This window comes from Portunus trituberculatus, chromosome 10 (genome assembly GCF_017591435.1).
Source record: "Portunus trituberculatus isolate SZX2019 chromosome 10, ASM1759143v1, whole genome shotgun sequence".
Classification (NCBI taxonomy): domain Eukaryota; kingdom Metazoa; phylum Arthropoda; class Malacostraca; order Decapoda; family Portunidae; genus Portunus; species Portunus trituberculatus.
In genome coordinates, this window is record NC_059264.1 from 8,726,201 (window position 1) to 8,798,289 (window position 72,089).

Genomic DNA, 72,089 nt, shown 5'->3' on the forward strand with positions numbered 1-72,089 from the left:
TCACAAAACTTTCACTCCATTAAAAAAAGTAAAAAAAAAAATAATAATAAATAATAAACCCCACAAGTTATAATTAAAGTCTTCCTAATATAAAGGCAGTGAGTATTGAAATATAAAGTCAAAACCCACAAGGAGCCTTTTTCCTCTCCTGTCACCATACTTTTGATCTGAAACTTACTTGACATCATTATTTTTACCATACTGTTGGAGAGAGTTTGGGTCATGTGCTATTTTTGTGAGCCACCCTGTAACACACTTCACACAAACTCTCTCTCTCTCTCTCTCTCTCTCTCTCTCTCTCTCTCTCTCTCTCTCTCCACAAGTGTGTGTGTGTGTCTGCTTCTGTTTATGCCTCAGTGTCTGTGTATGTGTTTGCTCTCTCTCTCTCTCTCTCTCTCTCTCTCTCTCTCTCTCTCTCTCTCTATCTCTCCAAATAGGTCTAAAATCTAAAAAGCTTGGTATTTCCCTCATCTCTCTCTCTCTCTCTCTCTCTCTCTCTCTCTCTCTCTCTCTCTCTCAAAACTAATCTTGAACACATTTCATGATTTTGCATTTCTCATCTCTCTCTCTCTCTCTCTCTCTCTCTCTCTCTCTCTCTCTCTCTCTCTCTCTCTGGATGCAGACTAATCTGTAATGCATTTAAAACATTTCATAGTTTAGTATTTCACTCTTTTTATGTCTCTGTCTGTCTGTCTACCTCTGCCCCCCTCCACATCCCCTCTGGTACTATTCATTCCTCACTCACCTGACATGCCAATCACCACACCTGCCCAACAGCTGGTGTGAACTCGTTAACCTGCCAACTACACTCACACACACATAATTCTACAACACACACTAACAACACTAGGATTACCCTACATTTCTGGCTGCATTTCGATTATACTAAAAAATCTCTAGTTGAAGTTATGTTGGTTTTAAAGGGTGTTTCTATGGTTCCAATAACAGATTAACAGGATTTTTACATTATTTAGAGGAGAAACACTCTCCATAACTCAGCTCATCATCTCTGTGGCCTTTAAAAACAGTCATGGTGAGACCAAAGCATTACAGAGCAGAGTTGAAGGTACACAGATTTTTAAGGATGTTTCTTTATGATTCTAGTGACAGAGTAACCTGATTTCCACTCATAGCCAACCTAATCATTCCTGTGACCTTTGAAAATAATAGCATTGAGAGAGCAAAGCATTTCAGAGCACAGTTGAAACTATAAAGATTTTTAAGGGTATTTTTATGATTCTAAAAACAGATTAACAGAAATTCTAAATTACTAACAGGTGAAACACACTTGATAACACAACTAATTATCTTTGTGGTATTTGAAAACAGCTGTGATGAGAGAGCAGTGTTCCTAAATGCAGATCACCAGTTGAGGTTACACAGATATTTAAGGATGTTCTTATAATTCTATAGACAGATTAAGCATTTCTAAATTACTAAAAGGAGAAACACCCTTGATAACTGAGCAAATCATCTCTGTGACCACAGTGAAAGAGCAATGTTCCTAAATGCAGACCATTAGTTAAAGTTACACAGATTTTCAAGGCTATTTCAATGATTTTATAGAGCGATTTATATTATTTCTACAAAGCACAGTGCATGGTGAGGCTGGTCTGGCTAGGAGTTGATGGCGTGAAATGTGCTGGCTTTGGTTCAGGGCCATTGTGAAGTGTGTCTGCCCAACCAGCCATTAAGTAGCTGTTGTTGCTAATATAACCATGGCATAAATTCCTTGTTATCTGGCCCTGCTTTGTAGAGAGTGAAGAAGAGAGGGGAGAGGGAGAGGAGAGATGGGATAGAGAGTAAGAGAAGGTGAAAAAGAAGGAAGGAAACATATGAACTTAAATAAAGAAATGAAAAAAATAAGAAAAACAGAGAGAGAGAGAGAGAGAGAGAGAGAGAGAGAGAGAGAGAGAGAGAGAGAGAGAGAGAGAGAGAGAGAGAGAGAGAGAGCATGTAAGAAAATATCAAACACTTGTTCTATATTTCTCCACCAAGATTTCCCTTTCAAAATGTATAACAACAGTAGTAGTAGTAGTAGTAGTAGTAGTAGTAGTAGTAGTAGTAGTAGTAGTAGTAGTAGTAGTAGTAGTATCTCAACACTTTTAAATACACTGCACCTGTTTAAATACTGTGACACACACACACACACACACACACACACACACACACACACACACACACACACACACACACACACACAGATACCCAGTGCCACCACCACCACACACACACACACACACACACACACACACACACACACACACACACACACACACACACACACACACACACACACACACACACGCTAAATTTAAAACAACCTTCAGACACAAAAGTAGAGTCTCATATCTCACTTCTTGTCTTCTCTCCTTCCCTCCCTCCCTCCCTCCCCTTCCTTCCCCCTCAGCAATCCCAGGGAGGTGGAAGAGTAGAGAGAGAAGAGAAGGAAAGGAGGGAGAGAGAAGGGAAGGAAAGAAGGGAAGGGTGAAAAGTATATGGTAAAGGGTTCTACTGCCAACCTTGTGGGGAATGTGACACATTACTTACAGAGAGAGAGAGAGAGAGAGAGAGAGAGAGAGAGAGAGAGAGAGAGAGAGAGAGAGAGAGAGAGAGAGAGAGAGAGAGAGAGAGAGAGAGAGAGAGAGAGAGAGAGAGAGAGAGAGAGAGAGAGAGATAAGGAAGTTGAAAAAAAGGAAACTAGGAGAATTATGACTATGAAGGAGAAAATGGGAGGAGGAGGAGGAGGAGGAGGAGGAGGAGGAGGAGGAGGAGGAGGAGGAGGAGGAGGAGGAGGAGGAGGAGGAGGAGGAGGAGGAGGAGGAGGAAGGAGAAAGAAGAAGAAGAAGAAGAAGAAGAAGAAGAAGAAGAAGAAGAAGAAGAAGAAGAAGAAGAAGAAGAAGAAGAAGAAGAAGAAGAAGAAGAAGAAGAAGAAGAAGAAGAAGAAGAATTAAACTGCAGAACTAGATAAAAGAGAGAGAGAGAGAGAGAGAGAGAGAGAGAGAGAGAGAGAGAGAGAGAGAGAGAGAGAGAGAGAGAGAGAGAGAGAGAGAGAGAGAGAGAGTAATCTCCTAATGCTTCAAAACTCGCATCAGGACCACAGATTTTTAAGGTCACATAATTAATTAGATTCTCATAAAGTCTTCCCACTAATGACACAGAGTTCATTGTGAAATTTTCAGTGGGATCCAGAAGACACTCTTATAAACTACAGCAACTTAACTAGATCATGTTGGATTTTGTAAAGATGAGATACTGAAGCTTTTGATAGAAACTTAAAACAGACAGACAGACAGACAGAGAGAGAGAGAGAGAGAGAGAGAGAGAGAGAGAGAGAGAGAGAGAGAGAGAGAGAGAGAGAGAGAGAGAGAGAGAGAGAGAGAGACAGGGGCAGAAATATACAAATAGGGATACATGAAGGTGAAATTAAAAAGGGAAAGAGAAAACAGGAGAAAAAATTAGACCAAAACACAAATATGATAAAGGTGAAAATAACATGAGTTAAAAGAAGAAAATATAAAACAAGATGGAAATTAAATTGAAAAAGTAATGACAATACAAATTATTCAAGTAAAAAAAAATAATAATAATGAAATGAGAAATGAATAGAGAGAAGACTTAAAATGAAAAATCAGAAAACAGAATAAATGAAAATGTGAAAAAAATAAGGAGAGATTAAGTTGAACAAAGAGAATACAAATTAGGAAATGAAAGATAAAACAAAAGAAAAAAAAATCAATATGAGACGTCGAAAAGAAAAAGCAAGAAAAAAAGGTAAGAAAAAAAAGGCAAGAAAAGGAAGAAAAAAAAATGAAGAAAATAGAAATATTTAAGAGAAAAATTATAGAAAGAATACACACAATGAAAAATAAATAACACCCAAGTCTTACACCATTACCAGATTAACTCTTGAAAAAAATAAATAAATAAATAAAAGATAACACTCAAAATAATTAAAGAATACTCACGCTCTTGTTTCACAGCTAAAGACAAAAAGAAAATACACAATGTAGTATACGAACATTTATATAACATAACACAGCAGTAATAAAAATGTATGTATGTATCCATGTATGTCTTATTCTCTCACCAAAACATCATAATAATACTCACGCTCATGTTTCACAGCTAAGGATAAAAGAAAATATCACATGTAGTAAGCATCAATAGAAACACAATGCAAACACAACACAGCATGTAAGCCGGTATTCAGAAACACCTTCCCCCTCACTACCATGATATTCCAAGGCCACAGAGATAAACAGCCAGGTTTTTAAGACAGTTTCTCCATTCAATAAACTAGAAATCTTGCCAATCTATCACCAGAACCATAAAAATACTCTTAAAAACATGAATATCTTCAACTGGACCCTTTGAAAAGCAGTGATGGCAAGAGAGCAAAGCATTTCATAATACAGGCTTTTAAGTGTAGGTGTGTATGTCTGTCTGTTACTTGCCTGTCAGTCTGTATGTCTGTCTTTGCCACCAGCACAATCTTAACTTAACCAGACAGAACATAATGGCTCTTGGTATAAATCCTCAGTGAGATGGAATAAAAAGGTCAAATATTATAGGCAAAACACAAGTCACCAGTTGCTTCTTAGCTCAAAAAAAGACTAATTATACTAAAAGTTACAAGAAAAACAAGGGCGACACACTATTTCAAGTTCAAATGTTCAAATTCTGAGTCACAGATTGTTTCTCAAGTTCAAAAAGACACTAATTCTACCAAGAGTTACAAAAAAAAAACATTAGTTACACATTATTTCATGTTAAAAAGCTCTCATTCTATCAAAAGTTCCTAATAAAATACTGAATGCACACTATTTTAAAGTTGAATATTTGAATGCTAGGTAGCAAGTTGTTTCCCAAGTTCAAGAGACTCGAATTCTATCTAGTTACCATCAAAATAGAGATCACAGAGTATTTCAAGTTCAAATAATTAAATCCATTCAAAATTTTTAAACAAAACATAAGTAAGAGGTCGTTTCAAGTTCAAAGGTTTACATTCCATCAAACATCATCAACAAAACACCAATGACAAGCTATTTTGAGTATAAAGATCCCAATTCCTTCAAAGGTTAGCTACCTGCAAAACAGTACAGTATTGAACATAGAGAAATAAAAAAAATAAATAAATAAATAAGAACCAATAGATGAAGCAGGAAAAGAAAAGAAACATAAAATAGGACAAACAAGACAATGAGAAGAAAAAAAATTAAGTGAGAAACAAAACAGAAAAAAAAAAAAAAACTCAAGAAACCAAGGAGAGAAAATTGAATAAACAAGACCAAAACAAATAAAGCAACAACAAACACCAACAACCAGTGAAGAGGGATTAAGGAAAGAATGCAAGGAAAAGAGGAGAGAAAAGGTTGAAGGCCAGTGCAGCCACCAAGGTGCTCTACAAGACATGTGATGCAACACTGCCTGCTGACCCAACCATGACAGATCCAGGCCACCACACAGCACTAGGTAAACAGATCAAGAGGGGGGAGCAACAACAATAATCCTCAGAAACTTAACCTAATGAAATCTAATCTTATCTCACCAAACCAAACCAAACCAAAACCATCTATCCCTACCCATAAATTCAACTGATTTTTCAATAGTCCAAATAAGTAATAGGATTCACAGTTTAGTCATCAGAAAAGAATAAAATCACTTTCACCACAAAATATTTAAAAGCTTCAATATCTTGGTTTCAGAATCTTCACTTCCTGTAACTGTCAATGAAAGGCAAACATCACCATGACAATATCCTGACACTACAGTGCTCTCTCTCTCTCTCTCTCTCTCTCTCTCTCTCTCTCTCTCTCTCTCTCTCTCTCTCACCAAATGTCTCTATAGCTATCACCAAATTTGGCAAAGTAACAACACACCTAACCAAACCTTACTATAGTTGTGTTGTTCTTGCCTAATAATTTGGTCAACTTAGTAACTGTGTTCACCAAAGCACAAACCATGCATGAACAGCCGCTGGAAGACACTGTATTGACACAAGCTGTCCAGGATTTTACACATGAATTTAAACTTTTCCTTGGTTTACATCTGACTTCTTTAATGCTGCAATTGTTATGAGCCAGATAGTTCTAGCTGGTCTATTCTCCTACATTTGTGAGTATTAGTTTGAACTTTTTCTCTGTTTTCTTTAGCTTGAGTCTTGTATTAGTTAGTTATGTGTTACTTCTGTTCTGCACTAAACACTTGGTTGTTATTGTTGTAGTTCCTGAGAAGGTTTGGTGAGTTGCATTAGTGACAGGTCAAGGGGAGAGAGAGAGAGAGAGAGAGAGAGAGAGAGAGAGAGAGAGAGAGAGAGAGAGAGAGAGAGAGAGAGAGAAATGAAGTAAAGACAGGAGGACTGAGTGAGTGGAAGAGTGACAATGAAACTATATCTGATGGGAATTATTAATTGCAAAGTGAGCCAAAGAGAAGAAAGAAGAGGAATGAAAGAACAAATGTAAAGGCGTCTATATTTTCTAATTCCTCTGCTGAAAAGACTCCTTAACTTATCAGTATTGGGTTCATTATATTGCTACTTAATCCCAAGCCATAGAATCAAGACAGTTTCTCCATTAGTAATATAATCTCAACACATTTACTTGACTTGGTTAGGTTAGGTAATATAGAAGATTAGACAAGTTTATGGATGAGACTGAAAGGTAGATTTAGCTATTTATTTCAAACAAGGATTACCACGTTTAGATCTAATGACCTCCTGCAGCTTCCCTCATTTTCTGATCTCATGTTCTTATATACCTCAACAAATTTCCTTTACTGGGTTAGGTTAAGTAATATATTTCAACCAATCTCCTTTACTAGGTTAGGAATTAAGTATTATATTTCAACACATCTCCTTTACTGGATTTGGTTAAGTAATGTGTTTTTCACACAAGAAGATAAAATAATATTCTTCCCTCACAGAAAAAAAATATATGACTCCAACCCATTTCTTTTAGTTTCAGGATATTCAGAGAAACATGAAAAGGGAAAAAAATCAATTGCGTAGTTATTTTGAAGCTTTACTATAAATTCAGCTATCTATCCAAACTTCTACAATGCAATCTTTAATGAATATAAAACTGTACCATTTTCTAACTCTAATTCTTTCTAACATGCAGGTATTAATTAACCTTGAGAGAAGAGGCTAAAGTTATCTCCACACTATCCCTGTTATAACCTAATATTGGTGAGGTCCTTCCCTGCACATCTCACTCACTGAACACTCTGGTCAGGTGTATATACAGAAATGAACAAAGAATTATACTTGAAACTTACAATCATTTCCATGTTATTTCTACTCACTTGATATGCTTTTATCTCTTCATTCACAGGTAATCTTATCCTATTACAACCTAAAACTGGTGAACTTCTGCTCTATACAACTAACTAGTTAAACACTCAGGTAATTTCCAGAAAAACATAATATTTCATATACAATTATACCCTGATATGGCTTAATAATGGCTATGCCCAGCCTTGCATACCTAACTAATCAACACTAATTATTCAGGCCAGGTATACATAGGTAAAGGATGTCAAAGGTAGTGTCTGGCAAGATAAGGTTACAGGTAGGGCACAACACTAGAAAGGTGACCCTAGTGCACACATCTTCACCACTCACATATTTACCCTAATACACACATTTCTAATAATACCCGCAAATCAAAAAACTAATTTCCAACAATAAAACACGAATTACAGACATTTTCCGTCCCTAACAAGACACGTTATCACCACTTTCAGTAAATAAGTCACAAATATATGAGCCACAATACGGAAATGTGTCGTCTGCTGAGAAGTATTTCGTCTGCTAAACTCTGCCCCCTGATCTTCTTTCCTCTTTTCCCCGGTATATTTACCTTGTCTCGCGGAGGGTGGCTGCTTAACGGAGGCCGTAAGCATTGGGTAGAATATCTTGGGCCATAGCACCGCGAAACAGCCCACTACTATGGCTAAAACGAATATTGTCTTGCCCGTCCCGAAGTCCCCCGACATGGTGCCGCCGAGACCGCCGCCGCCGCCGCCAGATGGGGCTTCCCGCGCCGCCTGGGATGCTCGGGCCTATCAAATTTTGCCCCTTTCTCGTCTCCCCTTTTAATGTTTTATTCTCTTTTTACATTTTGATTTTACCACTATCATTACTATTGGCATTTTCGTATATATATATATATATATATATATATATATATATATATATATATATATATATATATATATATATATGTGTGTGTGTGTGTGTGTGTGTGTGTGTGTGTGTAATTCACCTCGGTCGTCTGCTGGTCACTCAGCCAGTCTTCCCCATCACGGAGTGAGCTCAGAGCTCATACACCGATCTTCGGGTAGGACTGAGACCACACCACACTCCACACACCGGGAAAGCGAGGCCACAACCCCTCGAGTTACATCCCGTACCTATTTACTGCTAGGTGAACAGGGGCCACACATTAAGAGGCTTACCCATTTGCCTCGCCTCGCCGGGACTCGAACCCGGGCGTCTGGATTGTGACTCGAGCGTGCTAACCACTACACTACGCGATATGTGTGTGTGTGTGTGTGTGTGTGTGTGTGTTATTTTTCTGTGAAATAAATAAATGCAGTTATCTCTACCTATACCTTCCTCGAATATCTTCCTAGTAGCCTACTAGTTTTTTCCTTAATCTCTTCTCTTCAAATAAAATTGTGTTGTAATGAGAAAAATGTGGATATCCACTGAATTTGCTTTAACTTTCTCCCTCTATAGTCTCTTCTAGCTTAAAACCATTTTGCTTCACGTGTATATAGTACTCATCAAGACATGTATTTCTCCTTTCTATCTCTTACATTGGCACTGTTAGTATTACAACTTCACTAAATAAGTTTTTCTTTATACATTAGAGATGGCATTGTTACTAAGGGCCGGGCCTAATTAACCATTGAATTTCGATCACAAATGACATTTAATTGCGACACTTGCTCTTCCTATCTTAACTGTCTACGATCGAGTCTCTCGATTTTCAGGATCCGTACGGTGTTAACTGCATCCTTCATGAACAAAACTGTTATATCTATACTATTCATCTTCCTGCGTTGGTATCAGTACAACTATAATATATACTTCACTAAAGATGTCTGGCACTTTCTGCATGACAGTCAACTCTGTGCGGCTAATTAACCATTGAATTTGGTGCTGTACTGTACCGCCACCAAGGGACATTGCAACATTAGGTGTAGCTCTATCCAAAAGGAATATATCATGAAATGTCAACGTATTGATATATTCAGGCAACGTACATGATCAGCATATGACATATTTTTCCTTGTTTCCTGGTTTCTGGATTTACAGATATTCTTTAAAAAATATATGTATGAATTTCATTCATGCTGATGGTGATGCAGTGCGCGTTTTCGTCTATCTTTCATTATTATTCCATCCTGCAGGCTGTGATTACCTCGTTGGTGGGTCACACATGCACTTTATTCTTTCATTCAATATGTGCATATATGTGCACATATCCCTACAAATTTCTCATCTTATTCATCCTTATTTTGTGTGCACAGTTCTATCTCTACCTAAATCTTTTCTTCCATATATCCTATACCCTCCCTAGGTAGAAGAGCCCAACATGTTCCACTCTTTTTTCCTTATTACATGTACTATTTCATATATGACTATACCCCTAAAGTCACATCAAGTCAATATAGTTCTCGTAATTTGCCGTCAGGAAACAGTGACTCGGTGAATTAACAAATAGGTTCGTGGCGCCTGAAGTAAACAAAGAATGGCGCTCTCCAGCAAGGGCCTCACCACGCTACTCGGGTCAGTCTTCCCTCTCTTATTCTCTCTGCTCTTCTCACTTAGCTTAGAGAAACACGCCACCTTGTACAGAGAGGCTGGCTCTATCATTATGTGTGTCTGCTGGGAACTCCTGAATCGCTAAACAAACTAGAATGGTGTATTAGTTAACACCAAAATTTGCTGGTGAATGTTGTAGTATCAGATCGTTAATTGCTTTGTTTGTCTTTGGTCTTGTCTTTTTACTAAAACACACGCCGGTTCTATCAGTGAGTATGTCTGGAACCATCTAGCTGGCTGGTGTGATGTGTTTGCCTTGTTACCTCATCAATGACTAGTTGCTGTACTGTGAAGATTTTCCTGTGCTTAATGTATTACTGTTGTGCTCTCATGTTAGCTAATCTTCATAACGATGCGTGTATTGTGAACGCTTGATCTACTAGTTGTGAACGCATGACTAACTGAACTAAGTAAAATCTTTTGTTTTCTTAGTTACTTTGAAATTAACAACAGTGAATATGTTAAAGATTCCAGTCAGATTTATTTCTTACTGTTGTCTTATTTTTGGTAAATCTTATCTATAACAACTTGTGTGCTCAGTTGTTGCCCCTCTCCAGGACGGGCGAGCTTGGGGGAGCTGGGAGGAAAGCAGGGTTTTAGGATGAAGCTGGCTGAAAAAAAGGGCCTTGTTAGGTAAACCTCATAAGTCTTAAGAGAAGCACACACCTTTAAGGGAAAATCCTTAAAAACCTCAACAAACAAGAAATATCTGACCCTCACACTTTCTTCCCCACTACACTATCCGGCAAATTTATAGTTTAATACAATATCCCTATCTCTAACCTAACCTAACCCACAAACCCCAGCTATAAACAAATGCAAGTCAGTTTACTGCTCATTTCTGAGTGTGATAGAGCTCTGTAGCTCGCTGGACTAGAGAAAACTCAACAGACACAGCACATTTCTGGACCTATTGCAGCATCATTATTCATTTGCAGCATGTAGTGTACTTATTGGAAATGTTGTATAGTGAGAACAACAACCTAAGGGTGGCCAAAACCATCCAGAGTTTATTGTATGAAACTATAATAGAATCCACTATCCTAACTACTTAAATTTTGGGATCACACAATACCTATGCCTATGCCTCCAACAACCACTGGCACTAGTGGGAAGCAGCCTTTTAGGGTGGAGGAGGCGATCCTAGGACATTCATAGAACTAGACAATAAAATCTCATACATTAGATTTGTGTTCACTCTACTCGGCTGCCAAAGTGACACTGGGTAGCTAGCTGGCCGACTGCCATGGCAGCAGTGTATTGACTTTTTTTTTTTTTTTTTTTTTTTTTTTTTACATTACAAGGGCACTGGCCAAGGGCAAACAAAGTGTTGGAAAAAAAAAATCCCGCTGGTTGCCAGGCCCTGTTAAGAGGAAAGTAGAAAGAGAAAAAACAAAAAAATCTAAAAGGAGGGTCCAGTTAACGTAAGAGGTGTCTTGACACTCCTCTTTTGAAAGAGTTTAAGACTGGAAGTAAATGATATTCAGTGACATCGTAATATGTCATGGAAAGAACTGAACATCAGAGAAAAGATCCTTTTTCTTTCTTCTTTTATTAGAATTATTGTAGCCTTTGGTAGATATACGATTGTCCCTCTCACACTGGTCTTGTCTTGCAGGATACTATCGGAAGAATCTACTGAATCGTTTACCTTAGAAAAGATCACACATCAAGTTTACCAAAACTTCAATAAGGAAGACTATTTTAAATGTAAGTCTTGATGTGGATATGTATTTCTCTATAGCAAGTCACCAGCCAGTACACTTCCTTTCGCAAAAAAATATCATTCTCTAATAATCATTTATTTGTTTACATTATATGTTTTCTTGGAAACAAATTGATACTAAAAAAATTGGAGTCACACTACTTATGCTTTCCATTGAATATCACATACGTTTTTCTGATTGAAAAAAAAATAAAAATAAATAAATAAATAAAAATATGCTTTTCCTCCAAAGGTGCAGTGGGCAGTACCTTAATGTTTCTTATACTGTATGTTTTCCCTTGCAATGAGTCAATATGGATAAAATTTAGTTGGACTGATTACCTTTTTTTCTCATAGATTGTCATAGCTGTCTTCATATGGCTAAAAAATGTTCCTTTCCTGATGTGTGGTGCAGTGGGCAGTGCCTTGGTGTTCCTCCTGCAGCAGCCAGACCTGCTGCCCACCGCCTCACAGAGACTCTCAGCTGTCACCATCCTCCATGAGCTGTACCGAGGGGAGCCGCCGCCTGGCAACCCATTCCTCCCAATCTTCATCAACATCTTGGTGTGTGTTCACCTAAGTGTAGTTTCATATAATTTGTGTGAGTCTCAGTCATATGTGTGATGTGAGGACAAGTGCTGATAGTTGAAGATGGGTGTGACATAGTAGAACAGTACTGAAATGTTTTAAGTGGCACAAAGGGAGAGGAAGTGTCAAAAGAGTATGACTGGAGTGAGTTCATGGACAGTAACAAGTAAATCTGCTTCTACCATGGTTAATCTGTTAAGGAAGATGAAGAATTAGACATCAGAATAGTTAATTGGTAAGAATTCCTCCTTAAAGATTCATGGTTACATAAAGAGGAGTGTCCTTTTATGTATTTTAGTTCCTACATTCTCTTCTTACCCCAGTCATCTCATTCTCTTTGCCTACATTCATAATACACTCAATTGTAGTACTGTATAGAAATATATCATTCTTATTAGTTACAGAAGCCTTTTTACACCAAATGATATATACAAGTGAGTTTGCTTAGGGTTATGTAAATGGTAGTACTGTATAAATGTACATCATTCTTGTTAGTCACTGAAGCCATAGGTACTTACAAGGGAGTTTGCTCAGGTCATGAGACTTGCTTCCTTCCCTGCAGCACCCTGTGGATGATGCTGCAAAGGGCACAGCCAAGAAGCTGGAGTTTGCGGGGCAGGTCCCAAGGTTCACTCAGCCGGAAATATTCTTCCTCTCCACCCTGCTAACAGACAAGAACAGCAAAGAGGTGAGTGTGGCCCCATGTGGGGGAAAACAGGCAGCAAGTAGGTGGGTGTGAAGGAGAGCAAGGGACTGATTGTTTTTCAGCTACATAGGTTTGAACATGGGCAACTCTATGGTTGGGAAGATTATGCATTTGATGTAATAGTTCCCAAATGCCAAACCAAAGTCATTTCTCAGGAGGCACTGTCCTATCCCTAATTCATGAAGGGAAATCTGGCCATAACAACCAAGAAGAAGGAAAAATAAAAGTGTTGACTTGTGTATTCACCTAGTTGTAATTTTACAGGGCCTGGGTATCATACTCGTGTGGGGTCTTTTAATCTCTCCTCATAGGTCATTTCTGCCAATTCTGGTACCATTTTTGTTGCCATTCTCTGCAATCTCTCCAACTTCCTTATATGCTTCTTTTTATAAGGGGACCAAACCACCCCAGCATATTCCAATCTTGGTCTAATTACTGTACTAATTAATTTCTTCATCATATCTTTATCCATATAATGAAAGGCTAATCCAATATTTCTAATCAAATTATATGTTTCTCCAAACATCTTGTCAATATGAGCCTCAAACTGCCCATGGTCTTGTATTATCACTCCCAAATCCTTTTCCTTTTCCACCTTTTTCAACACTACTCCTTCACCCATCTTATATGACCCTCTTGGCCGTCTTCCACTCTTCCCCATCTCCATTACATGACTTTTGCTCAGATTAAATTCCATCTCCCACCTCTTGCTCCACTCCCAAATCTATCCAGATCTGCCTGTAAAATTTCACAATCTTCTTCACTCTTCACACACCTACACAACTTCGCATCATCCGCAAACAAATTAATATAACTGTTTACTCCTCTGGCATATCATTAATATAGACAAGGAAAAGTATTGGTGCCAGCACTGAACCTTGTGGGACTCCACTCTCCACCACCAACCAGTCCGACTTTGCATCCCTTATTACCGTTCTCATCTCCCTCCATCTCAAGTAGTTTTCCATCCACTTTAACACTTTTCCTTCAGTCCTCCATAAATCTCTAATTTCCATAGCAGTCTCATGTGAGGTACCTTGTCAAAAGCTTTTTTAAATCCAAATATACACAGTCCATCCATCCTCTCTCTCTTGTATTTTGTCAACCACTCTTGAATAAAAGCTCAGTAGATTTGTTACACATGACCTCCCTTTCCTAAAGCCAAATTGATGATCCGATAATAACTTATGATCCTCCAGGAACCGTATCCAATATTTCTTTATCACCCTCTCACAAATCTTACCGACCACACTTGTTAAAGACACAGGTCTATAGTTAAGAGGCTCTTCCTTACTGCCTCCCTTATAAATGGGCACCACTTCAGCTCTTTTCCACTCTACTGGTACTTCCCGGTTTCTAATGAGCACCTTATAATATCATATAATGGATCAATCAATTCTTCTCTACATTCCTTCAATAATTTTCCTGAAACTTCATCTGGTCCCATCGCTTTATCATCTTTAAGTTCCTCCAACATTTTATATAACTCCTTTTAGGTATCTTAATGTCATCCATGTGCACATTTCCTTCTACATTCTGAGGCTTTACAAACATTGTTTCTTTAGTAAATACTTGTTGAAACCTATTATTTAGCAATTCCATATATTCTTAGGGTCATCTACTATCCCTTGCTCTCCTTTTAATCTTTCAATGGACTCTCTCTTTTAAGTTTACCATTTATGAACCTGTAAAACAATTTTGGATGTTCCTTACTCTTGTCTACAATATCTTTTCAAATTTTCTTTCTTCCTCCTCCTTACCCTCACATACTCATTTCTTGCCACTCTATAATTCTCCTTATTTAGTATATTCCTGCTCTTTTTCCATCTTTTCCAAGCCACATCTCTCTTTTCTTTAGCCTTAACACAAGTTGCATTAAACCAATCCTTTCTTCCTTCCTCTCTCGGTTTATACTTTGGTACAAATTTCATAACTCCTTCTTTATAATATTTCATAAAAATCTCATATTTTTTTGCACTTCTCTGATTTGTAACATCTCCTCCCAATCTAATGTTCTGAAATAATTTTTCAAACTTTCTGTGTCCATCTTTCTATAATTCAATCTACCACTCCTGTATGTCTCATCTCTCCTTCGCTGTGTTATTGCCATCTGCATTTCCATAACCACATGATCACTCTTCCCAATGGACATTTATATTGTATATCCCCACATAGGTACACTTCTCGTGTTAACACCAAATCCAGTCTAGCCGGTTCATCATCTCCTCTATATCTAGTATTTTCTTCACCCTCTGTTCCATCATATTTTCCATCATTAGATTAAGAATCTCTCTCCCATGCTTCCTCTCCAACACCACTTACTAGATTTTTCCAATCCACTTCTTTACAATTAAAATCTCCTACTAGTATCACCTTTCTTTTTTCAGTTAATACACTTTCCAAACTCTGTAAAGTATCCTTGATCATATTGTCGTATTCCTTAATGTCCAAGAATTTGTTTTAGGAGGTACATAGGTCACCATGATTATTAATTCTTTTCCATCACTTTTTAACCTTATGCTTATCACTTCTGCGTTGTTCTTCCCATACCAAACCTTATCCACATTTATTTCCTTCTTCGTCATAATCATAACTCCTCCTCCACCTTTACCCTCTCTATCCTTTCTCCATATATTATATTTATTATCCAAATTTACCTTTGTTTTTTCATGTAATTTTGTCTCAGTCAAACACACTATATCAGGCTTCTCCACCATCATATAGTCTTGCAATTCCAATCTACTTGACAGTATCCCATCTATATTAGTATACATTACGGTCCACCCACTGCTCCCTCTAGGGGTTCCTCCGCATTCCTTCTTTCCACATACCATTTTCTGACTCTCTCTCCTATAACTCTCCAAAAACTTTTCTTTTCCTCTTCAGACCGCACATCATTTTTCCTTCTCGCCTCTTCCAACAATTCCTTATATCTTCTCCTCTCTTCCTCATTTCTATTTTTCTCACACACACCTCTTTACAACCTCTCTTAATTTTGATGTTCTATATAGGATGTCCTCCAGATTGTTGTGACTTCAGTACTACTTTAATCGGTCTCCTTACTCCCTCCTTATACGGACCCAGTCTATGGATCTCTTCCACTTCTTCTTGTAGGTCTTTTTTTTCATCATCATTTAGATTTTTGAACAGATCTCTTACCGTTTTTAATTCTTCTTTAATTCTCTTAGGCTTATATGTTATATTTTGTTCTTTCATCCCAAATATTAACACACTCTTCTTTTCTGCTATTTCTCTTATCAATGTTTCCTTATTCTTCATAACATTAACCAGTTCCTTAGACCTTTCTTTTTTGTCTTCATTCAACTGATCTTTAATTATTTCTTGTAAACCAACCATCTCAGCTTCCCTCGACTCAGTCCATTGTGTTTTCTTCATTTCCCACTCCCTTTCAAACCTTTCACTTTGCTCACTGATCATTTCCTTAAAGTCATCTTTCTCCTTTACAACTTTCTCCATTTTCTCCTCCAACCATCTCTTGTATTTTTCAACCTCCACTCTCAAGTGTGCATTCTCTTCCATCCATTTTTCATTTTCCTCCAGTCTCTTAACTCTTTCCTTCAAAGCCTTGCAGAATTCTCTATCCTGCTCCTCCTCACTCCTCTGAATTTTTAATTCCTTCACCAACTCCTCAAATTTCTTCTCTAGCATAACCAATCTTCCTTACATTGTTGCTCTTGTTGAAGATGGACTCATGTTTTGTGTGGCCACTTTTGGTTTTGCTCCCTGGACCTCATCGGTATATTTTGAATTTGGTAACTTATTCCTTACAGGTCTATCCATTTCATTTCATTCTTCCTGGGAGCGTGTGGGTGTGTGGTGGTGTGCACTGGTGGCCAGGCCTGGTAGCTTTGTGTGTGTGGTGGGATGTGTTGGCGGCTGTTTATGGCTGGCCCTTGTTTGTTTCCCGCGCCGTCATCTGGAGCACGGAGGCTCCAACACCTCCGATCGCTATTATGCACAATCCACCAGGCTACATTCACTCGCTCTGGTTGCCCTTTTGTACTAGTGACGGTTCTCACTCCAAGCACATTGTTTAGCGTGTGGAGTGTTAGACGACACTCTGAGTTTTACAGGGCCTGGGCTTTATGCTCGTGTGGTCCCATCTCCATATCTACACTTATCCAATTTTTCTTTAAAACTATGTACACTCTTTGCTGACACCACTTCCTCACTCAAACTGTTCCAAGTCTCAACACATCTTTGCGGGAAACTAAATTTTTTAACATCTCTCAGACACCGTCCCTTCCTTAGTTTCTTACTATGCGATCTTGTGCTTCTAAAGTCATATTCTTCTCTCAGGATCAGTTTCTCATTATCCACTTCATCCATTCCGTTAATCAATTTATAAACTTGTATCAGATCCTCTCTCTGTGTGTGTGTGTGTGTGTATTTACCTAGTTGTAGTTTTGTGTTTGTGTGTGTATTTACCTAGTTGTAGTTTTACAGGGCCTGGGCTTTATGCTCGTATGGTCCCGTCTCCATATCTACACTTATCCAATTTTTCTTTAAAACTATGTACACTCTTTGCTGACACCACTTCCTGACTCAAACTATTCCGAGTCTCAACACATCTTTGCGGGAAACTAAATTTTTTAACATCTCTTAGACATCGTCCCTTCCTTAGTTTCTTACTATGCGATCTTGTGCTTCTAAAGTCATATTCTTCTCTCAGGATCAGTTTCTCATTATCCACTTCATCCATTCCGTTAATCAATTTATAAACTTGTATCAGATCCCCTCTCTCTCTTCTCTGCTCCAAGGTTGGTAGATTCATAGCCTTTAGTCTCTCCTCATATGTCATCCCTTTAAATTCTGGAACCATTCTTGTAGCCATATTTTGTAGTCTCTCTAATTTTCTTATGTGTGTGTGTGTGTGTGTGTGTGTGTGTGTGTGTGTGTGTATGTATGTGTGTGTGTATTTATCTAGTTGTAGTTTTGTGTGTGTGTGTGTGTGTGTGTGTGTGTGTGTCAGCAGAGAATAGATGGATTAATGTGCCTATTGAGATGAATCTTGAGTGGTTGGAGTATTTGTGATATGGAAGAGTTATTTCATCACTTCACTAAGTAACAATGCCATACCACCATTTCCTGCAGCTGCTGAAGAGAACAGCCAGCCAGATCATGAGTCTGGACGTGAGCAACCACCCGCCGGCTGACACCACCAGTTTGAAACAGGCACTGGCAGACCTCCTCTCAGAGCGACCTGACACTGCCAAGAGTGGTGTGCCGGTGGTCTACTCCTACCCTCAGCTTGCACCTAACTCTGGGTGTGTGTGTGTTTATGATCTTTTCATATCTATTTTTATTCAGTTTAGTGTAAGAATTATGGATATTTCTTGTTTACATAGGTACATATATTTTTTTTATCCTCATTTGTATAAGTAATCTAGCTCCTCTTTTTATCTTTAGTACTTGTTTTCTGATAAGAGACAGAGAAATGTTTCTATCAATACATTTACTTTATTATTTTTACCTTTTTTTTAATACTTTTTATATGTAAGTATAGAGACTGCAAATACATAAAGTTAACATGTTGGCTAAGCTTGTGAAGAGTATGAGGAAGGAGAATGTGAGAGACCAGTGGGAAAGGACAACACTATAGTCTGTCTATTCTAAACTGGCCGCTGGGTCTCAGTCTGGGATAAAAATGCCTCTTGTTATATCTTGACAAAAACAGTAGTCTACCCTTGTGATAATTGTATTGATCAACAGATAATAAGTATTATACACATAAAATGAATTATATCATAAATAAGCTGCACTATGTTTTGAACTGTAACCCAGTTGCCCACTTCCTTAGACCAAGACCCAATAGTTAGTTTTGAATAGACAAAATATAGCAAGCATGATGGAGTGTAGTAAGTGTTTGTCACTATGCTTTGGTTTACAGGCTGTTGAGTGAGCCGGGTCAGGTGAAGCGGACCTGTGAGGCGCTGCTGTGTGGGCCGTCCTCTCCCAGCTTGGCACAGCAGTACTTCTCCCCAGAGATCATCAGACTGACTCCACCCCTGCATGTGGCTGAGGATGAGGTGAGGCAGACACAGGGAATTGAATAGTGTGGGTTTTAAATTCTCTCACTGCTATTTGGTACATCTTTCCTTAATTACTTATGACTCTGAGACATCTTTACTTGCTGTATAGCCATTTTCAATCTTTAACCTCTTTACTCTGGGCATTGGAAAACAGCCACCAATGCCATATCCAGGCTGGGTGGGTGTGGGGAGATACCTGACTCAGGCAGCTCTCTCTCTCTCTCTCTCTGCAAATAATGATTTTTCATTCTTATGGAGGTGGTGGCATAGTGTTTAAAGTGGTGAGCATGGGATTGATTCCTCAACTGAGTCACCTACCATGTTGTCATAGGGTACCATTTATTCTGTGTTCCTTGATCAGCTGGTATGGATCACCTCAGTGGACCGGGCAGAGCAGCGGGTGATGTACGATGCCTCCATGTGTGTGCTGTCAGGAGGAGACGCGGAGGCCAAGCGTCTGATGGCCAAGGCGTTCAAGGAGACCCTGTCCTTGCCTCAGCAGCAGCACCTCCTCACTCAGTTGAACCAAGACCCTCGCATGGTGTACCACACTGGCCTCACCCCACCTAAGGTGTGCTGCCTCTGCTAGACTGAGAGAGAGAGAGAGAGAGAGAGAGAGAGAGAGAGAGAGAGAGAGAGAGAGAGAGAGATTGTCTGCAGTGTGTTTGTATGGAAAGAGGATGAGAGAGAGAGAGAGAGAGAGAGAGAGTGTAACACATCCTTCCTCCCCACTAGTTGCCAGACCTGGTGGAGCACAACCCACTGATAGCCATCGAAGTGTTGCTCAAGCTGATGCAGTCCAGCCAGATCACCGAGTACTTTAGTGTGCTGGTCAACATGGAGATGTCCCTCCACTCCATGGAAGTGGTCAACAGGTCAGCACCAATGCCATACACACTAAACACTTTATCTTTGTGCTGTATTTTCATTCCCATACTAGGTTTACAAGAAGCTGATGGTTAAACAAAGGATTCTTCAACTAGGTATATTAGGTGAAAGATTTGTGTGCTAGACATCAATGTCCATATAGCGCTATTGTAATTATAATGGATGTGATAAAATCAAGAGAAAGGTGGAGCGTCATAGAAGGTACACAAGGCAGGCTTATTGAAGGAATGGTGTAAAGAATTAAAAGAAGAGATAGATGTATAGAATGATACAGTGTGGCCCTGTGAGAGGGTGAACAGGTGAGAGAAGACACAATGAACACAGTACAGCCTCCAGTCCCTCCCCAGACTGACAACAGCAGTGGAGTTGCCATCAGAGTTTGTGCATCTGTACATCAGCAATTGCATCAGCACCTGTGAGACCATCAAGGACCGCTACATGCAGAACAGACTGGTGCGCCTTGTGTGTGTCTTCCTGCAGTCACTCATCAGGAACAAGATAATTAATGTCCAGGTAAAGACAAACACACACACACACACACACAGAGAGAGAGAGAGAGAGAGAGAGAGAGAGAGAGAGAGAGAGAGAGAGAGAGGTAATATAAACAACAAGGAGAGAAAGATGTATTAATTTAGGCAAGTATCAGCTGTGATTGACTGGTACTCTTTGTTTCAGGAGCTATTCATTGAGGTGCAGGCATTCTGCATAGAGTTCAGCCGTATCCGAGAGGCAGCAGCGCTCTTCAGACTCCTCAAGCAGCTCGACTCTGGTGACACTCAGGCCACACAGGAGCCTACCAAGAAGTGAATACACACACACACACACACACACACACACACACACACACACACACACACACACAGAGCAATAGGTTAGTGGAAATCATTGCCAGATAAAGTGTGCAAATACTGTTTATAAATTTAAAGAAAATGCAAAAATTTGACATAAGTAATGGGACAAGCTTGATGCATTCCTTTATGGGTAAATATATGTATATATTGCTCTCTCTCTCTCTCTCTCTCTCTCTCTCTCTCTCTCTCTCTCTCTCTCTCTCTCTCTCTCAGCTTAGATCTCTGTTTGACAGAAGCAGATATTCAATAAGATTGAAATCTTGTACACATGCTAATTCATAGCAAATGTGATGGTTTTAAAAAAAGGACATGGCAAGCATAACTCAATACAATATGAGTACAATTACATAAACATGTGCACACACACACACACACACACACACACACACACAGACCAAAACAAACTTGGATTCATACACTAACATTGATGTATATATTGCCGAAAATATAATTTAGTATAGTAATGTATTTGCATCATACACCTGTTCATTCTCTCACCCTCATTATTCATGTATGACATCTGGATTACCAAGACACAGCCAGCCTCAGTTCACTTGAGTCCTGTTCACATAACACTCCCTGAAGTGTATCATAAGTATGGTCAAGATCCTTTCATTAGCGGGTGATTAACACTAGTTTGCAGCTTTTAATGTGTTGAAATTATTGAAAAGGAGAAATTGTATTGAAACGGCACTCAGGAAAAAATGTTTGGGAGTAATTCAAGGATTTTATGTTTAATTTGTATATTTTAAGAAAATTGGGTTGTGCTTTGGTAACATTGCTAGATTTTGGGCATGTCATTATCTTGCTCCACATGATGCCACTGCAGCAAAGAGACTAAATCACTGAATTGACTTGTGGCTGTGTAAGTCTCTTGTCAATGAAGCAAGAGGTGTGTCATGGTGCCAGGCTTCACAGTCTGTCCCTTCACACAGGACTTGCCAGTGTCTGCGGCTGTGCTTCACATGACATTTTCATTCTCACTTTCTGCATGATACTATGTATTTTAAATAACAGATTTAAATTGATTAACTATACATACATATATATATATATATATATTGATGAACTATTTTTCAACTATTTTAGGACTTTGGTTTTAGCATGACCACCATTTTGATATCAGAACCTGAATGGCCAAAGAGTCAGTAGGACGAGTGGCCATTCCATTCAGTAATTCCTAACATGTCAGGTCCTGCCTGCTCCGGGTTCTATTGTCTTCCCACTGTGTGTGTGTGTGTGTGTGTGTGTGTGTGTGATAGTCAGTCAGCCATTCACCTACATACTGCTACTGTAAGTAAACAGACATCAATGGTGTCAGGGAGGTGATACAGTTGTCCAGTGGTGTATATTACAAGTTCTCACCAGTGCTGAAGACAAGTTTCAGTAAAGGTGGCATCATGGTAGGCTCGATTTAATTAGCCAGAAGGATTTTACTGGCAAAATACTAAGTCTAGCTCATGGCAATTTCTACATCATCTTTGATGGTGTTATTGACATTGATGTTGGCAAAAATTCAAATTTTTCAGGGGGATATGTTAAATGAAGTAAGTTATAAACACAAGCCATGGCTGTCTTCATACACAGGAAGGTGCAAAGGAAGTAAGCCCAGTGCAACTCTCACATTTTATACTCATTAACAGGAGTACTAAAGGACCATCCCAAGTTGTGAGATCAACCCTATGAAATCCTCAGCAGTCATCACCAAACCAAAACATATTGTTCCTCTCTATCAGTCTTCAGGCCCATCCTCACCATCAAGCACAGCTTGACGAGCACTGCCTGCATCCAGGCTAAGTTCATGGGCACAACTGCAGTATTGTCCACACTGTGACAATCTGGGCCAGTCACACCCTCCCAGACAACTGTCAGAGTGAGTCAGAGACAGTGTCTGCAGATATCACACAACTAACAACACAGGCACTTTATTAGTACTTTAGAGGGCACAAGTCAAAGGGATAAACTGCCAATTTGTGCTGGCAGTCACAGCTTGATGGTGTGGACACAGAATGTCAAGTGAATGGAAGTATTACTGTGACAGCTGTACACTGTACACTATTAGCAGAGTGTAAGGGTAGGTGACAGTAAACTCATACTGCTCATACTAGTATACTTACCTTTGCATGATGCCACCTTGAGATGTGCAGTGAGGCCAGTGGTGGTAACAACAGGTTCACACAGGACAAGGCTGTTAGGTCGGGGTTGTGCTATCCAGGAAATGACAACATAAAATTGACACATGTAATGTAGTTTTAGTGCAGATTAACACAAGCACAGTAACACATTTCATTCCATTTCACTCCAGTGCATAACTGTCTGCATTTTTACATGGTAATTTTATAAGATTATATTGTCTATAATGTAATGGTTTTCTTAAGTGTCAGCAAGTAATCATGTTTATGGAGACAGAATGCTAGAAGTAGAGTGTATATATAATAGGAAAGAGGAAGGAAGAGAACAGCAGCACACTGTCCTTCCTGTGCCAGACCTGAGGGAAGGTTAAGTGTTGCACACAAGGTAGTGTTAATGGAGCCCTTGTGGCTATAACTTGTGAACTAGTCACCTGTGCTTCCTGTGCACAGATATTTATAAAATGGTGTTAATATAACGGTAGGACAATTTGTATGTACAATATTTATCTTAAACGTGATTCCTCTATTAGTCGTCTATTACAAGCTTCCCCCCATTTACTAATGACTCATTAAAAAAATAAAATAATAATAAAGAAAGAAAGAAAATAGACAAGAAATAAAAAAAAATTTTTCCCTGTATATTTGCATTATATAATGTGAGAAATGTTCCTTTGAATATGAATTACACTTTTAGCACGTTGCATATGGGAAGGACACTGTGTACAATGCCTGTGTGACATTTTATTTCACCACAGCTACTGATTGTGATGCACAAACAAGCTCACCAATAATTGTAGCAAGATGATGATAGTTGCACTCTGAACTGGCTATGACTTTATCATTCTGATTTTAATTGCTGTTACAAATTTTGAGATTTTTGTTTGCAGATATTAATTAGACATTCTTAATTAAATCAAGAGAAGAATTTTCAGTCAAGCATTTGTAATTTGGGGTTAGCTTGTGCTCTCTCTCTCTCTCTCTCTCTCTCTCTCTCTCTCTCTCTCTCTCTCCACTATGATATATTTATATGAAGTTGTACAGACAATGCTATTTGAATTTTTCATTTTAACCTACCTATATTTACATATCTATTTTCTTTTAGATCCTATAATAGTAAGTGTGAGCTGATATACAGACTGGGTAGTCTCTAACTGAAATTAAATGCTGCTGCTTGTGATTCTGTAAATTGTATAGCAAGTGAGTGTATTGCCTGCCAGTGCCTGGAGGTCTAGTAGTGAGACACTACTGGCCACAACTCTCCTGGCTTTCACAACAACACTCAGCCTCATTGTCCCATCACTGAACCAGTGAAACAGTGACTTTAAGGAATGAATTACATCAATTATTTGATTGAGCTGGAAGAAGAACAAGCATTTTCCTCACCACCACAGTAATGCTTTCATCATAACTATCACTCTTAGTCCATCACTGTTGTGTTCTCTGCTCTCTCAACACTTTGTATAGTGAATATACCATTACCTTCACTGTAAATGTTCATGCTGAACATCATTACTATAAGTGTTTTCATTAATCACATCACAATAAAGTCATCATTCACCATCAACATAATACATTCTCAACATTGCCAATCACCTTCACAGCATTGGAGAGGCTGTCACATCATTACCATAGTTAGTATTCTCATCACAACTATCACCACTTGAGTAAAATCAGCACTGTTGTACTTTTTTTTTTTTCCATAATCTTAGTAAATACTGCCATGACCACCATCAGTATGGATATTGCTCTCACCACCACCACATTATTCACAGCAAATTTTTTCTACCCGTCTCAGATTCAAAACATGGAGCTCTGAAAACTTTGAAAAGCAAGTTTCTCAACTCTCACGCTATTTGAGATTTAATAATCTTGAAGAGCAGATTTGTCTTACCTCTTCCCTAATCAAAGACCTAATGATAATGTTGAGCAGATTTCTCTTAATTTTGGCTTGATTTTAGTATTCATTATAGTTTTGAAAGAGCATATCAAGTAATCTTTCACCTTGTCAAAGATCTGATAATAATAATAATAATAGTTTTGAATAATAGATATGAAGTAAACTTTTGCCTGACTTAAAAATTGACAATAACTGTGGGCATAATCCTCTCTCAGCTAATTTAAGATTTTACCTCTAAGAATGATTTCACAAAATGCATATCTTTATTACCTGTTAAAATAGTCAGTGTCAGTATTTCTAGTATCTTGTTCACTGTTGGTAATAGTGGTGGTGGTGGTGGTGGTGAAGTAGAATATCTCACAATAAATAGGCTTTAGCCAGTGGACAAATGCAGAACATCAAATTTGGTTTGCTTAAAAGCTGATGAGCTGCACTGACCACTATTGGTCTGATGGTTCCTATTGCTGTTAGTTAGAGTCACCTTTTTACAAACTATTCTGAAGCACTTTCCAGCATAGAGTGTCTTGCATGAATAATTGGACTGAGTGTTTTTGCAGCAGTGGAGCTTTTTCATGTCACAAGTTAGTTAATAGTATATGAGTAGCTGTGTTATTTCCCCAAATAAGATATGTCACACTCAGCTTGTGAACTGTACATTGTGCATAATTCTGTACCAACATACTGCTTGGAAAGTGAAGTGTGACATAGTGTTTAACAGGTTATGACAGTCACCTACTAGTAGACTTAGATTAGCAGCAGGTTCACTCTCCAGATTGATAACTTATGATATTATGATTTTACTATTACATAATGCCACACCTGGAATGAAAAAAATAAATAAATAACAGAAATATGATGCCAATGAATAATGAATGTGCATTATAGTAGGGACAGTTACACAACAGGTTTTTACTCATGAGTGTACTTGTGTGGTTGTGGTTAGCAGTCAAATAATACAATGCACTTTTCTCCACTGTGTACAGTGTTTTTCTTCAATCTCTCATCCTTTGGTTTGCCAGTAGTCTCTTTATAAACTGACACCTGACATTTACTTAGCAATCAGGGTTTAGACTGAAGGAACACAAAACACAGTAGTAGAATGCAGTGTGGTGGATCACTCAATTTGTACTCACAACCACACACACACACTCAGAAATGGACCTACCATGTGATGTTTGGACTTTTATTACCTCATGCAATTACCAAATTTGCCAGGATATATGGCACACTGTCAGAAAAGTAAACAAATTTAACTTATTTTTGTTTGGACATAGTGAGATACTTGAAAGAGTAAAAAATAAATGAATAAAATAGGGATGTCCTATATCCTGGCAAATACTGCACTGTTTGGATTTCTTTTTGTGTGTTTACTGTAGTGCCTCAAGTGTTGTAGAGATAGTGTGTGGCTTTTGTTTGACCGTCACAACTGTCACCACACTACACGCCTCACTCAAGATGTCATGTCACAAGTCTCAATTAGTAAACAGTAAACTTAACTAAAAGAATGATGTTTTTGTGATATTTCTATGGAAAATAAATTCAATTAATAAAGGTAATTAGTAGTCTATATATCTCTATAAGTTGCTATGACATTTGAATACCTTCATACATCTGATTCACCTATCACATTTTTGTCAAGGCTTGTGTCATATTAATATGTAACATTTTTGTAAGGTAACCATTATCTCCTCAATAAATGCCCACTTGTAATTTTCTCTATATCACTTATTTAGAGTAACCTTATCTTATAGTCATCACCAAGAGGTTTGGCTTTGAATATGCAGTGGATACTGCTTGAGGTGTCTGTCTCCTCTGCTCACTGAGCTCATCCAACACAGAAAAGGAATGGACCTGAATTCAAGGATTTACAAATTTGTGCCACAAATTGTGCTCTCCAGTGTTTGTCTGTGGTACTCCAGGAGATTAACAAACCGAACACAAACTCTGTATTGGGTTATTTGCTGCATGTGACTGTAAATTATCTCTGCCACATTACCAGAAGCAAAACTTAAAGTAGTTAATAAGCAAAACCATCAGTCCTCTTCACCTGATGGTTTTGAAGCTACAATGTGAATGAAAGCTTGTATAGTACTGTACACAACAATGCATTGTTCATATAACATACAACTGTGGTAATGCAATGATATTTTAATAATTATTCACTTGTAATAATGAACCAAAATTGGCATAACAAACTTGCCATTCATGTGACCCCTGAAATTTAGAGAGAAAAAAAATAAATAAATAAATAAAAATAAATAAATAAATAAATAAATAAAAAAAATTAAATAAATAAATAAAAATAAATAAATAAATAAAATAAATAAATAATTAACTAAAACAGACAAGACTAACTCAACAGCTAAGTGAGCTGTATCCCACCAATTTGCTGCCTGTCTCTTCTTCCCTTCTTTTGTCAGGTCTTAAATCTTCCTCCCTGTCACCTCCCCTTCCCCTTATCAGTCAATGGTAAAGTAAATGTGACTGATACTTTTCAAAGCAGTGCAGAACTCAGGATTGCAAGAATTTAGGACTAGGTGCAATACTGAGTTTTTTTTTATTTATTGATTTTTTTTTTTTTTATTTCCAGGAATCAATTAATTCTTTTCCCATAGATTCTTCATTCACCATAACACAATTGCTATAACAGACACTACAACGAAACAAATTATGTTCATTGCCATGTATTCTACAGTGCAAATGTAAAATGTAGGAGGTACAATTCAACATTTCTGACACTACAATATGTCCATAAAAAGCAAAAATAGTGAATTATTACAGTATAGAAATTTTTCTGCCATTTTCTTCAAAGTAGCTAACTTGTGCAGTGCAACATAAACTACATCTGTAATTCAGGTTGAATCAGTACAGCATCAAAGGAGTGTATCATTATAACATCCCATATTTCTAATCAATACATTTTGTGGTGCCCTTTTGTTCCTCTTTACGATCACAGGGAAGGATCATACCGGGATGCAAAATACACAAACACATTTTCTGAATCCCACATCCCAGACAATATAAAAAAGGGCTAAAGAAAACTGGTATTAATATCAATAATTCATTTGTATAATAATTTCATTATGACATTATATATCTATTCAAGAATATATCTTTCATGTTGTTAGTGTTACATACTATAAAAAGTTGCATAGTATTGAGAAATGCTATGTAAGTGACAGAGTGAGGAGGCTGAGAACCCTTATTGCCATTGCTACAGTGAGGTGAGTCTTGTCTCACCTGCCTTACTTTAAAAGAACCACTACCTTGCACAGAGACAGACAGGTTACTCAGCTTACTATATAAAAGCAATTCTAATTTGGTCAGCAACACATACGACTAAATGTTACAATGGATTTTCCGTCAGAGGTTTGATCTCCCAGCCATTCCCTTCCTTGGTTACACTGGATCAATTTCTCAGTGTTTCTGCAATGCTCCAATGGGGAATTCTAATAGCATAACATTTAGTGAGTGTGTTGCCATTGTACCAAGTATCACATGGGGTACAAGGCAGCTAACTTCTGGTCACAAGAGAATACAAGGGGATATAATGCTGAGTTGACATTCTCACACCTCATTACACTATAGCACACATCTATGTACAGTATACTTGCCCAGTGGTGATGATATACCATGCAAAATACTTCACACAGTAAAGGACCCACAAGGAAATACCTCCACTTACCACATTTCCAGTTCTTTTCTTGTTTCTTGGTCCTGCAAAGCTCTTCATGCATGACAATTTATTAGTTCATACATTGGTGTATTTGGTTTATAGACATGGAATTCACTGGACTCTGTACCATCACTACTTGGGCACTCAATCTCAACCTCAGTAATATAATACACACCCATACATTACAATACAGGAAATAGTTACCCAATCATTCATTGTTAAGAAATGGAATGTACAAAGCATTTAGGATACCAGAGCACAACCAAATATACATCACTAGAATGTTCAGTAAAGACTGACTAATGGGAAGAAAGATACGTGGTACAGATCTTATGTTTCCCTACACATGCCAACACAATTGTAATCTCTTAATCATACATAGTGATACAGCCCATCAAATGCTACCCATGCATTGCATTCACTGACCTGGGAACAAAGATGGGTAAGGTCTGTGTAGAGGAGGTAGATCTCAACCACACACTCATCTTGTCCTGTAAAACCCAGCCAGTTTTGAATCCTTTTATTGTACCACGAGGAATTCAAGTGTGACTAGTCAGTGAGTGACAAATGACTATTGATGACAATGGTGACTATGGTGAGGAACAACATACTAATGAGCCTACACATCACAGCTCCTGTATATGTATGCCATTGTCATTCCTGTTGATAAGTTTACTGAATCTTCACTTAAAGATCATTCCTAACTGCACTAGGCTCATCTAATATTTTCTGTTCCTGTGATGAAAATTCATCACATCTATGCATATATCAAGCTGACAATCCCACACCACTCCCTCATTGTGGCTTCTTGCAGCCTCCCTCATTTCCCAATGTTCTCAGTTCTTAAAGAGAAATAGTCATGCCTAGACACAATATTCATTCTATCACACGTTCTTGTGGTGCTTGATCATTAACAGTAAGAAGCTATAATGCCTGAATATAGCAGTAACAAGATAAGACCACATACCAGTAGTGTGTGGGTGATGAGGTGGTGGTGTAACAAGAGCCAGTCACCTCCTGCGGCCAGGGTGGGCATGGAGGGCTAGGAGGCGGGAAAATCTAGTCATGAGGGCTGGGGCACAGCTGGCCACAATGGACCAGGATGGTTGGTTTGTGACCTCCTTGGCCTATACAAAAAAGATCATGAAAAAATTACTTAATACATTCAACCTTAAATCAATCAGTGTTTGAGTTTAATTTTAACAACTGTGGTATAACATGTTCAATGACAAGGTGATGAGGTGTTGAAAGGATAGGCTAAGTGTGCAGACGAGGGATACAATAATACATGTAGCGTAGACCGGGGTGAACTGGTCCCCCCTGCCAGTTGGGGTGAATTGGGCCACTCCTCAAAAATTTATGAAAAATCTGAAAATTGAAAAAAGTGAATACTTACATTGAAAGCCCACTTCAATATCTACACAACCTTAAAAAAGTTTTTGGTCCTGACTGAAAACTTATGGTTCCTAGGGCATCCCCAAAATAGCATGCTTTTCAAAGTTGCAAAATTTTCGTAAAAAAAAAAAAATAAATAAAATAAATAAATAAAAAAAAAAAAATAAATAAATAAAATAAAAAAATTAAATTTCTCCTGAAAATACACTAAATTTTGTTGAATTCTTTATAAAAATTGCAGGTCATATAGATAATTTTTTGTTCTTTTACATGCTTTAATCAGAAATTAAAAACTCCTTTTAGTTTTAGTGCTATAGGCACTTCAATGAGTGGCCCGATTCACCATGGTGTATTTCGTATACCGGGGTGTATCGGGCCACCACACTTTCATTATGTTTTTGCTAAATTAAAGCTCCCTAATGTTTTTTTTTTTTTTTTTTTTTTTAGTTATAACCATCATTAAACTTCCTCTTCACACCACTGATGTACTGCAACCTCTTGATGTTTGCTATTCCAAGCCTTTGAAGACCAGGTGGGATGCCACTATTGCCAAATGGCAAGCACCAAACTATGCTCGGAAAATTACCAAAGGGGAATTCGTAGATTTGGGGGGCAAAGTTTGGGATGAATGTTTCAGTCTCCCAAATGTAAAAATGGCTTTTAAAAAAACTGGTTTGTATCCACCTGATCGCAGTGTTTATCCAGTGAAAACATTCAACCCAGATCTGTATAAATTATGCAAAAGTGTCCAGACATCTTCAGAGCCAGTCCACAAACCAGTGACTCCAAAGGTCAGTCCTCCCAGAGAGATGATTTCCCCTTCAACTTCTTTCGAGCAGACAATGGCAGATGTTTTCAGAAAACCCTACCTAACCACTAGTGGTACAACGCAGACAATGGCAAGAAGAAAAATAGATGTCCATAGTTACATCATAACGCATGATGAGTTCTTAGAAGCAGTCGAGGAGAAAGAAAAGATGATCCTTGAAAAGAAGAAAGCAGAAGAAAACAAAGATACAGAACCACAAGAAAAAGGAAAGAAATTTCATCTGGGGAAGATGTTGATGACTTTCTGGAAGAGTTTGAAGAAGAGACTGTAGAAAAGAAAAGGAAAGTGCCAGAAGAAAGGACATCAAGGAAGAGATTCTGCAACAGCACTCCACTAAAGGAGCCCAGTTCAGCAGAAGAGGAAGATGCTGAGCTATTGAACAGCAGTCATTCTTCAATCAGCAGTACAGAGGACATGGACGAAGATGAAGAAATTGAAGGTGTTGCAATGTTTAATGCTCGGAAGTACAGTAGAATACAGAAAAAGAGAGAAATACAAGAAAATGGCAACTGTGGGATAGATTATGGTAAAGCATATATTGGGCATGTGATTATATGTGGCAAAGAGTTCTTGAAAATTAAGTTTTTGGAAAGAAAACCAAATGACACATATGACAGGCTGAAAAGGGATGATGTTGATGACTCAGTTGATGTGAAATACGTGTTTCATGGACCCATAAAGCTTGTGGGCACAACACCTTATCAGATTCGAGGTGTGAATGTGGCCTATAAGAACTATATAAAAATCTAAAAACAAAAATAAAAAACATCAAAACTTTAGTGGCCCAAAGGATGGCCCAATTCACCCCAAAAGGTGGCCCCATTCAGCCCAGGACTTCGGCATAGAGTAGGCCACTTATTCATGTTAATAACTTCTATAATGATAATCAAAATTATCATTTTCTTTCAGGGAATATGTATCACATAGTAAGGTACCTTCACACAAATTTCAATTGATTTGACTGATTTATATAAATTTTATAAAAGATGTAAAAAGTGGCCCATATTCACCCCGGTCGATGCTACTTAAAACAGCATCAAACAGTTTGAAAGAAACCAGAGGAAAGACTGAAGAAGACTTTAAGATAGGGTATGGAAGATGTGACATGAATAAGAGATCATCCGCCAGAACAAAATTAAATCATAATAATGATAACATATCCTTAAACAGAAAGATTCCAGCCATACCCGAGAGACAGCATACTTCATGGAGGCAGAGCACAGAGAGTGAGCCGAGTACTTGTGGGCCAGCAGGAGGATGTGTGGGGCAGTGGCTGGGGTGAGGGTTGCTGCCAGGTACTGCTCACATGCTACCACCAGCCCCTCCACACCATGCCTCTTCCCTGCCACCAGTAAAGGCTTGGCCAGGTGTGCCAGGTCACTGCACTCACCTAAGAACAAAGGATAGAGATCAGTGCTGAAATCAGTGAACTAAATGAATGAAAACCTAATCTAACCTAACCTAGCCCTCAGATGAAAATGTTCATGTTATTCAATATTACCCCACCAAAAACAACCCATTAAAGATGGAAAAGCAAGGCAAGTCACAAGCCTCCTTCTCAAACATAAATAAAAGCATACACACACACACACACACACACACACACTCCGCGCTCCGTGGAGAGCGGACGTGCCTCCTGCGCATGAACGGCATCTAAATAACACTCCACACGCTAAGCAATGTGCTTGAGTGAGAATAGTTATTGCTATTGAGGGGCGACCAGAGCGAGTGAACGAGTGTACAGTGTGAACGTAGCCTGGTGACGTGTACATGGGAGTGATCGGAGGTGGGAAAACCTCCACACTCCAAACGACAGAGCGGGAACCCACAAAGGCCAGCCATAGCAGTCGCCAACGCATCCAACCACACACGTAACTACCAGGCCTGGCCCCCAGTGACCACACACCCACATGTTCCCAAGAAAAGTAAGGAAAAATGGATAGACCAGTAAGGAATAAATTACCAAATTCAAAATATGTTGATGAGGGCCAGGGAGCAAAGCCGAAAGTGGCCAGTCAAAGCATGAGTCCAGCTTCAACAGGGGCAACATTGCAAGGTAGATTGGTGATGTTGGAGAAGAGATTTGAGGAGTTAGTGAAGGAATTAAAAGTTCAGAGGAGTGAGGAGGAGCAGGATAGAGAATTCCAAGGCTTTGAAGGAAAGAGTTAAGAGACTGGAGGAAAATGAAAACGATTGGTGGATGAGAATGCATTTGAAGGTGGAGGTTGAAAAATACAAGAGACGGTTGGAGGAGAAAATGGAGAGAGTAGTAAAGGAGAAAGATGACTTTAAGGAAATGATTAGTGAGCAGAATGAAAGGCTTGAAAGGGAATGGGAACTGAAGAAAACACAATGGACTGAGTCGAGGGAAGCAGAGATGGTTGGATTACAAGAAATAATTAAAGATCAGTTGAAGGAAGACAAAAAAGAAAGGTCCAAGGAACTGGTTAATGTAATGAAGAATAAGGAAACATTGATAAGGGAAATAGCAGAAAAGAAGAAGAGTGTGTTAATATTTGGGATGAAAGAACAAAATATAACATATAAGCCTAAGAGAATTAAGGAAGAATTGAAAACGGTAAGAGATCTGTTCAAAAATCTAAATGATGATGAAAAAAAAGACCTACAAGAAGAAGTGGAAGAGATCCATAGACTGGGTCCATATAAGGAGGAGTGAACAGACCGATTAAAGTAGTACTGAAGTCACAACAATCTGGAGGATGTCCTATATAGAACATCAAAGTTAAGAGAGATAGAAGGTTGTAAAGAGGTGTTTGTGAGAAAGAATAGAAATGAGGAAGAGAGGAGAAGATATAAGGAATTGGTGGAAGAGGCGAGAAGGAAAAATGATGAGCGGTCTGAGGAGGAAAGAGAAAGTTTTTGGAGAGTTATAGGAGAGAGAGTCAGAAAGTGGTATGTGGAAAGAAGGAATACGGAGGAACCCCTAGAGGGAGCAGTGGGTGGACCGTAATGTATACTAATATAGATGGGATACTGTCAAGTAGATTGGAATTGCAAGACTATATGATAGTGGAGAAGCCTGATATAGTGTGTTTGACTGAGACAAAATTGCATGAAAAAACAAAGATAAATTTGGATAATAAATATAATATATGGAGAAAGGATAGGGAGAGTAAAGGTGGAGGAGGAGTTATGATTATGACGAAGAAAGAAATAAATGTGGATAAGGTTTGGTATGGGAAGAACAATGCAGAAGTGATAAGCATAAGGATAAAAAGTGATGGAAAAGAATTAATAATCATGGTGACCTATGTACCTCCTAAAACAAATTCTTGGACATTAAGGGAATACGACAATATGATCAAGGATACTTTACAGAGTTTGGAAAGTGTATTATCTGGAAAAAGAAAGGTGATACTAGTAGGAGATTTTAATTGTAAGGAGGTGGATTGGGAAAATCTAGTAAGTGGTGTTGGAGAAGAAGCATGGGAGAGAGATTTCTTAATCTAATGATGGAAAATATGATGGAACAGAGGGTGAAGGAAAATACTAGATATAGAGGAGATGATGAACCGGCTAGACTGGATTTGGTGTTAACAAGAGAAGTGTACCTATGTGGAGATATACAATACAAGTGTCCTTTGGGAAAGAGTGATCATGTGGTTATGGAAATGCAGATAGCAACAACACAGCGAAGGAAGGACGAGACATACAGGAGTGGTAGATTGAATTATAGAAAGATGGACACAGAAAGTTTGAAAAATTATTTCAGAAAATTAGATTGGGAGATGTTACAAATCAGAGAAGTGCAAAAGAAATATGAGATTTTTATGAAATATTATAAAGAAGGAGTTATGAAATTTGTACCAAAGTATAAACCAAGAGAGGAAGGAAGAAAGGATTGGTTTAATGCAACTTGTGTTAAGGCTAAGGAAAAGAGAGATGTGGCTTGGAAAAGATGGAAAAGAGCAGGAATATACTAAATAAGGAGAATTATAGAGTGGCAAGAAATGAGTATGTGAGGGTAAGGAGGAGGAAGAAAGAAAATTTGAAAAGATATTGTAGACAAGAGTAAGGAACATCCAAAATTGTTTTACAGGTTCATAAATGGTAAACTTAAAAGAGAGAGTCCATTGAAAGATTAAAAGGAGAGCAAGGGATAGTAGATGACCCTAAGAATATAGCGGAATTGCTAAATAATAGGTTTCAGCAAGTATTTACTAAAGAAACAATGTTTGTAAAGCCACAGAATGTACAAGGAAATGTGCACATGGAGGACATTAAGATACCTAAAAGGAGTTATATAAAATGTTGGAGGAACTTAAAGATGATAAAGCGATGGGACCAGATGAAGTTTCAGGAAAATTATTGAAGGAGTGTAGAGAAGAATTGATTGATCCATTATATGATATTATAAGGTGCTCATTAGAAACAGGGAAGTACCAGTAGAGTGGAAGAGAGCTGAAGTGGTGCCCATTTATAAGGGAGGCAGTAAGGAAGAGCCTCTTAACTATAGACCTGTGTCTCTAACAAGTGTGGTCGGTAAGATTTGTGAGAGGGTGATAAAGAAATATTGGATACGGTTCCTGGAGGATCATAAGTTATTATCGGATCATCAATTTGGCTTCAGGAAAGGGAGGTCATGTGTAACAAATCTACTGAGCTTTTATTCAAGAGTGGTTGACAAAATACAGGAGAGAGAGGATGGATGGACTGTGTATATTTGGATTTAAAGAAAGCTTTTGACAAGGTACCTCACGAGAGACTGTTATGGAAATTAGAGATTTATGGAGGACTGAAAGGAAAAGTGTTAAAGTGGATGGAAAACTACTTGAGATGGAGGGAGATGAGAACGGTAATAAGGGATGCAAGGTCGGACTGGTTGGTGGTGGAGAGTGGAGTCCCACAAGGCTCAGTGCTGGCACCAATACTTTTCCTGGTATATATAAATGACATGCCAGAGGAGTAAACAGTTATATTAATTTGTTTGCGGATGATGCGAAGTTGTGTAGGTGTGTGAAGAGTGAAGAAGATTGTGAAATTTTACAGGCAGACCTGGATAAGATTTGGGAGTGGAGCAAGAGGTGGCAAATGGAATTTAATCTGAGCAAAAGTCATGTGATGGAGATGGGAAGAGTGGAAGACGGCCAAGAGGGTCATATAAGATGGGTGAAGAAGTAGTGTTGAAAAAGGTGGAAAAGGAAAAGGATTTGGGAGTGATAATACAAGACCATGGGCAGTTTGAGGCTCATATTGATAAGATGTTTGGAGAAACGTATAATTTGATAAAAATATTGGATTAGCCTTCCATTATATGGATAAAGATATGATGAAGAAATTAATTAGTATGGTAATTAGACCAAGATTGGAATATGCTGGAGTGGTTTGGTCCCCTTATAAAAAGAAGCATATAAGGAAGTTGGAGAGATTGCAGAGAATGGCAACAAAAATGGTTCCGGAATTGGCAGAAATGACCTATGAGGAGAGATTAAAAGAAATGAATTTGCCTACCTTGGAACAAAGAAGAGAAAGAGGAGATTTAATACAGGTTTATAAACTGTTGAATGGACTGGATGAAGTGGATAATGAGCAAATGATGTTGAGAGAGGAAAACTTAAGTAGAACTACAAGATCGCATAGTAAAAAGATAGCCAAGGGAATATGCTTGAAGGATGTGAAAAAATATAGTTTCCCACAAAGATGTGTGGAGGTGTGGAATGGCTTGAGTGAGGAGGTGGTGTCAGCAAGGAGTGTGCATAGTTTTAAAGGAAAGTTGGATGTGTGTAGATATGGAGACGGGGCCACACGAGTATGATACCCAGGCCCTGTAAAATTACAACTAGGTGAATACAACTAGGTGAATACACACACACACACACACACACACACACACACACACACACACACACACACACACACACACACAGATAAGAAGGTGCCGGAAATAAAGGACCTAACATGATGAAGAAAGTCTGAAGGAAATGGGACTACCAACCTTACAAGATAGAAGAGAATGAGATCTAATAACAATGTATAAAATAGTAAATGGCACTGAAAAAAAGACAAGGAAGACCTGGTGCTGGTGACAGAAGCTAGAAGAACAAAAAGACATGTAAAGGTTAGGATGAGGCAGTGTGTGAAGGATATTGGAAAATACAGTTTTCCACTCAGAACAGTGGAAGAGTGGAATGCATTGAGTGATGAAGTTGTTACAGCACATAATGTGCATAACTGTAAAGAAAAAATAGATAAATGGAGACAGGACACTATGAGCCCCTGCTGAACCCTGTATAATACAACTAGGTAAATACACTCACAACCCCACACACACACACACACACACACACACACACACACACACACACACACATACACACAAACACACACAGAGAAATAAGGACGGTAGTTAAAGATATGAAGTCCAAGTGGAGAGCAGTAGAAAGTGGAGTGCCACAGGGGTCAGTATTGGTGCCAATACTTTTTCTCATATATATAAACAACATGCCAGAGGGAGTGAACAGCTACATAAATCTGTTTGCAGATGATGCAAAACTGTGCAGAGTTATAAAGCAAAAAGAGGATTGTGAAATACTGCAGGAAGACTTAAACAAGATCTGGAAATGGAGTAAAAAATGAGAGATGGAATTCAATGTGGACAAAAGCCATGTCATGAAAATAAAAAAGAGTGAAAGATGACTAGTGAGAATCTATAAGATGGGAGATGGAGTAGAACCAGAAAAAGTAAAAAAGGAAAAGGATTTGGGAGTGACTATGGAAGAAAACAATCAACCGGTAAGCCATATTGATAGAATTTTTAGAGAGACATATAATTTGCTAAGGAATATTGGATTAGCATTTAACTACATGGACAAAGAAATAATGAAGAAATTGATAAGTACTATAATAAGACCCAGATTGGAATATGCAGGAGTTGTGTGGACCCCCCATAAAAAGAAACACATAAGGAAGTTGGAGACTACAAAAAATGGATACAAGAATGGTTCCAGAATTTGAAGGATTGACATATGAAGAGAGACTAAAGGCTATGGATCTACCAACCGTGGAACAGAGAAGGGAGAGAGGGGATCTGATATAAGTTTATAAATTGATTAACGGAATGGACCAAGTGGATAATGAGAAACTGATTCTGAGAGAAGAATATGACATTAGAAACACAAGATCACATAGTAAAAAACTGAGGAAGGGAAGATGTCTGAGAGATGTTAAAAAATATAGTTTCCTGCAAACATGTGTTGTGACTTGGAACAGTTTGAGTGAGGAAGTGGTGTCAGCAAAGAGTGTGCATAGCTTTAAAGAAAAATTGGATAAGTGTAGATATGGAGACAGGGCCACATGAGCGTAAAGTCCAGGCCCTGTAAAACTACAACTAGGTAAATACAACTAGGTAAATACACAGTAGCAGGGATAGTTCGGTCATACTTACCAGTATAAATCCAATCCAGCATTGCCTCAGCGACAGAGGCAGACATGTTCAGTTTGACAGTATGATCTCTACCAGGCGACCTCTGGATATTCAACTCTAGTTCCTTCAAGGCAGATTTGCTGAATGCAGAGCTGGATGAGGAGGAATTTACCGAGTCACAGAAAAGAGGAGGGAGCGGTGATGGTTGTCTTGACTTGGGCAACTGATCTTCCCACTGCAGGATTCTATGGCAGGGCATGTCTTGACTAACCTTGGGTGACAGACGCTTACTGGGGGAGACCTTGGATGGAGAGTAAGGTCTCTTGTCTGCCGGTGCAGATGAGGAGATTCCACCATGGCAACGCCTCTGTCCGGTGGAGTGTGAAGGGGTAAGGAGGCGGCCAGGGGAGGCGACAGTCACACGACCTCCAGACCTTGGTGTAACCCTGTCAGTTCTCAGTGGCGACCTAGAGATGGACGGACTGGAAATGTTCGCCGACTTGGGGCGGTATGGACTGGAAACTTTAGCCAATTTGTTGCAGTTTGGACTGAAGAGGTTAGCTGACTTTGGCTGGAGTGGGCTGGAAATGTTGACTGATTTGGGGTGGTTTGGGCTGGAAACATTAAGTGACATGCTTGTGGAGTTTGTGGATGATAAAGTGTTACTGGTGTAACCTGAAGATGACACGTCACTCCCGAAAAAACTGCTCAGGGGCGTCTGTGAGTCTATTTCCGATACATTTTCTTTCATTTGGTGTTTCTTAATACTAAGTGATGTAATTTCTTCCGGAACATCTAGAATTCTTTCCCTTAACAGGCTGGAGCGGGCGTGAAGGACATGACTGTGGGCACATATAGTCACACCATCTGACGTCAAAATACTAACATCACCAGGGCATTTACCTTTCCTCAACTTTCCTATCTGGGTACTTAGTTCCTCCAAAGGATCATCATTTCCCCAAACATCATCCGTTCTGATCACAAATCGTAAAAGAGCCGTCAGCTGATCGTGGGGCAGCAGATCATACACGTGCAGAGCCAGACGGGGCACCAACACACCCTGCCAAGTACAGTACTGTGTGGCCTTTCCATCCTCCTCCTCTTTCACCAACTCCAGCTTACTCTCATGTTCCTCTCCCCTGCCAACAATGCTGCAATAAATATCGATGTCAGGGTTGGTGATGCTGCTTCCAAGACACGAGAGAGTGATGCCAATGTCGCTGTTAAGAGGGTGTGGCTTGTTGGGCTTAGAGGAGAGGAAGGGCTGGACCTTCACTGCCCATCTTGACCGTAGCCCGCACACTGACAAGGAGAATTCCGTATATAATTCATTCCCTTCACAGTAACTGGACAGGTTTGGTACCTTAAGGGAGTATCTGATCTCCGCAGCTACAGTCTCCACCTCCATGATGCTTGTCCTGAGTCCTGAGAGCTTGATGTTTCAAGTTTGTTTTGGTCAGCGGCTACTAGGTTTCCTTATTTACCTAAGCATTTGGAAGACTTATCAGTGCCTCTCTTTTCTCGATACGACTGTCGCCATCTTGTAAAATGCCGGGAAATGTTAACAAAAGCAAAACACTAACACACGTTCCTTATCTTGTAGTTTGAATGTGGCCGGGCGCGGCGGGCGGTAACCCCTTCCAGTTTGTGGTGTGCGGTACTATAGCTGCGGGCTGCGGCAACGGTAACCAGCAGGTGTTTCATCATTATTGTTTTATGTGATATTTCCTTAGAAGACAGAAAAAATTTCCCCCCTCATTGAAAAATTTCTTCAAATCTGTAAATAATGAATATAAAGGGGTATAGCTTATTCTCACAACAAAAATTAAGACCCGCCGAAGTCCCTTCCGTCCTACTATCCAAAAGAAAGGAACACAGCTGCCAGCTGACTCCGGTTTGGCCAATCAGTAGAAGAGTATAGGCTATAACATTTGATTTTGATAATGATAGCCAATGATATTGCACTTTAAAAACGTCAACATATACATATATATATATATATATATATATATATATATATATATATATATATATATATATATATATATATATATATATATATATATATATATATATATATATATATATATATATATATATATATATATATATATATATATATATATATATATATATATATATATATATATATATATATATATATATATATATATATATATATATATATATATATATATATATATATATATATATATATATATATATATATATATATATATATATATATATATATATATATATATATATATATATATATATATATATATATATATATATATATATATATATATATATATATATATATATATATATATATATATATATATATATATATATATATATATATATATATATATATATATATATATATATATATATATATATATATATATATATATATATATATATATATATATATATATATATATATATATATATATATATATATATATATATATATATATATATATATATATATATATATATATATATATATATATATATATATATATATATATATATATATATATATATATATATATATATATATATATATATATATATATATATATATATATATATATATATATATATATATATATATATATATATATATATATATATATATATATATATATATATATATATATATATATATATATATATATATATATATATATATATATATATATATATATATATATATATATATATATATATATATATATATATATATATATATATATATATATATATATATATATATATATATATATATATATATATATATATATATATATATATATATATATATATATATATATATATATATATATATATATATATATATATATATATATATATACATTGTTGCGAAGGTGTATTGCAGCAGCCTCCCAGATATGTACGTGTGCCTGTGTGAGTGTGGAGCAGCGTCATAAGAGAGTACATATGGGTAGTACATATGAGTACATATGCAGACTTTAGCTAAAGGGTGAGTGAGGTGTTGGTTGCTCGTGTTTATGAAACTGTCACACCTTAATCTTAATGGAAGGGACGCTGAGCTAGGCCTCCATGACGGAGGAGATGTGACCCCGGAGGTCACGGGGAGATAAGAGTGTGTGTGTGTGTGTGTGTGTGTGTGTGTGTGTGTGAGGGCACTGGCCAGCCCTGGGATAATTGTCATACAGTACCGTGTAAATAAATGCATGCATGTGTGAATTGCTTGTAGCCAGCATTATCAGGGATATATTGGTAATTAGCGGTTAAGGTAGATAGCGTTACCTAATTAGCTGAAATAGACTCGTAAGGACATTGCCTGGCAGGTGCGACGGCACAGGAGGTGTGGTTTGTGGGGCACTGTGTGGCACCGACGAGGAAAGAGGACAGGAGTGTAGCAAGAGACTTCCAAGGAACAAGTCGTACTCTGGGGAGCAGTCAGAGAGCGAACGAGAGACAAGAGACAGTGAAGTGCCTGACGAACTAACAAAGCGTTACCCGTACTTTGTTGTCGCCCCCTGCCCCGTCCTGTGTGCCGCCGCCACCTGCTCCCGGTGACTCGTGTACAGTTGCTGTAATATAGAGAAATAAGGAAGAAGTGTTTCCTTCTCCCCATTCTGTGTGACTGAGCTGAGTGAGAGTGGGTGCTATAGCAGCAGACAGCCAGGCATAAGAGAGCGCTCTGCCCGCCGCTCTACCCCAGCCGCGCCGCGCCACCCAGGTAAAGTCCTTCTCCCCGACACACACGCCCCGAATCCCAAGAAGATTGTGAGGCGTCCCCTCCCTGAAGAAGAGGCTGAAGGAGGGTCGCAGCACTTGGTGTCAGGAGTGGGATCCTAAGGGCGTCTTGTGTGTTGTGGCGGAAGGCAAAGTACTACCTGACGGAGGTACAATGGCTGAAGGCGAGCAGATCGTGAAGAAGGAAGTTGTGGGCGAGGAGCCGCCCTTAATGGCTGAACTCATGTGTATGTTGGTGGCGATCCAGCAGGAATTGACTACCGTCAGGCACGAAGTGACTACCGTCGGACAGGGATTGATTACCGTCAGACACGAAAACGAACTCCAATGTGCGACGCTGAAGGAGGAGATGAAGGAGGAGTTGGGGGCGATGGCGGATGCCATGTGAGCGACGGCAGGCCCAGTGAGAAGAATGAGTGCTCAATCGCACAGCGCTCATCCCGTCGGCTCTGGGCTAGCGTCCGGCTGGCGGGATGAAACCGACGAGGAGTCTGAGGGTGACGAGACGGAAAACTCCCCTCGGACTGTCTTCCCGCCCTGCCCTCCGCTAGCCCTGCCCGCAGCCGCCCCACCCAAGACTGCCTCCCTGCCTCACCAACGGAAAGCTCGTTCTCCCCCTGCCGCCTCCCCGCCTCGAACTTCCTCCCAGCCAGTGGCCGCCCCCTCTGCGCCCCCCAGGCGGACTAGACCACAGGAGTTCGACGGAAGGGTGTCGCTGGAGGCTTACCTGGCCCAATTCGAAGTCGTGGCTCGAGCGCAAGGCTGGAGTCAAGAGGAGCGCGCCCTGAATCTTGTGACAAGTTTGAAGGGGCCAGCCGTGGAGGTGTTAAGTCAGTTAACACCTGCACAACAGAAATCCTACACTGACGTAGTGGGCGTCTTGGAGAGGCGCTACGGACACCAGTACCAGGCAGAGGTGTATCCTGTCCTCTGTCCTCGTCGGTGCCACACAGTGCCCCACAAACCACGCCTCCTGTGCCGTCGCACCTGTCAGGCAATGTCCTTACGAGTCTATTCCAGCTTATTAGGTAACGCTATCTACCTTAACCGCTAATTACCAATATATCCTAATAATGCTGGCTACAAGTAATTCACACATGCATGCATTTATTTACACGGTACCGTATGACAATTATCCCAGGGCTGGCCAGTGCCCTCAGCCATACACACACACACACACACACACACACACTCTTATCTCCCCGTGAACCTCCGGGGTCATATCTCCTCCGTCATGGAGGCCTAGCTCAGCGTCCCTTCCATTAAGGTGTGACAGTTTCATAAACACGAGCAACCAACACTTCGCTCACCCTTTAGCTAAAGTCTGCACATATGTACTCATATGTACTACCCATATGTACTCTCTTATGACGCTGCTTCACACTCACACACAGGCACACGTACATATCTGGGAGGCTGCTGCAATACACCTTTGCAACACTGCCCCCTCCCACATAAATAGTCGTCTCGACTATTTCCCTAGTCTCGTCCTCCACATTTTACATCCTAGCTACTCAAATCTGTTTCCTCATCTAGAATATAGTCCTGCAATCTCCGTGGTGGTCGGTGCTGGCGGGGTGGGCGGCGGCTGGCGGTGAGTCACCCACTCCTGACTCAGCTTCCTCATCCCCGCTCATCCCTGCTCCACCGTCCTCGCTGCCCATGAGACCGGCGTCAGGCCCCGTTACGTCCTCTGCTACTATGTCAAGGACTGCGTCCTCCTCCTCACTGCTGTTGTCAAACGGGGCTTGGCCCCAGGTGAACTTCCCTGGCCCGTGGTATCTCCACAGTCAGTCAGCATGAATTATCTTGGGCTTCCCGCGTTGTCCTCGACGAATACGGAAGGTTACCTCCGACACCTTCTCGATGACAGTGTATGGCCCCTCCCAGGGGCTCTGCAGCTTCGGTGAGAGACCTTTCCGCCGGCGGGGGTTGTAAAGCCACACCTTGTCGCCAGCTGCAAACTCAGCCGCGCGACTTCCCCGGTCATAGCGGTGCCTCATGGCCTCGCCCGCCAGCTTAAGTCGTCCTCGCACCTGATGATGAGCCTCCACTAGCCGCTCCTGCAGTGCTATGGCGTAGTCCGTGGCCACAGTAGGCAGTTCTTCATCTGGAGGGCGTCCTGTTGTCAAGTCCACCAGCAGGCGAAGCTCCCGGCCCATCATAAGCCGGGCCGGCGTGTAGGTGGTGGCCTCGTGCGCGGCAGACCTGTATGCCATGAGCAGAGCGGGAAGCTTCCGGTCCCACTCTGTCTGTCCCTCTGTACAGTATTTGGCCAGTTCCTGAGCCAGTGTCCTGTTGAAGCGCTCCACCATCCCGTCAGACTGCGGCCTCAGTGGTGTTGTCCTCGTCTTCCGCAGGCCCATTAGCTGGCAACACTCGCCGAATACCTCCGACTCAAACTCGCGGCCTTGATCGGAATGCAGCTCGCCAGGCACACCAAACCTGGTGAAGAACTGCTCCACCAGTACCTCCTTATGCTACAGTCACTGCTTCATGGTTCGGCAGTGCATACGCCTCGGGCCATTTCGTGAAGTAGTCCATGGCAACACAGATGTAACGATTGCCAGCTGCAGTCGCGGGTAGCGGCCCCACGATGTCTACTGCTACTCGCTCTATCGGGGCTCCCACCTGATACAGCTGTAGCGGCGCTCTACCCTTCCGTGCTGGTCCCTTCTTGGCGTTACAGGTGTCGCACACTCGGCACCATTCTTGTACATCCTTGCGCATCCCCAGCCAGTAGAACCGCTGTCGTAGACGACTGAGTGTCTTCTTCACTCCTAGATGCCCACTGGCGACGCCCTCATGCATCTCCCGCATCAGGCTAGCTCTCATATCACGAGGAATGACTGTCTGCCAGTACATCATCCCTCCGTCAGGTGTCAGCCACTTCTTCACCAGTACTCCTCTACTCAATTTCAGCGTGTCCCACTGCCTCCAGTAGAATCTCGTAGCTGGGCTCAGGGCTGCCACTTCTTGCTCGCCAGGGCGACCTTGACCTTCCTCCAGCCACTTTACTACTGGGTGGAGATCCGGGTCCTTCCTCTGCGCCTCCTGCAGAAGCGTGTCTCCGTCACCTTCCGCGCCATGGACCCGTGTCAACCTGCAGACTTCTTCTGGCTCCTTCCTGCTGCAATGGTGACACTCAGGCTCACATGGACGTCTGCTGAGGCTGTCAGCGTTGCTGTGGACTCTCCCAGGGCGGTGCTCGACGCAGTAATCGTACTGCTCCAGCCTGCCGATCCACCTCGCCAACTGCCCCTCAGGATTCTTCATCGTCTTCAACCACCGCAGGGCTGCGTGGTCCGTCCTCACAGTAAACTTTGCCCCATACAGGTACGGGTGAAAGTTTTCTAGACTCTTCACCACCGCCAGAAGTTCCTTCCGCGTGACACAGTAATTTCTCTCCGCGTGACTGAACTTGTTACTATAGTACGCCACCACATGCTCGCGTCCGTCCTTCAGCTGCGACAGCACCGCTCCCACGCCCTCAGCACTAGCGTCACAATCCACGACGTACGGGCAAGCGGGGTCCGGGTATGGCAGCACAGGAGCGTTCACCAGCGCCTCCTTCAGCCGCTCAAAGGCTGTCTGACACCCAGCATCCCAGCAAAATCGGGCCCCTTTTCTTGTCAGGTGGTGCAGGGCGCCGCTATGCTGGCGAAGTCCTTCACGAACCTACGATAGTACGTGCACAGGCCCACGAAGCTCCTCACTTTGCCCACATTGGTCGGGACAGGCCACTCTGCCACAGCTCGCACCTTCAGTGGATCGGTGCGCACCCGTCCTCGCTGACGACATGCCCGAGGAAGGGCACCTCCTGCTGGAACAACAGACACTTCTTCGGGCTAAGCTTCAGATTAGCTCTCCTCAACCGCAGAAGGACGTCCTCCAGCCTCTGCAGCTCCTCCTCGAAGGTGCGTCCGAAAACAACCACATCGTCCAGGTAGACGAGGGCAATCTTCCACTGCAGGCCCTCCAGTACCCGCTCCATCAGCCTTTCAAAGGTCGCTGGTGCATTGCATAATCTGAAGGGCATGACGCGGAACTGCCATAGTCCCTGCCCAAAGGAGAATGCTGTCTTCTCTTTATCCTCGTCCGCCACCTCCACCTGATGATAGCCAGACTTCAGATCCAGAGTGGAGAACCAGCGGGCACCTGTCAATGCATCCAGCGTGTTGTCGATCCTAGGTAGTGGATAGGAATCCTTCACTGTGACGTCGTTCAGGGCTCTGTAGTCCACACAGAGACGCGTCGACCTATCTTTCTTCTTCAAAACTACTGCAGAAGACCACGGGCTGTTCGATTTCTTGATCACACCTTGCGCCTGTAAGTTCCTCACCGCTTTCTCCATCTCCAGACGTCGAGCGGGAGGTATTCTTCATGGTGCGTGCTTGATTGGGTGGCTGCAACTGGTATCGATGCGATGTTGAACCAGATTCGTGCAGCCCAGGTCCGTGTCTCCCTTCGAGAAGACATCAGCGTACATGCACAGCATCCTCTGCAACTGTACTGCTTGCTCAGTGCTCAGATGCTCCGTACTCTTCTGCAGCATCTCCCGTAGGTGCTCCGGTACATGTCTTCCGTCACCGTCCCTTTCAGCAGGCTGTATCGCGCTCCTCGCTGTCCGCCCGCTGGTGGCGGCCGGGTGCGCCGCGCTGCTCACCGCCCGCCCGCTGGTGGCGGATGGTGTTGCCACGCTCCCCGCTGCCCGCCCGGCTGGCAGCCGCTGCACCTCACCTGCTGGCTCCACTTGTCCACTGCGCCGGCTCACCTCCCAGCGCCGTTGTTGCTCGCCCCTTGTCCTGTTCCCTGAGGCCAAGCCAGCAGACCGGGCCCTTGCTACCTAAGGGCAGGCGTCCTCGGGGAGTAAGGACATTTCTGTATCATGTACCCTCAGCGTTCCTTTTCCGAAGTCGATACAAGCCCGGCCCTTCGTCAGGTAGTCGATACCCAGGATGCAGGGTTCCTCCAGGTCAGCCACGTACACAGGTAGCTGCATCTCTTCGCCTCCCACCTCTATCCGCGCCTCCACTGGTCCCCACATCGCGCTGCAGTGCCCCGTCACTCCACACATCTTCTGTGGGGCAAGGGGGAGGTTCCGTGCTGTGATGACGCCCTTCCTGACGAGCGTCCTGCCCACCCCAGTATCCACGGTAAGGCAACACGGTCGTCCATCGATCACGCCTTTAACCTGGGAGGTGAGGGCGGCAGCAACTGCAGCGGCGACAGAGTGGCGGCCAGTTAGCGGGAGTGGGGCCTGGGTGACGACGGCTGGTGTGTGGCCCCGCTCCCCAGCCAGGCGGTGTTTCCCGCCCGTGTTCTCCTGCCCGCCTACATCTTCTGGGGGCAGGACCGAGAGAGGTGGCCCAGTTGGCCACAATCCCAGCAGCAGGGCTGGTACACGTACTGCCCCATCTGCTTGGCGGAATGAGATGGAGCGGGGGCTGGGGGCCGGCGACAATCTTGCTTCCTATGTCCCATCTCCTTACAGTTCCAACATGCCCCTCTGAACGGCCTTGCTCTGCTTCTCCTGGGCCAGTCCTTTGCCAGGCTCCGTCGGTAGCGTTGGTTTCTTTCGGAGTCTGTCCTGGACCTCCAAGCGCTAGTCTTAACACCTCTACAGCTGGCCCCTTCAAACTTGTCACAAGATTCAGGGCAAGCTACTCTTGACTCCAGCCTTGCGCTCGAGCCACGACTTCGAATTGGTCCAGGTAAGCTTCCAGCAACACCCTTCCGTCGAACTGCTGTGGTCTAGGCCGCCTGGGGGTCGCAGAGGGAGCGGCCGCTGGCTGGGAGGAAGCTCGAGGCGGGGAGGTGGCAGGGGGAGAGCAAGCTTTCCATTGGTGAGGCAGGGAGGCAGTCTTGGGTGGGGCGGCTGCAAGCAGGGCGAGCGGTGGGACAGTCCGAGGGGGGTTTTCCGTCTTGTCGGTCTCACGCCGCCAGCCGGGCGCTAGCCCGGAGCCGATGGGATGAGTGCCGTGCGACTGAGCACTCATTCTTCTCACTGGGCCTGCCGTCGCTCGCATGACGTTCGCCATCGCCCCCAACTCCTCCTTCTTCACGACCTGCTCACCGTCAGCCATTGTACCTCCGTCAGGTAGTACCTTGCTTTCCGCCACAACACACAAGACGCCCTTAGGATCCCACTCCTGACACTAAATGCTGCGACCCTCCTTCAGCTTCTTCTTCAGGGAGGGGACGCCTCACAATCTTCTCGGGATTCGGGGCGTGTGTGTCGGGTGGCGCGGCGCGGCTGGGTTGGAGCGGCGGGCAGATCGCTCTCTGTCTGCTGCTATAGCACCCACTCTCACTCAGCTCAGTCACACAGAGTGGGGAGAAGGAAACACTTCTTCCTTATTTCTCTATATTACAGCAACTATACACGAGTCACCGGGAACAGGTGGGGGTGGCACACAGGACAGGGCAGGGAGCGGCAACAAAGTACGGGTAACACTTTTTTAGTTCGTCAGGCACTTCACTGTCTCTGTCTCTCGTTCGCTCTCTGACTGCTCCCCAGAGTACGACTTGTTCCCTCGAGGTCTCTCGCTACACTCCTTAGTCCTCTGTCCTCATCGGTGCCACACAGCGCCCCACAAACCACGCCTCCTGTGCCATCGCACCTGTCAGGCAATGTCCTTACGAGTCTATTTCAGCTTATTAGGTAACGCTATCTACCTTAACCGCTAATTACCAATATATCTCTAATAATGCTGGCTACAAGTAATTCACACATGCATGCATTTATTTACACGGTACCGTATGACAATTATCCCAGGGCTGGCCAGTGCCCTCACCCATACACACACACACACACTCTTATCTCCCCGTGACCTCCGGGATCATATCTCCTCTATCATGGAGGCCTAGCTCAGCGTCCCTTCCATTAAGGTTTGACAGTTTCATAAGCACGAGCAACCAACGCCTCGCTCACCCTTTAGCTAAAGTCTGCACATATGTACTCATATGTACTCTCTTATTGTTTGGTACGTAGATGTGTTGACACCATCATTGCCGAGGAACAGGGAAACACAATGGCAACGAGCAAAGTGTATACTCTTGCTAGACAACAAGGTGCAGCAGGTGCGAGTACAGGGAGCTGTGCGTGGTGGAGGCACACTGGCCGTGCTCAAGTTTTCCTAAACCAAGTAACCTTTCATTCACGCCACGTATACAGCCCGAGGGAAGGCAGACAATCATTACCTCTTTACAGGCAAAGGGTAGCATTCACACGTGAAACAAGGTAACCGAACAATCATTCACTCTTCTCTTTCACGCTGCTATCATACACCTCCCCCGAGATGACAGGGTTGTCCGGAACATCACGGTCGTCTTCTTCCTCGTCTCCGTAGGTAGGTGTACCCCAACGAACTGCTAATCGGTCGGGTTCTCTGCGGTGCCGAGTGCTGCGACGAAGAGGCGGGGAAGCTGATAGATGCTGGTCAGCCAGTAGTTTCCTTGATTCTGGCTGATCCACTGAGGGAATGTTTTCCCCCACAACATTCGGCGGGGACTGGCTGGGTGACGTGTAAGTGAACACGCCCTCGTTCTGGTGATTGCGAAGAAATCTGCGGTTCCTCCACAGTGTGCGTCCGCTGCCCATCTTCACCAGATAATCACGGCGGAAGCCAACACCTGTAATAATGCCCAGTAGTCCCCATCTATTAGTTGCATGATCCCAAACATCCACTAAGGCACCAATGTGTAATTGAGAGAGTGGCTTAGAGGTCTTGTCATGATATATCTTTGAATAGGAGCGGAGGTGATCTGCCTTAATGTCACTTTCCAGAGCGGCCTACTGCCACTCCGGAGCAAATGAACGATGGTGAACAGGAAGGGCTGATCTCATAGGATGTCCAAACAAAACTTGAGCTGGAGATCGTCCGTCCTCCCTCAGTGTGTTTCTCAGCTCCAGGAGCCCACGAGCGAAAGCATCATCGTCCAGGGAAGCATGTGAAGAAGTCGTCCGTATCAGCTTCTTAATCACCTTGACGGCTGCTTCTGCATGGCCATTTGCACGGGCGTTGTACGGCGAAGTGATCCTGTGCTCTACCCCCCACCGAGCCAGGAAGCGTCGAAGAGTAGAAGACGCAAACTGAGGTCCACCATCACTCATCAACACCCGTGGAACACCTGTGGCTGCAAAAAAATTCCTCAACTCACAAGTAAGATGGTGAGCATTAGCAGATCGTGGACAGGATGATACACAAGGCCAACCAGATTTCCTGTCTATGTATACAAGAAATGTGCGACCAGCCAAGTGAAAATAGTCTGCCGAGACCGACTTAAAACACGTGAGTTGGTGGGTCGTCGTGCTGCCAGAGGGGCTCGTTGGCTTGGCGCGGTAGGAGTGCTCGGCATTCTTGGCATGAGGAGACAACTTGTGCTGTGTCACGTTCTATACCTGGCCAGTATACGGTTTGCCGGGCCCGTCGCTTAGTACGGGCGATGCCTTGATGACTGTCGTGTAGCCTTTGCAAAGTTTCTCGCCGTAAGCCTTTGGGGATGATTAGGCGTGGTCCATAAACAACGAGGTCACCATCGACTGCAAGTTGGTCGCGTATCTTCCAATATGGTCTCAAATTATCAACAAGCTCTTGCTTATGTTCAGGGAATCCTGTTAGTATAGCTGTGCGCAATGCGCTATATTCAGGGTCTCTTACAGCAGAAGCACGCACCTTTTCCAAAGTCTTGTCTCGAAGTGGCATGAGGCTGGTTCCTTCCTGCGTAACAGCATTGACAGAGGCGATGACTAAAGCGTGCAGCAGGTCCTCGTCATCACTTGCAGCCTTATCCTCCTCATTAAGTGCCTGTACGGGGAAGCGTGAAAGTGCATCAGGAATATTATGTTCTTTGCCTTTCTGCCAACTGGTGGTAAAGGTGTATGCTGTTAATTTCTCACGCATGCGTTGCAACCTAGGGTTTTCTATCTCACCGAGAAGTTTTGAGTTTAAAATAGGTACCAAAGGTCGATGGTCAACAACAATGCTGAAATGAGGTAAACCCTTCAAAAAAGCTCCACATTTTCTTACAGCCCATAGGACGGCTGCCATCTCAATTTCTATCACTGCATACCGTATTTCCACATCTGATAAGAACCGTGAACCACACTGAACCAGCTTCCAGTCTTTACCGTGCAGTTGTAGTAATGCGAAGCCCATTCCCTGTGTCTTGGATGCATCAGTCTGTAGCATGGTGGGGAGTAACGCGTCGAAATGAGAGAGCACGGGCGGTGCCATCAGCAACTCCTTCACCTCCTCAAACGCGATGTCATGCTGTGAAGTCCAGCACCAAACATTACGCGGCCTCAGCAGATCTCGTAGCGGTTGGACAGCTTTGGCGAGGCTGGAAGTAAAGTTTCCTAACTGGTTAGACAAACTAAGGAATGATCTCAGATCGGTAATGTTTTGTGGGCGGGGAAAGTTGGCAATGGCAGCTACTTTTTTCTCGTCCACAGTATACCCACTGCGTGACACAGAGTAGCCACAGTAGTCAACACGCAGCTGGGCAAAGTTGAATTTATGTTTGAACTGTTCAGAGTTATTCCAGCTTTATCACAGCGCTGAACAATGTCAATTACATGCGCCAGATGTTGTTTATATGAACCATCATACGCCAGAATGTCGTCAACTATCTTGATCGTCTGTGGTATGTCACCCAGGGCTGCATCACCGCGCCGATTATATTCGTCGCCTGACGAGACCAAACCCAGGGGTGCACGCTTAAACTTAAAAAGGTCGTGAGATCTTGGTCCGCCTCGGCTATTTTGATTTGGTGGTAACCCATCTTTGCGTCACACGTAGTGAACCATCTCGATCCAGTCCCCATCGAAGCAATGACGTCATGTGGGGATGGTATAGGGTAGGCTGGCCTGCGAACATACTTGTTAAGTCTTGTGAAGTCTACACACAATCTCACTCCGCCTGATTTCTTTCGCACAGGTACAATTGGATGACACCAATCTGTAGGGTGATTTATCTTAACAATAATGTCCAGGTCCAGAAGTTCATCAAGCTGGGTCTTGATATCATCTCTCCAGCTGAACGGAACGGTCCAGGCAGCAGTCACAGCGAAGGGTCGAGTGTCCTCAGTCAGCTGAATACGCATAGCGTCTCCATCCATCTCCCTCAAGGTCTGTGAAGCACCGAAAACTTGCGGGAAAGCATGGATAATGGCTGCGGCATGTTGTGCTCTTTCCGTCGCTGAAGGCTCGTAGTTGTCTCCACTGGGGTAGTGGGTCTGCTGCTGTAACACACTCCTGCTGATGTGAACGACATGTACCATGTTCAACTGCTCGAATCTGAGTAGGAAAGTTAGGTGGTAACAATCCTAAAGCTATTGAGTCGTACCAACTCAGTAGTGCCCCTTTCAGCTTGTCAACAACAATCACTTCTGTGGAGGTTTTCCTGTCACCTAATTCCAAATTAGAGGTGAACTTACCCAAACAAGCGAGCTGTTGTTGGCCGGCGCCGTATAAAACTTCGCCCGTCACTGCTTCAAGCAAAGCCTGCTTGATCCCAGCAGCCTTGGCGACGTCCCAACCCATGACTGTGGCCTCGGCGCCAGAGTCAGGAGTCCAGGAAATACGTCCTTGTCCGCCAGGATGAGTGGTTACAATCTTGCCCCGATGAGTCTGTCGTGAACTTCCTTTACCTTTGTAGACGTCTGCAATGACCCGATGGAGTTTACGGTGACGAGTGCCGGTGTCCTGTGGTGGCGCCGCTTTGCGGGAACGAGCTTTACAAACAACCGCGAAGTGCCCTATTCTACCGCAATTATTACAAGCCACATTAGCCGCTTTGCACTTTTGGTCACCCGTGTGCGTTCCTCTGCCACACTTATGACACAGTTCGTCACAGTCTCGTGAAGGCCTTGCACTATTCGCCGAAACTGGGCGTCCGTACCGCGCATTCTTCTTGTACTGCGATACTCTCCCCACACTACATCCTCGAATCACAGCACTATTCTTCGCCGCATTTTCGGTTGACCGACATATGTCTATGGCTTTCTGTAGAGACAAGTCTTTTCTTCCAACATACGTTGTAATGCTACCTCATCATTTGTACCCACAACTATTCGGTCACGTAGTCTGTTATCCATACATTCCTCACAGAAACCACAAAATGCAGCAATTTCCTTGATGGCGCACAGAAACTCGTCAAAATTTTCACCACTTTCCTGTCTTCTCAAGTAGAACTCTCGACGATCCAGTATAACGTTACGTCTATTCCTGAGATGCACTTCCATAGCGTCGAGAACAGTCTTCAAGTCTGCATCTTGCTGTACGTCCAGGCCATACCTCAGTGCGCGAGTCCATTCCTCATCAACAAGCGAACGTAAAGCAATTTGCTGCTCGGAGGGCTTGAGGGTAGTTATGTTAGCCAGGCGAGCGTACCCTTCAAATTTGTGCCACCACGCATCAAACTCCCTCAGCGAAGCAGACCATGTGAGGTAAGGAGGAGTCACCACACTGTTATGCAGCTTAGTTTTCTGCACTGGTTCACCGTCTCGTGTACTGTGAGAGGGCGGAGCACCAGTTAACCCTGATAACAGGGTGCGCATTTCCTGTTGGTGTGCCTCATCCCGCTCCCGCTGCTGTGCTTCTTGTTGCTGTGTCAGCTCCATTTGCGTCGCAAGAAGGGTGGTCAGCCGTTCTAATTGCTGCTCCATCTTCTCGGCGTGAGAACAGCAAACAAATGCGCACACAATACAGCGTCACTGTCAGTCACTTTTAGGTTCCACAATCCTTCACTCGGCGATCCTACTCACTGCGCCATGTTTGGTACGTAGATGTGTTGACACCATCATTGCCGAGGAACAGGGAAACACAATGGCAACGAGCAACGTGTATACTCTTGCTAGACAACAAGGTGCAGCAGGTGCGAGTACAGGGAGCTGTGCGTGGTGGAGGCACACTGGCCGTGCTCAAGTTTTCCTAAACCAAGTAACCTTTCATTCACGCCACGTATACAGCCCGTGGGAAGGCAGACAATCATTACCTCTTTACAGGCAAAGGGTAGCATTTACACGTGAAACAAGGTAACCGAACAATCATTCACTCTTCTCTTTCACGCTGCTATCATACACTTATGACGCTGCTCTACACTCACACAGGCACACGTACATATCTGAGAGGCTATTAGTGGCGCAGGCAATTTTATTTATAGTGGTACCCATATTAGGGCCCAAATATCACCACCCATCATCTTAAATGTAACCACCTAGGTCCTAGAATTTGGGTATCATGGTGACATGTAGGTAACCACTCGACTAATGGCATAGTTTCAAAGCGACATGTGGTGGGATTCAAACCTATACGTTAACGTCTGCTCGATCCCACGCTCACCACCTTATCCACTATGCCACTGCCTCCCTTACATCACCTACATGTCCACCTGACTCCCCAGACTTGATCTCTCCTTGCGTGATACCCTTTACTCCTCTTTGGTCACAAGCACTCATGATTTTTTCATCCGTTATGTCACCAGGCCACATCTCCGTTGTTGCCGTCCGCCGCAGTCCTGGACCTTGGACGATTTCATTTCACCGGCTGAGAGAACAGCAGTGGAGGCTGTGTGCATATTTCAAGAGGATACAGGCCCTTGTAATCTGCACTCTTACTAGGCTGCTAGGGACAAGTTGGTGGCGTTACAAGGGAGTGTGAGAACGGAATTGTGGCAGAAATTCACGGACAGCATTTGAAAATTAATAGGGTGTTTTGCCCAGCACTCTTCATCACGACCCGGGGAACTGACACAAGAACTTTTGGATGGCTGGGCTGCACAGTCCTGTGTGACTTGTCTTCCTGCACATATCCAGGAGTCTATGCCCAGAAGAATCATCTGGCACTTTGCTTGATGGCAGCGTTATTAGAAGATGAGGAGGAGGATGCCATACCGATCACTGAGGAGGAGCTGCGATGTCCATTGGCTCGGGGCAAGGCGACAGCACCAGGGGACGATGGGATTACGTATTCTGTTCTTCGGCTGCTTCAACGTGTACCTGGTAATCCCCTCCTATGCCTTTATAATCTGTTTTTTTCCCAGTGTTGTGCACCTCCTACCTGGACCTGCAGCAGCATTGTTCCCATCCCCATGCCTGGTACACACAAGTTTCGACACGTTTCTCTCACCTCTTGCTTCAGCAAGATTATGGAGCGCATCCTACTTTTCCGTCTTCTTTATAAGCTGGAGTCTGAACTCTCGCCATGTCTGTTTGGCTTCCTGCCACGCCGGGGCACCCAGCGTTGCTGTACAGAGCTTTACTCCCACCTCTCCTCCAGCAGCGTGGTGGCCTTCATTGACCTCAATATTGCATTTGATGTGGCCAACAGAGACATCATCCTTGATCAACTGTTGGTTTTTGGAATCAAGGAACACCTTCTGAAGTGGATAAGGGAATACCTCAATAACAGATTTTCACAGGTTTTCTTCCATGGTGTCTACAGCTCTTCTTCCATTTTCCATCTGGGGACTCTACCCTCAGTCCATTTCTTTTCAATGTCGCTATGCACCGCTTACTTTTTCTCTTGTCTAATATGTCTGGTATAATAATCATCTGTTATGCTGACAGTATTTGTATTCATTCTTCTTCTCCTGCACAATGCTACTGGCATCTCTATTCCAGTTGCAAGAACCTCTAAGTGACGTTCATTTGCTCAATTGTCGATTATCTCTCCCTGGCTCTTGTACAGCTTCTGAAATATTGCTTACAACCTATTGAAGTTTTTCAAAACAAGGTGTTGCAAATCATTCGTGGCTGCCCTATGTTGACTAGAATTGCCAACATGCAAGCTGAACTTCGTCTCTCTCTCCTCTCTATGATAGAATTATCTACATCATCACACGTTTCTCTGTTAAATGTCTTTATTCTCCGCAGCTGGCACCTCAACTTGCAGGTTGTGGCACTTGTGGGACGTGCCTTGCTTCAGCACTCTCACATCCCTCCTCTACAGACTAGCGGTCGTCTCCTCACCTCATCAGGACTGTCAATTCAGCTCTTCATGATATGAATATCATCATCCCTGAGGGAGAGGAGAAGGAGGAAGAGGAGGATTCTGGACCCCCACCGTGGATGTTGCTGGCCCCTGAGGTGCACTACACTCCAACTTCAACGACAGCACACCCCGCACTACAGTAGCAACTGGCACTAGAGATGGTAGCTACGGTGCTTTCCTCCCTTCCCGTGCCGCGATCCATTTACATTGACAAATCCATTCAAGGCGACAGACAGGCAGGGTGTGCTGTCTTCTCCCCTGATATGGACGCTCCGCCTGGAGGCTGGGTGGGCCGATGGCTCCCTAACTCTTCCTCTTCCACATATTGTGAGCTTTGCAGGATCCTGGATGCAGTCAGCTTTCTGTATCACCATGGTGTCAGTGCCATGATCATCTGTGACTCTCAGTCAACTCTCAAGGCCCTTTCTAGCGTCAACCCTCAATGTGGTAACATAGGCAGGCGTGTTTTCTCTTCTTTGGCCTCAGGTCATATTTATGTCAAGTTTGTCTGGGTTCCATCCCACATCAATATAACCTGTAGTAGTAACAAAGTTGATGCCCTCGCTAAGGCAGCCTGCAGCTTACCTCCTCCTGTGGTTGGCTTTGTGCCTTCTCTCTCAGGTGCCCTGATGTGCATTCAAGCCGCTATCTTCTGCTCTGTTGACCAAGCCCGTGATCTCCAGAGGGTAGAAAGTGTCACCATCAGGCACTATGACTCCTTTTGCTACCACCCCTTCAAGTACCTACCGCCGTAAAGGAGTCATGATGAGGTGGCACAATGTGGTGTCCACCACACTGAGTGGTGTGGGAGGTTGCAAGCCTGTCAGACGTGCAGTACTTCTCATCTTGCTCTCTGTGTGGAACCCTTGAAGCCAACACTCTGGAACACCACTGTCTTCATTGCCCCAAGCTGGATGGTTTGCTGCCCCATGGTGTTCTGCTTGTCGACATGTGTTGCCACCTATTGACAGCAGATCATCTAGATGACATCCTCGCACGCTTTCCTCAATAGTGATCGTAATGACTATTGTTAAATTAAGTTCTTCATGTTTGTATATAGGTTCTATATTTGTTATTTCCTTTACATAAGATTGATGCTGTAAATGCATAATAAATTCAATAAAATAAAATAATTTTAATGTGTGGCAACTACTCACCAAGCAGTAAATAGACAGGGGATGTAGCTCAAGAGGTTGTGGCGCTTTCCTGTGTGGAGTGTGGTGTGGTCTCAGTCCTACTCAAATTGGTCAGCAATAGCTCTGAGCTCTTTCCTTAGGGGAAAAGACTGGCCGCAGGTGACCAGCAGATGACTGTGGTGATGAACACACACACACACACACACACACACGAAGCCGTTCGCTGGTTCATGCACTCGACCCACGTATGTAGTGCCAGGGATAATAATATTAAGTTTTTAGTTATTAAGGTCATATTATAACTAAAACACACACGTGGATACCAGACATACAGACACAGACATGTCTTGAGACGTGTCCGAAAGAGAGAGAGATGGCAGCCAGCTCATGAATAAAAAACATCAAATTTACTCGCTGTGTAATCAGAAGTTTTAACAAAATTTTCACTTCAGTCAGTAGAGGGAGAACTGAGCTGTTCAGAAATTTAAGGTGTCTTTCAGTAATGTAATCTCATTACTAATGTCAATCAAATCCTCTGTAATTACTCTACACCAGTCTTACTGTGACGACTGCTAATAATTTTGAAATCATGAGAATGTAGCTGTGATGTTTTTCCCATAGTACCCTCCTGTTCGTCATCCTATCAGGTCCGTGGCTCCTCGCTCCCGTAAAACTTCAACATAACTTTTATATGAAACATAGTGTTTATACACATATATTATTTACTCTTACACAGTACCCTCCTGTTCTTCATCCTAGCAGAAAGAGATGGCTACCCTCTCTCCCAGTGTGTGTGTGTGTGTGTGTTTACCTAGTTGTATTTACCTAGTTGTAGTTTTACAGGGCCTGGACTTTACGCTCGTGTGGCCCCGTCTCCATATCTACACATCCAATTTTTCTTTAAAACTATGCACACTCGTTGCTGACACCACTTCTTCACTCAAACTGTTCCACGTCTCAACACATCTTTGTGGGAAACTATATTTTTTAACATCTCTCAGACATCTTCCCTTTCTCAGCTTCTCTTGTGCTTTGAATGTCATATTCTTCTCTCAGGATCAGTTTCTCATTATCCACTTGGTCCATTCCGTTGATCAATTTATAAACTTGTATCAGATCCCTCTCTCCCTTCTCTGTTCCAGGGTTGGTAGATCCATAGCCTTTAGTCTCTCCTCATATGTCATCCTTCAAATTCTGGAACCATTCTTGTAGCCATTTTTTGTAGTCTCTCCAACTTCCTTATGTGTTTCTTTTTATGAGTGGTCCACACTACTCCTGCATATTCCAATCTGGGTCTTATTATAGTACTTACTCTGTTCCCAGATTTTATTTAGTTCTTCCTGCAGTATTTCACAATCCTCTTTTTGCTTTATAACTCTGCACAGTTTCGTATCGTCCGCAAACAGATTTATGTAGCTGTTCACTCCTTCTGGCATGTCGTTAATATATATGAGGAAAAGTATTGGTGCTAATACTGATCCCTGCGGCACTCCGCTTTCTACTTCTCTCCACTTGAACTTTAACTACCGTCCTTATTTCTCTCTCCCATCAAATCATTTTCAGAGACATATAATTTGCTAAGGAATATTGGATTAGCATTTCACTATATGGACAAAGAAATTATGAAGAAATTGATAAGTACTATAATAAGACTCACAATGGAATATGTAGGAGTTGTGTGGACCCCCATAAAAAGAAACACATAAGGAAGTTGGAGAGACTACAAAAAATGGCTATAAGAATGGTTCCAGAATTTGAAGGGATGACATATGAGGAGAGACTAAAGGCTATGGATCTACCAACCCTGGAACAGAGAAGGAAGAGAGGGGATCTGATACAAGTTTATAAATTGATCAACGGAATGGATCAAGTGGATAATGAGAAACTGATCCTGATAGAAGAATATGACACTTTAAGCACAATTAAGATCGCATAGTAAAAAGCTGAGGAAGGGAAGATGTCTGAGAGATATCAAAAAATATAGTTTCCCACAAAGATATGTTGAGACTTGGAACAGTTTAAGTGAAGAAGTGGTGTCAGAAACGAGTGTGTATAGTTTTAAAGAAAATTGATAAGTGTAGATATGGAGATGGGGTCACACGAACATAAAGCCCAGGCCCTGTAAAACTACAACTAGGTAAATACAACTACGTAAATACACACATACTCTTTGACAGTCCCACAGCAAAATAAAAGTACACAACTATTAAATGCAAATGTACAAATGAACAAATTAATCCTCATCCATTGAATCTGACAGGTTGCAGTAGTCCTGTAGCTACCTAGGCTTTTGGCAGTGCCGTTAGGTATGACCAGCATCGAGTGAAGGGGAAAGGACAGTTGCCGAGGTAGCTTCTCCGTTCCCTCTTCCGTTAATGCCAGCGTCTGAAATAGGTTAGCGGCCCACTGATTGTGGTTCCCGTACAGCCAGTTCATGCTCATCCTGTCATCCCTCCTTGTGCTGGTGTTCCTCCTCCTCCTCGGTCTTGTTTGCCACTCCACGTCCTTAGGTGTAATGACCAAGTTCATGGTAGTGCCACAGACGATCTACATGAATGATGAGTTTACAACCCCAATGTCCTTGACAGATCCTGTGCGTGACATTGGAGACTGCTTCCACCATCTTGTAAGGCCCCTCCCAGGGGGTATGCAACTTTGGAGATAACCCTCTCTTCCTACAAGGGTTGTACAGCTACACCAAGTCACCAGCAGAGTAGCTTGCCTCTCATCTTTCAGTCATAGTACTGCTTCATGGCTTGCCTTGCCATCTGAAGACTGCCTCACACCTGTCTGTGGACCTCTGATAGTTTTTCCTGTAGTACCAATGCATAGCTTGTTGTGACAGTAGGCAGACTTTCATCAGGTGGCTGCCCGGTGACCAAATTCACCGGCAGCCTCAGCTCTCTCCCCAACATAAGGTGTACGTGCTGGGGTATAGTCGATCACCTTGTGGACAGCAGTAGTAGGCCATGATTGAGAGCAGGCAGCTTGAGATCCTAATCTTGCTGTCCTTCGGCACAGTACTTGACCAATCCATTTGCTAAGGTATGGTTATATCGCTCAACCATAAAATCTGACTGGAGATGGAGGCCAGGGTTTTGTCCTGGTCTTGCATAGTCCCAGCAGCTTACAACACTCTGAAAAGCCTCTAGATTCGAATTCCCATCCTTGGTCAGAGTACAGTTTATCTGGCATCCCAAACTGGGTGAAGAACTGACTGACTAGAAAGTCCACCACTGTTTCTGCCTCTTGGTTGGGAAGAGCATATGCCTCAAGCCACTTGGTAAAGAAGTCCACCATCCTTCTCATGTTACCTTTTCTTCCCTAAAACCTGAAAACTTCTTGTCAATACATTCCTCACCCAACTTTCTCAGGCCTACTGGAGTTTCAGTAACTCTTGCAGTTTCAATAACTCTTAATTGGGTTCTCCAGACAAGACAAATGTTTTGAAAACACATGTCTGGCAGCACCATCGATATCCACCTCTCCCTCCATTTTTTTACCCCAAACTGCACCCAAATCTTGCTACTTTGGAGACAGAAAAGCTTTGTGGCCCCATTTTCCTGTACATACAGTCTATGTAGGTCAGTAGATCTTCACATATCTATTGTTGGATGTATTTCTCTGGGAGCTCTTTGAAACCAATCGCTCTCAATGATCCCCTCAGTGTATTTACGTAGTTGTATTTACCTAGTTGTAGTTTTACAGGGCCTGGGCTTTATGCTCGTGTGGCCCCGTCTCTATATCTACACTTATCCAATTTCTCTTTAAAACTATGCACACTTGTTGCTGACACCACTTCCTCACTGAAACTGTTCCAAGTCTCAACACATCTTTGCGGGAAACTATATTTTTTAACATCTCTCAGACATCTTCCCTTCCTCAGTTTCTTACTATGCAATCTTGTGCTTCTAATGTCATATTCTTCTCTCAGGATTAGTTTCTCATTATCCACTTGATCCATTCCGTCAATCAATTTATAAACTTGTATCAGATCCCCTCTCTCTCTCTTCTCTGTTCCAGGGTTGGTAGATCCATAGCTTTAGTCTCTCCTCATATGTCATCCCTTTAAATTCTGGAACCATTCTTGTAGCCATTTTTTGTAGTCTCTCCAATTTCCTTATGTGTTTCTTTTATGGGGTCCACACAACTCCTGCATATTCCAATCTAGGTCTTATTTTAGTACTTATCAATTTCTTCATCATTTCTTTCTCCATATAGTGAAATGCTAATCCAATATTCCTTAGCAAATTATATGTCTCTCTGAAAATTCTATAAATATGGCTTACCGGTTGATAGTTTTCTTCCATTGTCACTCCCAAGTCCTTTTCCTTTTTTACTTTTTCTAGTTCTACTCCATCTCCCATCTTATAGATTCCCACTGGTCGTCTTTCACTTTTTCCCATTTCCATGACATGGCTTTTGTCCACATTGAATTCCATCTCCCATTTTTCACTCCATTTCCAGATCTTGTTTAAGTCTTCCTGCAGTATTTCACAATCCTCGTTTTGTTTTATGACTCTGCACAGTTCTGCAAATAGATTTATGTAGCTGTTCACTCCCTCTGGCATGTCATTTATATATATGAGAAAAAGTATTGGCGCCAATACTGACCCCTGTGGCACTCCGCTGTCTACTGCTATCCACTTGGACTTCATATCTCTAACTACCATCCTTATTTTTCTCCCCCTCAAGTAATTTTCCATCCATCTCATTGTGCTTCCTTTTAAGCCACCCTTCTCCTCTAACTTCCATGGTAATCTTTCATGTGGCACTTTATCAAACGCCTTTATTAAATCTCAATAAGTACAGTCAATCCATCCCTCTCTCTCTTGTACTTTATCAACTATTCTAGAGTAGAAACTCAATAAATTTGTTACACACGACCGACCTTTTCTAAAACCAAATTGGCTATTTGATAATAATTTGTTGTCTTCAAGAAACTCAATCCATTGTTTCTTTATTACTCTTTCACACTTCTTGCATATTACACTAGTTAGTGATACTGGTCTGTAATTTAAAGGTTCTTCCTTCCTTCCACTCTTATATATAGGAACCACCTCAGCTCTTTTCCATTCTAGTGGTACTGTTCCATTTTCTATTGAGCATTTTATGATGTTGTATATAGGATTTGCTATAGTTCTTCTCTACATTCTTTTAATATTCTGCCTGAGACTTCATCCGGTTCCATTGCCTTCTCCTCATCTAATTCCATCATCAACTCTTTTATTTTTGGTTACTTTAATCTCTTTCATATAGACTGTCTCTTTATTACCCTGTGGTCTTTCAAATTTGGATTCCTTAGTAAAGACTTCCTGAAATTTACTATTTAACAGTTCTGCCATACTTTTTGGGTCTTCCACCATCCCGTTCTCTCCTTTTAATCTTTCTATTGTTTATTTTTGCCTTATTTTTCCATTTATGAATCTGTAGAACAATTTTGGTTTTTCCTTACATTTTTTGACAATGTCCTTTTCATAGTTCCTTTCTTCTTCCTTTCTCACCCTATCATATTCATTTCTTGCTGTTTTGAAGTTTTCCCTATTTTTTGGATTTCTGTTTCTTCTCCACCTTTTCCATGCTCCATCTCTTTCTCCTTTGCCCTAGCACACCTTGCATTAAACCAATCTTTCTTTCCTTCTTCTTTAGGTCTATATTTTGGGACATATTCCCTGACTCCTGTTTTGTATATTTCCAAAAATAAATTATACTTCTCTTGCACCGTTTCTGAGTTTTCCATCTCCTCCCAGTTTACTTTTCTAAAATAGCTCTTGAGGTTCACAATTTTTTAAAATTTTATTTATACCATGTCTTTTTATAATTTATCTTTACTTTTTCCTATCTCAAAGCTCACCCGCTGAAACTGTTCCCCAACCTACACTCCATGGACAAGATTCAACCTTTCTTAAATAGCATGCATGGTTCCACTGTACCAAGGCGGCCCCCAAATATCAGCCCTTCTGTAATTTAATCGGTCTCCTTTGTATGATTCGTCTCTATCTTCCTTTCCCTTTTCTATATCCATTTCTAATATTACATGGTCACTCTTTCCCAATGGGCACTTATGTCTTATATCATCATTCATTTGTATATCCCTTGTAAAAACTAGGTCCAATCTCGCCAGCTCATCATTTCTTCTGAATCTTGTGTTTTTCTTTACTCTTTGAACCATCATATTATCTATCATTAGGTTCAGGAATCTATCTCCCAAGGATTCTTCCCCCATACCACTTTCATAATTTTCCCAGTCCACCTCCTTACAGTTGAAATCTCCTACTAATATCACTTTTCTCCTTTCTTTAATGATTCTTGTAAGACTCCTTATTGTGTCATTTATCATGTCTTTATATTCTTGTTTGGTCCATGAATTTGTTTTTGGTGGCACATATGTTACAATGATTGTTAACTCCTTTTTATTAATATGTATCTTAACCCCTTCAGTACCATGACACGTCTTCATATTAATTGAGATTATCATTAGGCTTTTATATACAGCTTCAGAATCACATGTGGGGATTAACACAGTAAAGATTCTGGACCATAAACCTTCTGACCTCCATAGAACCTTGCTAGTGTAAATAAATCGTCTAATCATACCTAAAATTCATAGTAAAAATACGTCACAGTACTGAAGGGGTTAATATACAGTATTTCTGATTTTCTTTCCCCAAACTCCACTTGATTTACCACCATCTCTTTCCTTTACATCATCATGACTCCTCCTCCTCTTTTACCCACTCTGTCTCTCCTCCATATATTATACCTTTTATCTATGTCTATTTTTATTGCCTCATTTAACTTAGTTTCCACCAGGCATACAATATCTGGTTCTTCTTTCATTATGTAATCTCTTAATTCTAATTTACTTGATAAACCCCATCTATGTTCATATACATAATTTTTAATCTGTTGTTCTTATCATTTTTAGTTAAACTTGCTCCATTTTTTTTTTCCTTCTCTTTTATATACCATTTCCTTATCCTGTCTCCTATAATTCTCCAAAAAATGCCTTCATCTCCTCCTCTGACCTTTCATTATTTTTTTCTCTTGCTTCTGCCACCAGTTTGTTGTCTCTTTCTTTCCTCCTCATTTCTATTTTTCTTTATATATATATCTTTGCAACCTTCTGTTTCTCTGAGTTTTTTTTCTATATAGTATTTCTTCTGTTGCCGCTTATGATTTTAGTAGTATCTTAATTGGTCTCACTGTTCCTTCTTGATATGGTCCCATTCTATGGATTTCTTCTACTTCCTCTTCTAAGTTCTGTTTATCCTCGTCATTTAGATGTTTTAGTAGGTCTTTTACTGATTTCATTTCGTCCTTTTCTCTTCTTGGTCTATATTTAAATTTTTTTTCTTTCAGGCCAAAAATAATTACACTTTTTTTTCCGCAATTTCTCTTACTAAATTTTCTTTTTTCTTCAGGACTCCTATAATTTTGTTTGTCATATTTTCATCTCTTTCTTTTAACTGTTCTTGAAATACTTCCTGAATTCCTGATTCCTTATCTTTCTTATCTTGGATTCTCCATGCCTGTACTTCTTTTTTAATCACGTCTTGTACTCTTTCCTCTTCTTTGTTAACTAGATCTTTCAGTTTCTCTTTTTCTTTCTCAGCTTTACCGAGTCCTTCTTCCATCAATTTCTTGTAGTTAACTACTTCCTTTTTTAATTCTTCATTTGCTGTTCTTAGCCTAGTTTCGTGTGTATGTGTGTATTTACCTATTTGTGTATTACAGGGCCCAAGCTAAGCTCTCTGTGTCCTGTCTCCTTGTCCACTCCTGTCATATCTCTCTTTCATCTGATTGACACACACCGCATCAACGACATCACTGCTCAGTTTATTCCACTTATCAGTACTACGATGCGGGAAACTGTATTTTCTCACGTCATTTAGACAGATGTCTTTTATTAATTTTTTCCATGTCCTCGGAGATGATTACTTGTGGTCACCTTTATCAACTCTCTGTCTAATATGTCAATCTTGTTCACCAATTTATACATAGTTATCATGTCTCCTCTTGTTCTTCTCTCTTCTAATGTGGTCAGCCCCAGTTTCCTCAGTCTTTCCTCATAGTCTAACTCCCTGAGTCCTGGTACCATCCTTGTTGCCAGCCTCTGTACCCTTTCCACCTTCTTCACATTTTTCTTCATATGCGGTGACCAGACACAAGCTGCATATTCTAACTGGGGTCTTATTAAGGTACATAATATCTTCTTCATCATTCCTTCATCTAGGTAGTGGAATGCAAGGCCAATATTTTGAAGCATGTTATATGTTTTCCAAATATCTTGTTAATGTGTTTCTCCGGTGACAAAGTGTTTTGCACAGTTACTCCTAAGTCTTTCTCCTCATTGGTCTCTTTAATTTTCTCATCACCCAGCCTGTAATCCCTGTTTGGTCTGTATCTACTTCTTCCCATTTTCATAACATGGGTCTTGTCTATATTAAATTCCATCTGCCACTCTTTACTCCACTCATATATTTTATCAAGATCTTCCTGTAACTTGTTACAATCTTCCACATTCTTTACTCTCCTCATAATTTTAGTATCGTCCAAAACATGTTCATGTAACTGTCAATTCCTACTGGCATATCATTAACATAAATAAAAACATGATGGGACCAAGCACTGACCCTTGTGGAACTCCACTGGTTACCTTCTTCCACTCGGACTTCCTTCCTCTCACCACTGTTCTCATTTCTCTTCCCACTAAGTAATTTTCCATCCATTTTGCTAGTTTATCATTTACTCCTCCAATCTTCTTTAGTTTCCACATCAGTCTATTGTGTGGTACTTTATCAAAGGCCTTTCTCAAGTCCAGGTAGATAGCATCCACCCATCCCTCTCTATGTTGTAGTATGTCAGTCACTCTTGAATAAAAACATAATAAATTGGATACACGATCTTCCTTTTCTGAAACCAAACTGTCTTTCACTCAGAATGTTTTCACTTTCTAGATACTCACTCCACTTAGCTTTAATTACTTCTTCACATACCTTGCACAATATACTAGTCAACGATACTGGTCTATAATTTAGCGGTTCCATTCTACTACCATTCTTATATATAGGCACAATGTCAGCTCTTTTCCACTCTTTCGGGACTATTCCTGTTCGTATGGAGGTTTCCACAATATCAAATACGGGTTCAACAATTGATCCTTACATTCTTTAGCAACCTCCCAGATATGCCATCAGGCCCCATTGATTTATTAATATCCAGATTGCTTATAATTTTCCTTACATCTTCCTTAGTAACCATGATGTCCTGCATTTGCTTTATTTCCGTAGGCCTTTCTCCTATAAAATGCTCCTCCTTTGTAAACACTTTGCAAAAGTTGTCGTTCAAAATTTCAGCTATATCTCTAGCATCCTCATATACTTCTTCCCATTTTTACCTTTTCTATTGCCTCCTTATATTTAGTTTTCCATTTATGAATTTGTAAAACATTTTGGGTCACTATCACAGTTTTCCACCACCCTCTGTTCATATTCCTTCTGTGCTGTTCTCCTTACTTCAACATATCTATTCCTTGCTGTTTTGTAAACTTCTCTTGATAATACATCACTGTTTTTCTTAAGTTTCTTCCATGCCTTTTCTTTGTTCTTTTTTGCTTCTTCACAATTTCTATTAAACCACTGTTTATTATTTAAAGTCCTCTTTCTGTGATATGGCACAAACTTTTCACAGCAGAGTTATATAAATCCATAAATTTATCGTATTTCAATTGCATATCCCTTTCCTGGTATACCACGGACCAGTCAATTTCATTAAAGAACTCCCTTATATGGTTATAATTTGCCCTAATATAATTTAATTTTTCCTCCCTGCGTTCCACAATCTTATTCGTGCTTAATTCCGTATCCAGCTCAAAGCTTAGGACATCATGATCGCTTTTCCCAAGGGACATTCATGTTCAATTTCCTCTTTAGAGAGATGCCCCTGGTAAATACCAAATCCAACCTTGCTGCAACATCTTGTCCCCTGCACCTTGTTGGTGATCTCACCCACTGTGTCATCAAGTTATTTGTTGCTACCTTTAACAATTCCTCTGCCCACTCACCACCGTTCACCACTTCGTAGTCTTCCCACACTATTTCTTTACAATTAAAGTCTCCGACTATCATCACTCTATCCTTTCTGATGAGTTCTTGCTTCATTCTGTCTAGAGTATTTCTCATCACCATTTGATACTGTTCATATTCCCAAGCACTGGTTCTGGGTGGTATGTATACTGTTATAATATTAATGTCCCTCTTACCATCTGTTATAAGCATACTTATCACTTCCTCATTTCTCTTACTATAGTTCACCTCCTTCACTATCAGATCTTCCTTAGTAAGAACCATTATACCACCACCTCCTTTATTTTTCTATCATTTCTCCATACTTTGTAGTGTTTTACAACAAACCAATCTAGCTTTATTTCGGCCTTAGCTTTGTTTCCACCACACATTATGTCCGGTTCATTATTTCTTAGGTAATCCATACATTCTAGCCTCTTAGACAGAAATCCATCTATATTCATGTAAGTCACTTGTATTCCATTCCTAGTCTCTTTCTTCCATGTAATGTCTATTCCGTCTGTTTTATCCACCACTTCTTTAGCCTCCCATTTCTCATCCTCCAAAAACTTGGTCTTTTCCTCCTCTGTTCTTTCGTCATTCCTCTCTCACTTCAGTTACAAGCTCTTTCATTTTCATTCGTTCATCCTGTGACATATTTCTTCTTATGTAAATTGTTTTGGTTTCCTCAGAGTCCTTAAGTTTCCAAGCCCTCCTCAGCAAGGCCTCAGCTGCCACCTGAGACTTTAATTTCAATTTTAATGGTCTATTCTTGCCTTCCTCAAAAGCTCCTAATCTCACACTTTCTTCTACCTCAGCATATAGGCCCTCTTCCTCTACTGAGATCTTATTCAGTAAAGACTTAATCCTGTCATTTTCCTTATCCCTCCTATCCTGCCAGTTCCTGTTAGTTTCCTCCTCAATCCTGTTATGATCACACATTTTTCTTTTCAGCAATATCTCTCACCACATACTCATTTTCCTTTAGTGCCTTTACCATTTCACTCTGCGTAATCACTTTATTTTCCTCTTCCTGCTTTTTCACTATCTCCGTAAAGGACCTTTATACCTCCTGATGTTCATGGTTCACTTCTTTCATCCTGGCATCAATTAGGTTAAGGCATTCCTCCTTCCTCAAGTCCCCTTCGGATATTTTCTTCTCCATTTCTAGGAGTTTAGCCTTCATCTCTTCACATTGTTTCCTTAGTTGTTGGTTTTCTTTCTCCATTTCTACTTTTTCCCTCAATAGCTCTTTGTTCTCTATCGTTAACAAATAGATCTCTTTTTTGAAGGAATCGTTCTCCGCTATGACTCTATCCAGTTTATCTTCTATTGATAAAATGTTTAGGAACTTACTTTCTAATGCCTGAATTCTTGCATCTATATCTAATTTCTCCAGTCCTCTTGGAGTAGTCACGAACCCTTCAAAGTCCCGGTCTTGTCGAGGCGTGGACGCCTTGATTGTTATCGTCAGCTGATTATGGCCAAAACAATCACCGCCCACACTCTCCGCTCAGGGACCACTCTCCATATCCCGCTTGAAAATGGCCCACTTTCTACACTATGTGACAGTAGGACATTAATAGGACATTAACACAGAGATACCTGGGCCCTGTAACACCATAGGTAGTTTCTCCTCTTCCCGTCCACAGCCGGAGACGAGTCATCCTCTCTCGGCGACGGCGACGGTGTGTGTGTGTGTGTGTGTATTTACCTAGTTGTAGTTTTACAGGGCCTGGGCTTTATGCTCGTGTGGCCCGTCTCCATATCTACACACACTTATCAATTTTTCTTTAAAACTATGCACACTCGTTGCTGACACCACTTCTTCACTCAAACTGTTCCAAGTCTCAACACATCTTTGCGGGAAACTATATTTTTTTTAACATCTCTTGGACATCTTCCCTTCCTCAGTTTTTTACTATGCGATCATGTGCTTTGAATGTCATATTCTTCTCTCAGGATCAGTTTCTCATTATCCACTTGATCCATTTTTTCAATCAATTTATAAACTTGTATCAGATCCCCTCTCTCCCTTCTCTGTTCCAGGGTTGGTAGGTCCATAGCCTTTAGTCTCTCCTCATATTTGATATTAATTTGTTGTCTTCAAGGAACTCGATCCATTGTTCTTTATTATTATTTGTGTGTGTGTGTGTGTGTGTGTGTGTGTGTAATTTCACCTCGATCGCCTGCTGGTCACCCAGCCAGTCTTCCATATTACGGAGCGAGCTCAGAGCTCATAGACCGATCTTCGGGTTGGACTGAGACCACAGCACACTCCACACACCAGGAAAGCGAGGCCACAACCCCTCGAGTTACATCACGTACCTATTTACTGCTAGGTGAACAGGGGCTACACATTAAGAGGTTTGCCCATTTGCCTCACCGCTCCGGGACTCGAACCCGGCCCTCTCGATTATGAGTCCATCTGACTGGAGATGGAGGCCAGGGCTTTGTTCTGGTCTTGCATAGTCCCAGCAGCTTACAACACTCTGAAAAGCCTCTAGATTCAAATTCCCATCCTTGGTCAGAGTACAGTTTAACTGGCATCCCAAACTGGGTGAAGAACTGACTGACCAGAAAGTCCACCACTGTTTCTGCCTCTTGGTTGGGGAGAGCATATGCCTCAAGCCACTTGGTAAAGAAGTCCACCATCCTTCTCATGTTATCTTTTCTTCTCTAAAACCTGAAAACTTCTTGTCAATACATTCCTCACCCAACTTTCTCAGGCCTACTATAGTTTCAGTAACTCTTGCAGTTTCAATAACTCTTAATTGGGTTCTCCAGACAAGACAAATGTTTTGAAAACACATGTCTGGCAGCACCATCGATATCCACCTCTCCCTCCATTTTTTACCCCAAACTGCACCCAAATCTTGCTACTTTGGAGACAGAAAAGCTCTGTGGCCCCATTTTCTCCCCTGTATATACAGTCTATGTAGGTCAGTAGATCTTCACATGTCTATTGTTGGATGTATTTCTCTGGGAGCTCTTTGAAACCAATCGCTCTCAATGATCCCCTCAGTGTATTTACGTAGTTGTATTTACCTAGTTGTAGTTTTACAGGGCCTGGGCTTTATGTTCGTGTGGCCCCGTCTCCATATCTACACTTATCCAATTTCTCTTTAAAACTATGCACACTCGTTGCTGACACCACTTCCTCACTGAAACTGTTCCAAGTCTCAACACATCTTTGCGGGAAACTATATTTTTTAACATCTCTCAGACATCTTCCCTTCCTCAGTTTCTTACTATGCAATCTTGTGCTTCTAATGTCATATTCTTCTCTCAGGATTAGTTTCTCATTATTCACTTGATCCATTCCATCAATCAATTTATAAATTTGTATCAGATCCCCTCTCTCTCTTCTCTGTTCCAGGGTTGGTAGATCCATAGCTTTTAGTCTCTCCTCATATATCATCCCTTCAAATTCTGGAACCATTCTTGTATCCATTTTTTGTAGTCTCTCCAACTTCCTTATGTGTTTCTTTTTTATGGGGGTCCACACAACTCCTGCATATTCCAATCTAGGTCTTATTATAGTATTTATCAATTTCTTCATCATTTCCTTGTCCATGTAGTGAAATGCTAATCCAATATTCCTTAGCAAATTATGTCTCTCTGAAAATTCTACCAATATGGCTTACCGGTTGATTGTTACTTCCATCGTCACTCCCAAGTCCTTTTCCTTTTTTACTTTCTCCAGTTTTACTCCATTTCCCATCTTATAGATTCCCACTGGCTGTCTTTCACTCTTTCCCATTTCCATGACATGGGTTTTATCCACATTGTGTGTATGTGTGTGTGTGGTGCCTTGTCTTTGTTAACTCTTGTGTGGGATTGCTGGTCTGGTATGGAGATAGATTATTATCACAATGAACTAATACTCAGATATCTTTAGCTGTATTGAGATCTATTTGTGCATTAAAGCCACAATAATCAATTGAGCATCTCTCTATTGATTGCAGCAAAAGAGATGAGGTACTTTAACACAACTAAAGCTGCCCATCTACACACAGAGAAAATCTTTTGAAAGACAGAACAAACATCTTTCCTCATACAAACTCGTACTGTGTATCAATATATTCAAATGACTGGTTATATTTTTCTTATACAAACACTCTAAATAATAACCTGACTCTAAGTAACACAAGTGGAATGATTATAATTTAGTGTCCTGGACATCAAATAGAAGTGTTTAATGACTCCAAGAAAATAAGACCACACCAAAACTAAACTAATGGAATATGAAATGCCCAAACCTCAATAACAACACAACTTAAATACATGCAGCATCTGTGTCTAGTTGCCTAATACAATTTAGTTTAAACTCCTGGCTATCAGAGGAAAATGATCTAATATTACAGGCCAAGGTACAAAAAAAAAAAAAAAATGAAAATCACCTAAGGAAAGGGAGTTTAGAATGCATTAACCTCAATAATAATGCAATTCAGTTAGAGTTTTGACTCATGTGTCAAAGTGGGAATGTCCAACAATATAGGAATGTGCTAATGAGTTTTGTTAGTAATAATACAACAATAATAACAATAATAATATTAATATAATAATAATAATAATAATAATAATAATAATAATAATAATAATAATAATAATAATAATAATACTACTGCTGCTGCTACTACTACTACTACTACTACTACTACTACTACTACTACTACTACTACTACTACTACTACTACTACTACTACTACTACTACTACTACTACTACTACTACTACTACTACCACCAGTTTCCATTCTAACTCCCTGGGATAAGGAAGTGAGAGGTGATTTTTAAAGTTCCAGAAGTCTTTCTTTGTGTTATTTTATTACTTGACGCAACTTAAATATATGATACAAACGGACATCATCATCACACCTTTTGGGGTACACCAGGAAGAGGGGAGGGTGTGTGTTGGGAAGACAGGATTGAGTGTTGACATTATGTACAAATATACAGAAGGGAGGGTAGACCAAGTGAGGCCCAGCAATTGCTTGCTGATGGGGAAGTGAGAATGATGGGTGAGAAAATGGGGAGTGGGTTGAGGGAATGAAGGAGTGAGGGAATGAGCACAGAAACTCACAGCTCCATCCACCAGGCAGACAGATACCAGGTTACAAAGACAAGGAATTAAGTCAAAAACAAACCCCAGCAATGTTGAACCTCTGTGAATGGATTTGCACCAAATGAG

At 41.4% G+C, this 72,089-nt stretch overlaps 4 protein-coding genes across 22 annotated transcripts in view; 1 reads left to right on the plus strand and 3 right to left on the minus strand.

Moving 5' to 3' along the window:
- LOC123502099 (proteoglycan 4-like) overlaps positions 1 to 8,047 on the minus strand; it is an 84,603-nt gene extending 76,556 nt beyond the window's left edge. For 11 of the 18 annotated variants that reach the window (XM_045251298.1, XM_045251311.1, XM_045251307.1 and 8 more), the window contains exons 1-3: positions 7,863 to 8,047; positions 4,114 to 4,128; positions 3,969 to 3,983 (exon numbers count right to left, since the gene is read on the minus strand). In XM_045251298.1, coding sequence (XP_045107233.1) covers positions 3,969 to 3,983; positions 4,114 to 4,128; positions 7,863 to 7,998 — 166 coding nt within the window. In that variant the 5' untranslated portion in view covers positions 7,999 to 8,047. The remainder of the gene's footprint in view (positions 1 to 3,968; positions 3,984 to 4,113; positions 4,129 to 7,862) is intronic. The other 7 variants (XM_045251301.1, XM_045251312.1, XM_045251296.1 and 4 more) reach the window with 3 other exon arrangements.
- A 1,665-nt stretch (positions 8,048 to 9,712) lies between these two features.
- Positions 9,713 to 26,365, plus strand: LOC123501958 (CCR4-NOT transcription complex subunit 11-like). Its single transcript, XM_045251074.1, has 10 exons — positions 9,713 to 9,799; positions 11,454 to 11,545; positions 11,956 to 12,104; positions 12,691 to 12,816; positions 17,950 to 18,122; positions 18,746 to 18,884; positions 19,249 to 19,458; positions 19,623 to 19,762; positions 20,123 to 20,288; positions 20,451 to 26,365. The coding sequence occupies exons 1-10, from the start codon at positions 9,762 to 9,764 to the stop codon at positions 20,580 to 20,582; spliced, it is 1,365 nt and encodes a 454-aa protein (XP_045107009.1). The 5' UTR covers positions 9,713 to 9,761; the 3' UTR covers positions 20,583 to 26,365.
- Positions 26,366 to 27,702: 1,337 nt separating this feature from the next.
- LOC123501957 lies at positions 27,703 to 39,604 on the minus strand. 2 transcript variants are annotated; one of them, XM_045251072.1, is made up of 4 exons: positions 37,961 to 39,601; positions 31,743 to 31,945; positions 29,299 to 29,458; positions 27,703 to 28,822 (listed from the first exon to the last, which is right to left on the minus strand). In XM_045251072.1, exons 1-3 carry the CDS (start codon positions 39,345 to 39,347, stop codon positions 29,342 to 29,344), a joined length of 1,707 nt encoding a protein of 568 aa, XP_045107007.1. In that variant the 5' UTR covers positions 39,348 to 39,601; the 3' UTR covers positions 27,703 to 28,822; positions 29,299 to 29,341. The 2 variants fall into 2 exon arrangements, with proteins under 2 accessions (XP_045107007.1, XP_045107008.1); XM_045251073.1 differs by lacking the exons at positions 27,703 to 28,822; positions 29,299 to 29,458 and adding an exon at positions 29,483 to 29,699 and having other exon boundaries at positions 37,961 to 39,604.
- A 9,349-nt stretch (positions 39,605 to 48,953) lies between these two features.
- LOC123501869 lies at positions 48,954 to 49,814 on the minus strand. The gene is made up of 2 exons (XM_045250910.1): positions 49,566 to 49,814; positions 48,954 to 49,442 (listed from the first exon to the last, which is right to left on the minus strand). The coding sequence occupies exons 1-2, from the start codon at positions 49,812 to 49,814 to the stop codon at positions 48,954 to 48,956; spliced, it is 738 nt and encodes a 245-aa protein (XP_045106845.1).
- Positions 49,815 to 72,089: the final 22,275 nt, after the last annotated feature.

Coding starts and splice junctions, on each gene's coding strand:
- LOC123501958 (XM_045251074.1), top strand. CDS start 9,762: ATGGCGCTCTCCAGCAAGGGCCTCACCACGCTACTCGG. Junction 18,123..18,745: donor CAGCTTGCACCTAACTCTGG/GTGTGTGTGTGT, acceptor TTTGGTTTACAG/GCTGTTGAGTGAGCCGGGTC. Junction 19,459..19,622: donor CTGGCCTCACCCCACCTAAG/GTGTGCTGCCTC, acceptor CCTCCCCACTAG/TTGCCAGACCTGGTGGAGCA.
- LOC123501957 (XM_045251072.1), bottom strand. CDS start 39,347: ATGGAGGTGGAGACTGTAGCTGCGGAGATCAGATACTCCCTTAAGGTA. Junction 31,946..37,960: donor GCTGGATTGGATTTATACTG/GTAAGTATGACC, acceptor CTTTGTTCTTAG/GTGAGTGCAGTGACCTGGCA. Junction 29,459..31,742: donor TGAAGTATGCTGTCTCTCGG/GTATGGCTGGAA, acceptor TTTTTTGTATAG/GCCAAGGAGGTCACAAACCA.
- LOC123501869 (XM_045250910.1), bottom strand. CDS start 49,814: ATGAGTGATGGTGGACCTCAGTTTGCGTCTTCTACTCTTCGACGCTTC. Junction 49,443..49,565: donor ACGGACGATCTCCAGCTCAA/GTTTTGTTTGGA, acceptor TCCTATTCAAAG/ATATATCATGACAAGACCTC.